General features: G+C 46.4%; 6 protein-coding genes across 8 annotated transcripts; 1 reads left to right on the plus strand and 5 right to left on the minus strand.

Annotated features, from left to right (window-relative positions):
- The first annotated feature begins 8,384 nt into the window (after positions 1-8,384).
- LOC135521881 (microfibrillar-associated protein 5-like) lies at positions 8,385-16,973 on the plus strand. 2 transcript variants are annotated; one of them, XM_064947662.1, is made up of 8 exons: positions 8,397-8,492; positions 9,224-9,283; positions 10,838-10,906; positions 11,020-11,052; positions 13,127-13,195; positions 15,527-15,614; positions 15,794-15,867; positions 16,015-16,973. In XM_064947662.1, exons 2-8 carry the CDS (start codon positions 9,253-9,255, stop codon positions 16,128-16,130), a joined length of 480 nt encoding a protein of 159 aa, XP_064803734.1. In that variant the 5' UTR covers positions 8,397-8,492; positions 9,224-9,252; the 3' UTR covers positions 16,131-16,973. The 2 variants fall into 2 exon arrangements, with proteins under 2 accessions (XP_064803733.1, XP_064803734.1); XM_064947661.1 differs by lacking the exon at positions 9,224-9,283 and having other exon boundaries at positions 8,385-8,492.
- Positions 16,974-17,667: 694 nt separating this feature from the next.
- LOC135521882 (adaptin ear-binding coat-associated protein 1-like) lies at positions 17,668-31,478 on the minus strand. The gene is made up of 8 exons (XM_064947663.1): positions 31,376-31,478; positions 30,290-30,390; positions 29,629-29,733; positions 28,368-28,449; positions 27,670-27,778; positions 27,203-27,461; positions 19,310-19,415; positions 17,668-19,190 (listed from the first exon to the last, which is right to left on the minus strand). Exons 1-8 carry the CDS (start codon positions 31,468-31,470, stop codon positions 19,136-19,138), a joined length of 912 nt encoding a protein of 303 aa, XP_064803735.1. The 5' UTR covers positions 31,471-31,478; the 3' UTR covers positions 17,668-19,135.
- A 333-nt stretch (positions 31,479-31,811) lies between these two features.
- Positions 31,812-33,781, minus strand: LOC135523055 (single-stranded DNA cytosine deaminase-like). Its single transcript, XM_064949778.1, has 5 exons — positions 33,762-33,781; positions 33,015-33,180; positions 32,348-32,636; positions 32,160-32,275; positions 31,812-32,051 (listed from the first exon to the last, which is right to left on the minus strand). Exons 1-5 carry the CDS (start codon positions 33,779-33,781, stop codon positions 32,001-32,003), a joined length of 642 nt encoding a protein of 213 aa, XP_064805850.1. The 3' UTR covers positions 31,812-32,000.
- A 5,591-nt stretch (positions 33,782-39,372) lies between these two features.
- On the minus strand, positions 39,373-43,563 carry LOC135521883 (probable N-acetyltransferase 14). Of its 2 annotated transcripts, none has more exons than XM_064947666.1 (4): positions 43,248-43,563; positions 42,118-42,274; positions 41,424-41,726; positions 39,373-41,272 (listed from the first exon to the last, which is right to left on the minus strand). In XM_064947666.1, exons 2-4 carry the CDS (start codon positions 42,196-42,198, stop codon positions 40,814-40,816), a joined length of 843 nt encoding a protein of 280 aa, XP_064803738.1. In that variant the 5' UTR covers positions 42,199-42,274; positions 43,248-43,563; the 3' UTR covers positions 39,373-40,813. The 2 variants fall into 2 exon arrangements, with proteins under 2 accessions (XP_064803738.1, XP_064803737.1); XM_064947665.1 differs by having other exon boundaries at positions 43,239-43,563.
- A 97-nt stretch (positions 43,564-43,660) lies between these two features.
- LOC135521884 (zinc finger protein 729-like) lies at positions 43,661-52,596 on the minus strand. The gene is made up of 9 exons (XM_064947667.1): positions 52,461-52,596; positions 51,382-51,994; positions 50,987-51,059; positions 49,952-50,830; positions 49,577-49,756; positions 48,800-49,154; positions 48,477-48,631; positions 47,868-48,110; positions 43,661-46,137 (listed from the first exon to the last, which is right to left on the minus strand). The coding sequence occupies exons 2-9, from the start codon at positions 51,780-51,782 to the stop codon at positions 44,074-44,076; spliced, it is 4,350 nt and encodes a 1,449-aa protein (XP_064803739.1). The 5' UTR covers positions 51,783-51,994; positions 52,461-52,596; the 3' UTR covers positions 43,661-44,073.
- Positions 52,597-53,003: 407 nt separating this feature from the next.
- On the minus strand, positions 53,004-60,331 carry LOC135521885 (interleukin-11-like). The gene is made up of 5 exons (XM_064947668.1): positions 59,928-60,331; positions 58,771-58,937; positions 55,967-56,059; positions 55,668-55,829; positions 53,004-55,383 (listed from the first exon to the last, which is right to left on the minus strand). The coding sequence occupies exons 1-5, from the start codon at positions 59,932-59,934 to the stop codon at positions 55,198-55,200; spliced, it is 615 nt and encodes a 204-aa protein (XP_064803740.1). The 5' UTR covers positions 59,935-60,331; the 3' UTR covers positions 53,004-55,197.
- Between the last annotated feature and the right edge of the window lie 9,820 nt (positions 60,332-70,151).

A 70,151-nucleotide genomic window follows, 5' to 3' on the forward strand; every position in this document is an offset into this window, starting at 1 on the left:
CTGTATGGGGGACATCGAAAGCAGAGCACAACACAAGACTGAAAAAAGTGCTAGAAGCAATAAGGAAAGCAAACTTAAAACTGAACAACGAGAAATGCCAGCTTGGTGTAACGGAGTTGACTTTCGTTGGAGACATCATCAGCTGTGAAGCGAAAAGGACGTCCAGAGTTCAATGGGATGGTCAAGTACTTGGGAAAATTCATACCCAACCTCTCAGAGAAGATTGCTCCGCTGAGAAGACTGTCAGAAAAGAAAATGGAAGTTGCATTGAACAACTCGAAGAAACAGCTGACACAGGAACCAATCTTGAGATTTTACGACCCAGCGAGACCCATCAAGACATCATCAGATGCATCACAGAGTGGACTGTTCTGTTGCAGAAGTACGACAACAACTGGCAACCAGTGGCATATGCATCTTGTTCAATGACTGACCCTGAGACCCACTTCAATTGAAAAGGAGCTGCTCAGCATAACGTATGCTTGTGAGAGATCCCATCAGTTTGTGTCAGGACAAGTGATCACCATTGAAACGGATCACAAACCACTGATTCTGCTGTTTCAAAAATCATTGAATGAATGTCCGCTGAGTAAATGTCCACTGAAGGTCCAAAGAATGATGATCAAACTACAACGCTATGCTCTGAATGTAGCATACACTCCAGGAAAGATGATGCACACAGCAGACACTATTTCTAGAGCTGTGGACCCGACGGCGCCAGCGAGTACCAAAGCAGATGAAGAAGTGGGAGCAGAAGTGGACATGATCACAACAGCATTGCTAGTCGCAGATGGAAGACAGAAACATACGGACTGAGACAGAAAAAGACACTACACTGACAAACATGAAGAAAATAATAATCAATGGCTGGTCTAACATGAACCAAGACTTAACCGATTACTGAAACTGCTGAGTTGAGCTGACAGTAGTTGAAAATATTGTCTATAATGGAAGCAAAATAGTAATTCTGAAAAGTCTGAGGAAGGAAATGTTAATTCTCTAGGATAGGGTGCAGCATTCGGAATTTTGGATGAAAGCATGCCCAAATTCAACTGCCTGCTACTCATCCCCAGAAGATAAGATATGCATATTATTAGTAGATGTGGATAGAAAACACTCTGAAGTTTCTAAAACTGTTTGAATCATGTCTGTAAGTATAACAGAACTTATTTAGCAGGTGAAACCCAGAGGACAAACCATTCAGATTTTTTCCCCACTAACTTTTCAATGGGGTTTCATTGGGAATCCAGATTTCTAAGGGACCTTCTTGCAGTTCCTACCGCTTCCACTGGATGTCAACAGTCTTTAGACATTGGTTGTGGTTTTTCCTTTGTGTAATGAAGAAGACTGGCCATCCAGAATGAGGGTAACTTGAAGTGTACTGTTAGATAGAGGCGCGTGACCAGAAAGCTAGCTACAGTTTGTTTTCCTCCTGTATTGAACACAGATCATCCCGTCTTCAATTTGATAGATTATTTACGTAAGAAAAATACCTAAAGTAGTATTACAAAAGTAGTTTGAAATGTTTTGGCAAAGTTTACAGGTCATTTTGGAGATATTTTGTAGTCACGTTGAGCAAGTTGGAATCTGTGTTTTTCTGGATCAAATAAATTGACATTTTGGATATATATCGACGGAATTAATTTTTTTTTAAAGGACCATTTGTGATGTTTATGGGACATATTGGAGTGCCAACAAAAGAAGGTAAGGCATGAATTATATTTTTATTTCTGAGTTTTGTGTCACGCCTGCAGGGTTGAAATATGCTTTTCTCTCTTTGTTTACTGGGGTGCTATCCTCAGATAATAGCATCGTTTGCTTTCGCCGAAAAGCCTTTTTGAAATCTGATATGTTGGCTGGATTCACAACAAGTGTAGCTTTAATTTGTTATCTTGCATGTGTGATTTCATGAAACTTTGATTTTAATAGTAATTTATTTGAATTTGGCGCTCTGCACTTTCACTGGCTTTTGGCCAGGTGGGATGCAAGCGTTAAACCATTAAAGCCCCACCCTGCACCTGAGAGACCAGACCAAAAGGTAGGAGCTGACCTTTTCACTTGTAAAACCATCAAACAGGCAAAGCATCAATACAGGACAAAGATTGAATCAAACTACACCGGTTCTAACGCTTGTCGGATGTGGCAGGGCTTGCAAACTATTACGGACTACAAAGGGAAACCCAGACGCGAGCTGCCCAGTGACGTGAGCCTACCAGATGAGCTAAATGCCTTTTATACTGACTTCGAGGCAAGCAACACTGAAGCATGCATGAGAGCACCAGCTGTTCCGGACGACTGTGTGACCATGCTCTCTGTAGTCAATGTGAGCAAGACCTTTAAACAGGTCAACATTCACAAAGCCGTGGGACCAAATGGATTACCAGGACATGTACACAAAGTATGCACGGACCAACTGGAACGTGTCTTCACTGTCTGTAAAACTTACATGTTTTAAGCAGACCACCATAGTCCCTGTGTCCAATAAAGTGAAGGTAACCTATGTGAGAATACTGTTCATTGACTACATCTCAGCGTTCAACACCATAGTGCCCACAAATCTCAACACTAAGCTAAGAACCCTGGGATCCTGTACTTCCTGATGGGCTGCCCCCAGGTGGTAATGGTAGGCAACAACACATCTGCCCCGTTGATCCTCATCACTGGGGCCCATCAGGTGTGCATGCTTAGTCCCCTCCTGTACTCCCTGGTCACCCATGACTGCGTGGCCAAGCATGACTTCAACGACATCATTAAGTTTGCTGACGACCCAACAGTGGTAGGCTTGATCACCGACAACTATGAGACAGCCTATAGGAAGGATGTCAGAGACCTGGCAGTGTGTTGCCAGGACAACAACATCTCCCCCAATGTGAGCAAGACAAAGGATCTGATCGTGGACTATAGGAAAAGGAGGGCCGTACAGGCCCCTATTAACATCGACGGGGCTGTAGTGGAGCGTGTCGAGAGTTTCAAGTTGCTTGGTGTCCACATCACTAACGAACTATCATGAACCAAACACACCAAGACAGTCGTGAAGAGGGACAGTTGTGAAGAGGCACGACAACACCTTTTCCCCCTCAGGAGACTGAAAAGATTTGGCATTGGTCCTCAGATCCTCAAAAAGTTAAAAAAAGAATAATAATCAAATGGCCACTCAGACAATTTACTGTACCCCTGCACATTGACTAGGTTCCGGTACCCCTGTATATAGCCTCATTATTGTTATTTTATTGTGTTACTTTTAATTAAATGTTTTACTTTAGTTTATTTAGTAAATATTTTCTTAACTCTATTTCTTGAACTGTATTGTTGGTTAAGGGCTTGGAAGTAAGCATTTCACGGTGAGGTCTACACCTGTTGTATTCGGCGCATGTGACAAATAAAATTAGATTTGATTTAATGGAATGGATGACCTTGTTCTTAGACTACTACTCCCTGTATCCAGAGGTTTGTCGGCTGAACACCACCACCTCAGACACTGAGGTAATGTGTATGAAATCCATATTATCCAGCGACAAGAGTGGCAAGTGAAGTCTCCAGCGATACTAGACCGTAATTCTCTAATGCAAAAGTTCAAACAATTCAGCAGGGCCTTGGACTTCGTCCACACTTACACGTACAAGTCCACACTTCCCACAATCGAACGAACTAGTGGAGAAATCTGTTCAGACAGTGGAGAGACTGATGTACAACGCAAAAGACGGTGGAACTGAATGGGGGTTTTCCACAACACACCTCCTCATGGGATGCAGACTGAGGACCAATTGACCCATTACTGAGAACCTCCTAAAAACGAGAGACAGAGAGAAAGTGAGGAAGTTCAAAAAACAACCAAAAACAAATCAAAAGTTCTACTATGACAGAGGGACAAGAAACCTATCTGAACTCCAACCTGGTGACAACATGAGGTACAAAGACGAAACAAAGGCATGGAACAAAAAGGAACAGGTACTGAAGCACAGCTAAGGTCATACAACATACGAACAGAAGATGGCGCTGTTCTATGGAGAAATCGCTGTGGTCTTCTAATCTAAGGGGTCCAGCAATAGACAGTCGTGACACTGTTGAAGAGGCTGAAAGCACAGTTCTGGCAGGAGCGCAGCGTGATGAACAAATGATCAGAAGATCGACACGGCAAGTGTGTGTCCTCATGTAGTTAAGGCCATGTTTGTGTTGTTGCAAATAGATACGGAACACTTGTGTGGACCTGTGGGGCTAAGAACAACTAAAGGAGAATAAAAAGAGAGAGGGAGAGAAAGGTGCTGCAGGGTTAAAGATGCACTCTCAAACTTTTGTATCATTTCAGCCACTAGTTTTGAAAGTGGTGTACTTTGTCATTCAATTGTGTACTATGTCATCCAGTTCGTGTAATATGTTACACATTTTTCCATTTGCGTGATATCATCCTATTTTTTTGCAATTCATGTGATATGTTATAAATCCATTTTTTTGCAATATGATACAAATTTGTTGTGCTTAAGATCCCAGAGTGCATCTTTAACAGGGGGTTGTGTGGAGGAATCATGCACCAGACACCGGTAGATTTTTTTTGCCAATTTGGCCTGGCAGGACCGGCCTTGATTTGGCCCCAAAATAGTTTTTTTTCAACATCCATAAAAGAGGTTGTTTCAACTTTCACGCTGTACCAAATCCGAACATCCTTTGGTCATCAGGCAGAGTCATATTTTCTATGTCTTGCTTACTGGGTCTTGCTCACTATGCCCTCCCTCCCTATTTCTCAGGGTGAAAGCAGAGTGTTCAGAATGGCGGGTCGGTGTGTTCCCTGGCCTGATCTCTCCATCACTCAACCTGTCATCAGCCATGCCTGCCTGACCTTGTTAGGCCAGCGCTTCTCTCCCGCTCACCCCCCCCCTAGCCTCATCCCCATTGACTATGTAGCCCTGATATGTCAGGGGGATGATGAGTGTGTGTCCCTCTTAAAGTGACTTTGGGAGAGAGGGAGAGAGCGGGAGAGAGAGAGAGAGAGAGGGAGAGAGAGAGGGAGAGAGAGAGGGAGAGAGAGAGAGGGAGAGAGAGAGGGAGAGAGAGGGAGAGAGAGAGGGAGAGAGAGGGAGAGAGAGGGAGAGAGAGGGAGAGAGAGAGGGAGAGAGAGGGAGAGAGAGAGGGAGAGAGAGGGAGAGAGGGGGAGAGAGGAAGAGAGCGCGCCAGCGGAGTTTTGTTGTCTGTGACTCTGGTAGTATGTGTGACAATATTTATATTGGTCAAGTTCATGGAAGCCTGCTGTGATCAGGTTTCCCCCATACAAGCTATTAATGGTCCCCATGGAAACCCTCTTTTCAACACAAGCAGGGGATCAAACAAAGGGTCAAGTGTTTCGGTCGTGATATTTACTCATCTTTGTTGCAATGCCTTTTGATGTAGCAATATAATTGTCTACTCGAGTTTCTTAATCCTGCACGGTCCTTCGGGTCCCACAGCACATTTCTGCTTCAGCCCATCACCTAATTCAACTACCCAACCTAACGTAAGCCCTTGATTAGCATGATAAGGTGTGTGTTAGTGCTGGGCACCATCAAAATATGCACCCCTGTGGGTTCCCAGGACCAGGATTAAGAACCCCATGAATATAGAAATACAGTGGGGGGGGGAAAGTATTTAGTCAGCCACCAATTGTGCAAGTTCTCCCACTTAAAAAGATGAGAGAGGCCTGTAATTTTCATCATAGGTACACTTCAACTATGACAGACAAAATGAGAGAAAAAAAATCCAGAAAATCATATTGTAGGATTTTTAATGAATTTATTTGCAAATTATGGTGGAAAATAATTATTTGGGCAATAACAAAAGTTTATCTCAATACTTTGTTATATACCCTTTGTTGGCAATGACAGAGGTCAAACGTTTTCTGTAAGTCTTCACAAGGTTTTCACACACTGTTGCTGGTATTTTGGCCCATTCATCCACGAACTATCATGAACCAAACACACCAAGACAGTCGTGAAGAGGGCACGACAACACCTTTTCCCCCTCAGGAGACTGAAAAGATTTGGCATTGGTCCTATTGGTCTAGAGCAGCGATGTTTTGGGGCTGTTGCTGGGCAACACAGACTTTCAACTCCCTCCAAAGATTTTCTATGGGGTTGAGATCTGGAGACTGGCTAGGCCACTCCAGGACCTTGCAATGCTTCTTACGAAGCCACTCCTTCGTTGCCTGGGTGGTGTGTTTGGGATCATTGTCATGCTGAAAGACCCAGCCATGTTTCATCTTCAAAAAAATCCCATTCATTCTTTCCTTTACACGGATCAGTCGTCCTGGTCCCTTTGCAGAAAAACAACCCCAAAACATGATGATTCCACCCCCATGCTTCACAGTAGGTATGGTGTTCTTTGGATGCAACTCAGCATTCTTTGTCCTCCAAACACAACGAGTTGAGTTTTTTCCAAAAGGTTCTATTTTGGTTTCATCTGACCATATGACATTCTCCCAATCTTCTTCTGGATCATCCAAATGCTCTCTAGCAAACTTCAGATGGGACTGGACATGTACTGGCTTAAGCAGGGACACACATCTGGCACTGCAGGATTTGAGTCCATGGCGGCGTAGTGTGTTACTGATGGTAGGCTTTGTTACTTTGGTCCCAGCTCTCTGCAGGTCATTCACTAGGTCCCCCCGTGTGGTTCTGGTATTTTTGCTCACCGTTCATGTGATCATTTTGACCCCACGGGGTGAGATCTTGCGTGGAGCCCCAGATCGAGGGAGATTATCAGTGGTCTTGTATGTCTTCCATTTCCTAATCATTGCTCCCACAGTTGATTTCTTCAAACCAAGCTGCTTACCTATTGCAGATTCAGTCTTCCCAGCCTGGTGCAGGTCTACAATTTTTATTCGGGTGTCCTTTGACAGCTCTTTGGTCTTGGCCATAGTGGAGTTTGGAGTGTGACTGTTTGAGGTTGTGGACAGGTGTCTTTTATACTGATAACAAGTTCAAACAGGTGTCATTAATACAGGTAACGAGTGGAGGACAGAGGAGCCTCTTAAAGAAGAAGTTACAGGTCTGTGAGAGACAGAAATCTTGCTTGTTTGTAGGTGACCAAATACTTATTTTCCACCATAATTTGCAAATAAATTCATAAAAAATCCTACAATGTGATTTTCAGGATTTTTTTTCTCTCACCTTTTTAAGTGGGAGAACTTGCACAATTGGTGGCTGACTAAATACTTTTTTGCCCCACTGTATGTGTGACCTTTAGCTACAAGCAACTCTGGACAGTGATACAGGCCGTGCAAGCTTTTACTCCAGCCTAGCATGCCTCATTCAATCTACACCATGATAAATTGGTGTAGTTAGATCTGGGCTGAAACAAAAGCCTGCACACACTGCTGCTCTTCCGAAAGCCAAAATTGGCCACTTCTGAGCTGAGACCACACTCACCAACTACACTGTTGTTTTCTGGTGAATATAGCATATCTAATAAGGTGAAGTATCATACAAACTCATTCATAGAATCTACCCTGTAAAGACCTTTATTTAAAATAGCTATTGATAACAAATGTGTACTTTGTGGTTGTGACCCAGAAACTCTTGACCATTTATTTTAAGACGGCTTTTATGTCAGAAGTTTTTGTAGTGAGTTAATAGTTGTTTATTTTCAAATAAAATCTTCTAATGTTAATCTGAGAGACTCTGGTGTTATGTTTTATTTTGATCCAAATGATATGGACCCTGATTTAACTTTCATTGTTCATGTGTTTATTTTTCATGGAAGATTCTTTATCCATAAGATAAAGTGTGCAGAGACCAAACCCCTCTTAACATTATTTAAGATAATTTCAAAATAATATTTCAATTCTATCAGTAAATGTAAAAACAAAAATGCAAAACACACCATAAAACTTTTAGACAAATTAAAAATGCATTTGATATGTAATACCCCTGTCTGTTAGTTTTATGTACTCTTGTTTGTATATTTCTGTTTTTGTATTTGTTGTGTTCATAATAAAAATGAAAAATACTCACCAAGTTTACTGCCCCGCCTAGTGGAGAAAGGGGATCACTGCAAATACAAGGACTGCCAGACCTGTACCAGTCATTCCAACATATTCCTTCAGCTGCTCTAAAGCATACTGGGCTAATTGTTAATGTTCATATTTATTACACAATATTCTACCTATCATCTTGTGTTGATCATTATTCTTTCAGTTGTTTGTATTTGTAAAGTGTAAGTTCCTAGTTCAATGCGCTGATAGATGTGTTTACTATTAGTGCTGATTAGTGTGAAATCAACAGATATATATTTTTGATAATGAGTTTGTGTTGTTTGGGTGTATACGAAACCAGCTCTGGACTAGAAGAATTCTCCCTAAATCTCAGATTAGAGGAGAGGAAAGATTGAGAGCAAGAGAATTCTAATGAGAGGGGAGGACAAGGGGTGGAGGAGAAGAAGGAGGAGGGGATGGAGAGAGAAGGAGGGGAAAGGAGAGAGGACAAAATATTCAAAACAAAGGACGCTTTTGGACGACAGGAAAAGTTGTGAGTATGAAAACATTGTGTTCTTTTCTTAATTTTGAAGACTATAAAGACATTAGTAGCACTGCACTACTGTATATAGAATGTTTACAATAAATAACATGAAGTACATATACAAAAGATGTATAGAGAAACTAAACTACATTTTACTGCAAAAAAACTAACTTTTCATGAAGTCATCCTAATAGAATACTGTTTGTAAACTTCGGTCATGGATGACAATATGTCATTCAGACCTAATGTATTTTAGAAAGCTATGTGCCCTGGCATACAAGAGTGTATAAATGAGTCAAAGCAAGTTCAATCAATTTAACGTATTCAGGGTAAGATGCTGGTAAAGGACGAACGGGGTGTTAAACATAGAGTGACAAAACTGTTCGGACGCTTTAGAACATTCTTAATAAGGTTTAAGAAAAGAGACGTGTATGAAAAGAGTGTGTATGAGAAAGGAGGAGTAGAGGGGTGCTCAGATAGGGCACAAAAACACATTCCTTTGTGAGAACTCATGTCTTGGACTCCAAACTCACACTGACACATCACAAGAGGAATGATGCAGGGAGAAAGCTGAGGTAGTGTGTGTGTGAGAAAGAGAGTTAGAGAGAGAGGATTAAAACAGCACCCTGATTCCAACTGCTTGATTAATACTGATACTACCAACAGCACATATACTGATACTATCAACAGCAAATTAATTACTTAAAAATCATACAATGTGATTTTCTGGATTTTTTTAGATTCCGTCTCTCACAGTTGAAGTGTACCTATGATAACAATTACAGACCTCTACATGCTTTGTAAGTAGGAAAATCGGCAAAATCGGCAGTGTATCAAATACTTGTTCTCCCCACTGTATACTGATACCACCAGCAGCACATATACTGATACTATCAACAGCACATACACTGATAATATCAACCCCACATATACTGATAATATCAACAGCACATACACTGATAATATCAACCCCACATACACTGATACTATCAACAGCACATATACTGATACTATTAACAGCACATATACTGATACTATCAATAGCACATATACTGATACTATCAACAGCACATATACTGATACTATCAACAGCACATATACTGATACTATCAACAGCACATACACTGATACTATCAACAGCACATACACTGATACTATTAACAGCACATATACTGATACTATTAACAGCACATATACTGATAATATCAACAGCACATATACTGATACTATTAACAGCACATATACTGATAATATCAACAGCACATACACTGATAATATCAACCCCACATATACTGATACTATTAACAGCACATATACTGATACTATTAACAGCACATATACTGATACTATCAACAGCACATATACTGATAATATCAACAGCACATATACTGATACTATTAACAGCACATATACTGATAATATCAACAGCACATATACTGATAATATCAATAGCACATATACTGATACTATCAATAGCACATATACTGATACTATCAACAGCACATACACTGATACTATTAACAGCACATATACTGATACTATTAACAGCACATATACTGATAATATCAACAGCACATATACTGATACTATTAACAGCACATATACTGATAATATCAACAGCACATACACTGATAATATCAACCCCACATATACTGATACTATTAACAGCACATATACTGATACTATTAACAGCACATATACTGATACTATCAACAGCACATATACTGATAATATCAACAGCACATATACTGATACTATTAACAGCACATATACTGATAATATCAACAGCACATACACTGATAATATCAACCCCACATATACTGATACTATTAACAGCACATATACTGATACTATTAACAGCACATATACTGATAATATCAACCCCACATATACTGATACTATTAACAGCACATATACTGATACTATTAACAGCACATATACTGATACTATTAACAGCACATATACTGATAATATCAACAGCACATATACTGATACTATTAACAGCACATATACTGATAATATCAACAGCACATACACTGATAATATCAACCCCACATATACTGATACTATTAACAGCACATATACTGATACTATTAACAGCACATATACTGATACTATCAATAGCACATATACTGATAATATCAACAGCACATATACTGTATCAAGCTCATTTACCTGGATTTCATGAGGTGCATATTTCCTACAACTGCCTTAGAGAAGAGTATACATTGCATTAGAAACAGCAGAGGTAGGGCCAGGGGCAGAGCAGAAGGAAGACGGAGGAAATCTAAAGTGTGAATTGAAACATTAAACTATTTTCCTTTTTGGGCTTTTGTGGGTCCTGTTTCCTTCAGCTCGTAAACATCCAGCTCTTACAAGGATGGGCACTCTTCCAATCACCCTGCTCCTCTGTGGTTTCCACGGTAACCCCTGACAAACACAACACACAAATCATCACCTTCAATTAGGTTTGAGTCCATCTCTGTTTGTTTTAACTCCATAAAAGACTCCCCTCATATGGTTTTCTGTTCCACAGCCCTCACAGCTGTAGCCCAAGCCCCGCAGGCTGGTAATAATGCCCTCTATTCAATGGTCACACATTATTTCAACAGACATTAAGTTGCATGATACGGTTGAAGTCGGAAGTTTACATATATCTTAGCCAAATACATTTAAATTCAGTTTTTCACAATTTCTGACAATTAATCCAAGTAAAGATTCCCTGTCTTAGGTCAGTTAGGATCACCACTTTATTTTAAGAATGTGAAATGTCAGAATAATAGTTATTATTTCAGCTTTTATTTATTTCATCACATTCCCAGTGGGTCAGAAGTTTACATACTCAATTAGTATTTGGTAGCATTGCCTTTAAATAGTTGAACTTGGGTCAAACGTTTCGGTAGCCTTCCACAAGCTTCCCATAATAAGTTGGGTGAATTTTGGCCCATTCCTCCTGACAGTCAGGTTTGTTGGCCTCCTTGCTCGCACATGCTTTTTCAGTTCTGCCCATTGATTTTCTATAGGATTGAGGTCAGGGCTTTGTGATGGCCACTCCAATACCTTGACTTTGCTGTCCTTAAGCCATTTTGACACGACTTTGGAAGTTTTCTTGGGGTCATTGTGTCACACCCAGACCATAGAGAGCCTGTTTTATTCACTATTTTGGTTAGGTCGGGGTGTGACTGGGGGGGGGTGTTCCTATCTAGGTTGTTTAGTTCTATGTGGCCTGGTATGGTTCCCAATCAGAGGCAGCTGTTTATTGTTGTCTCTGATTGGGGATCATATTTAGGCAGCCATTTCCCCACAATGTTTTGTGGGATCTTGTTTTTGTGTTGTTGCCTTTGAGCACTTCATTTACATCACGTTCGGTGTTTCTTTATTTTGTATTGTTCTAAGTTCCACTTCAATAAATGTGTGGAACCCAAATCACGCAGCGCTTTGGTCCGAGTATGCTTCCAACGACGATCATGACACATTGTCCATTTGGAAGACCCATTTGCAACCAAGCTTTAACTTCCTTACTGATGTCTTGAGATGTTGCTTCAATATATCAACAATTTTCCTTCCTCCTGATGCCATCTATTTTGTGAAGTGCATCAGTCCCTCCTGCAGCAAAGCACCCCCACAACATGACGCTGCCACCCCCGTGCTTCACGGTTGGGATGGTGTTCTTCGGCTTGCAAGCCTCCCCCTTTTTCCTCCAAACATAACAATGGTCATTATGGCCAAACAATCCTATTTTTGTTTCATCAGACCAGAGGAAATTTCTCCAAAAAGTACGATCTTTGTCCCCATGTGCAATTGCAAACTGTAGTCTGGCTTTTTTATGGCGGTTTTGGAGCAGTGGCTTCTTCCTTGCTGAGCGGCCTTTCAGGTTATGTCGATATAGGACTCGTTTTACTGTGGATATAGATACTTTTGTACCTGTTTCCTCCAGCATCTTCACAAGGTCCTTTGCTGATGTTCTGGGATTGATGCGCACTTTTCGCACCCAAGTACGTTCATCTCAAGGAGACAGAACGCATCTCCTTCCTGAGCGGTATGAAGGCTGCGTGGTCCCATGGTGTTTATACTTGCGTACTATTGATTGTACTGATGAACGTGGTACCTTCAGGCGTTTGGAAATTGCTCCCAAGGATAAACCAGACTTGTGGAGGTCTACAATATTTTTTCTGAAGTCTTGGCTGATTTCTTTTGATTTTCCCATGAGTTTGAAGTTTGAAGGTAGGCCTTGAAATACATCTACAGGTACACCTCCAATAGATTCAAATGATGTCAATTAGCCTATCAGAAGCTTCTAAAGCCATGACATCCTTTCTGGAATTTTCCAAGCTGTTTAAAGGCACAGTCAATTTATTGTATGTAAACTTCTGACCCACTGGAATTGTGAAACAGTGAAATAATCTGTCTGTAAACAATTGTTGGAAAAATGACTTGTATCATGCACAAAGTAGATGTCCTAACCGACTTTCCAGAACTATAGTTTGTTAACAAGAAATTTGTGGAGTGGTTGAAAAACAAGTTTTAATGACTCGAACCTAAGTGTATGTAAACTTCCGACTTCAACAACATGTCTCTGTCTGTGAGTCATGCCGTGGGTAGAGGTCGTTCCCATGCTGGTTGTGTTGTTTCCCTGCTGGTAGTGGTGGAACTCCACAGAGGTGACTGGAATGAAGAGGAGGCTTTGGTGTCTGTCTCTACCCTACCGCCTGGTGAGTGAGGTGTCTGTCTCTACCCTACCGCCTGGTGAGTGAGGTGTCTGTCTCTACCCTACCGCCTGGTGAGTGAGGTGTCTGTCTCTACCCTACCACCTGGTGAGTGAGGTGTCTGTCGCTACCCTACCGCCTGGTGAGTGAGGTGTCTGTCTCTACCCTACCACCTGGTGAGTGAGGTGTCTGTCGCTACCCTACCGCCTGGTGAGTGAGGTGTCTGTCGCTACCCTACCACCTGGTGAGTGAGGTGTCTGTCGCTACCCTACCGCCTGGTGAGTGAGGTGTCTGTCTCTACACTACCGCCTGGTGAGTGAGGTGTCTGTCTCTACCCTACCGCCTGGTGAGTGAGGTGTCTGTCTCTACACTACCGCCTGGTGAGTGAGGTGTCTGTCTATACCCTACCGCCTGGTGAGTGAGGTGTCTGTCTCTACCCTAACCGCCTGGTGAGTGAGGTGTCTGTCTCTACCCTACCGCCTGGTGAGTGAGGTGTCTGTCTCTACCCTACCGCCTGGGGAGTGAGGTGTCTGTCTCTACCCTACCGCCTGGTGAGTGAGGTGTCTGTCTCTACCCTACCGCCTGGTGAGTGAGGTGTCTGTCTCTACCCTACCGCCTGGTGAGTGAGGTGTCTGTCTCTACCCTACCGCCTGGTGAGTGAGGTGTCTGTCTCTACCCTACCGCCTGGTGAGTGAGGTGTCTGTCTCTACACTACCGCCTGGGGAGTGAGGTGTCTGTCTCTACCCTACCGCCTGGTGAGTGAGGTGTCTGTCTCTACCCTACCGCCTGGTGAGTGAGGTGTCTGTCTCTACCCTACCGCCTGGTGAGTGAGGTGTCTGTCTCTATCCTACCGCCTGGTGAGTGAGGTGTCTGTCTCTATCCTACCGCCTGGTGAGTGAGGTGTCTGTCTCTATCCTACCGCCTGGTGAGTGAGGTGTCTGTCTCTACCCTACCGCCTGGGGAGTGAGGTGTCTGTCTCTACCCTACCGCCTGGGGAGTGAGGTGTCTGTCTCTACCCTACCGCCTGGTGAGTGAAGTGCATGTCTCTACCCTACCGCCTGGTGAGTGAGGTGTCTGTCTCTACCCTACCGCCTGGTGAGTGAGGTGTCTGTCTCTACCCTACCGCCTGGTGAGTGAGGTGTCTGTCTCTACCCTACCACCTGGTGAGTGAGGTGTCTGTCTCTACCCTATCACCTGGTGAGTGAGGTGTCTGTCTCTATCCTATCACCTGGTGAGTGAGGTGTATGTCTCTACCCTACCGCCTGGTGAGTGAGGTGTCTGTCTCTACCCTACCGCCTGGTGAGTGAGGTGTCTGTCTCTACCCTACCGCCTGGGGAGTGAGGTGTCTGTCTCTACCCTACCGCCTGGGGAGTGAGGTGTCTGTCTCTACCCTACCGCCTGGTGAGTGAGGTGTCTGTCTCTACCCTACCGCCTGGTGAGTGAAGTGCATGTCTCTACCCTACCGCCTGGTGAGTGAGGTGTCTGTCTCTACCCTACCGCCTGGTGAGTGAAGTGCATGTCTCTACCCTACCGCCTGGTGAGTGAGGTGTCTGTCTCTACCCTACCGCCTGGTGAGTGAGGTGTCTGTCTCTATCCTACCGCCTGGTGAGTGAGGTGTCTGTCTCTATCCTACCGCCTGGTGAGTGAGGTGTCTGTCTCTACCCTACCGCCTGGGGAGTGAGGTGTCTGTCTCTACCCTACCGCCTGGGGAGTGAGGTGTCTGTCTCTACCCTACCGCCTGGTGAGTGAAGTGCATGTCTCTACCCTACCGCCTGGTGAGTGAGGTGTCTGTCTCTACCCTACCGCCTGGTGAGTGAGGTGTCTGTCTCTATCCTACCACCTGGTGAGTGAGGTGTCTGTCTCTACCCTATCACCTGGTGAGTGAGGTGTCTGTCTCTATCCTATCACCTGGTGAGTGAGGTGTATGTCTCTACCCTACCGCCTGGTGAGTGAGGTGTCTGTCTCTACCCTACCACCTGGGGAGTGAGGTGTCTGTCTCTATCCTACCACCTGGTGAGTAAGGTGTCTGTCTCTACCCTACCGCCTGGTGAGTGAGGTGTCTGTCTCTACCCTACCACCTGGGGAGTGAGGTGTCTGTCTCTATCCTACCACCTGGTGAGTGAGGTGTCTGTCTCTACCCTACCACCTGGGGAGTGAGGTGCATGTCTCTACCCTACCGCGTTGTGAGTGAGGTGTCTGTCTCTACCCTACCGCCTGGTTACTAAGGTCTTCAATGTGGAACAGAAACATCACTAAACAATGTTAGGCCAGGGATGACCAGGGGTGTCCAGTGTTATCTAAACAACATCTTTATGTTGTGTGTATCCTCTGTGCTAGACTGTCGGGAAGAGACGTACCCCTGTACCAGGATGTACTCTGTCCACCGGCCCATCAAGAGATGCATCCACTCCCTCTGCCTTTACAGGTAAACTGCAACTACAGGTTCTCTCTCACAGGAAAACATAGACACACTCAGTGCCTTCTGGTCATGCAGTCAAAGTTCATTGGTTTCAACCTGAGAGCCTGTACAGAGAGGCATGTTTTTGAGACAGCAGCTGGGCTCTGATTATAGTGTAATGATGTCTGTCTCCTGGTTTGTCTCAGCCTCCCTCGTGTCTATGTGATCAACAAGGAGATATGTGTTAGAACTGTCTGCCAACAGGATGAGTACCTGAAGGGTAAGACAGTCCACCTGATAGCACTTCATTAGACCCGTTGTTAGGATTACAACAACATAACAATCTGAGTGCATGGAACACTTACTGGCTTTAGGACAGCAAGTACATCTGAGCCCACACATCCTCTCTCTCTTCTCTCCATCCCAGCTGAGCTCTGTAGGGAGCGGTCCGGCTGGCCCAAACGCTTCCAGAGGTCAACCACCAATAAGAAACGCTGTCGCAATCGCCATGGCAACCCCAAAACCTGGGAAAACAAGGCCTGATGGGCCCAAAATGGAGGAGTTAGAAGGAGGGGTGGAGGAGGAAGGAGAGAAGGGGAGAAGGAGGGGTGGAGGAGGAAGGAGAGAAGGAGTAGGAGGGAGGACACCCTTGGAGACAGAACACTGGGTTGTCTCCATAAAAAGACCCCAAAACACCATAAATTCACCGCTCAACACCTGGTGCTAGCCTGTGACTTAATAAACAACCACAACCACGCACGCACACATACACACACAAACAACATTGTTTTATATATATATATATATATAAAACACAGTCCACGTGACTCCAGTTAAGAACAGTCCGAGTCATATTTCTCAGTTCTTCTATTAGCCCTGTGTTTTAATAGAACTGTATGTGAATATCAGGGGAGAAATCACTCCCCACAGATTGGACCTGTGTTTTAATAGAACTGTATGTGAATATCAGGGGAGAAATCACTCCCCACAGATTGGACCTGTGTTTTAATAGAACTGTATGTGAATATCAGGGGAGAAATCACTCCCCACAGATTGGACCTGTGTTTTAATAGAACTGTATGTGAATATCAGGGGAGAAAACACTCCCCACAGATTGGACCTGTGTTTTAATAGAACTGTATGTGAATATCAGGGGAGAAATCACTCCCCACAGATTGGACCTGTGTTTTATTTGACACAGATCATGTTCTGTGCCATTGTGGGCTGTATAATACTGTTCAGATGGAACGCTGTTGAGTTCCTGTAGTTGTGTACTGTAGAGACAGTCTATCCACTCTGTCATTGCTGACACCTTATTGTAAAGCACTCTATCACAATCCAATACTACAAAGCAGTGCAATACTACCCAATAAAATGTCATTCATTGGTTTGTGTGGATCACTTTATTGATGTAGTCCAGTTTTTTTCCTCACGTAGATAAAAAGAAAACAAGTCAACCTCGACTCAACATTAGTTGATATCTTTATGCTTTGATTTTCAATACATCAACATTTACATACAATATGTGTATTTGTAATGTCAAGAATAAACATGTAAACCAACATGAGTAGAGTCTACACAGACTCTCACCAGTTCATACCAGTTCTCCCACTAGCTGTGTTCTCACACAGGAAATCAATCAATTATCACCTCATTAATCAACATCATGTCATCAGTCAATGCAAATGTTTGAGTCCATGTGTGTCCATGAGAGAAAGACACACAATGATAAGTACAAAAGCCACATAACTGGCTTACTGTAATATGACGATGTCCTGTACAGCATTATCACCCTTCCCTCCCTCCATCCTTTATCCCTCCCTCCATCCTTTATCCCTCCCTCTATCCATTCATCTATCCCTCCCTCCATCCTTTATCCCTCCCTCTATCCTTTATCCCTCCCTCTATCCATTCATCTATCCCTCCCTCCATCCTTTATCCCTCCCTCCATCCTTTATCCCTCCCTCTATCCATTCATCTATCCCTCCCTCCATCCTTTATCCCTCCCTCTATCCATTCATCTGTCCCTCCCTCCATCCTTTATCCCTCCCTCCATCCTTTATCCCTCCCTCCATCCTTTATCCCTCCCTCTATCCATTCATCTGTCCCTCCCTCCATCCTTTATCCCTCCCTCCATCCTTTATCCCTCCCTCTATCCCTCCCTCCATCCTTTATCCCTCCCTCCATCCATCCCTCTATCCCTTTATCCCTCCTTTCTCTCACAATAACAACACAACAGTAAAGTAAAACACTGCATCTCACAAGGAATGGAATAGTCTGTCTGAATTGACAGAGTTACGTTAGTTCCAGGGTTCAACGTATAGAATACAGACAGACAGACAGACAGACAGACAGACAGACAGACAGACAGACAGACAGACAGTTGTATGTACACACACAGGGCTACTCATCCAGCAGGGCAAAAGCCGTGACCTAAATTAGTCATCATTACCCAGAAACCCCTAGGGACTGTTGATTACATCACTAGGCCTAAATCAGGCCTGTCTATCACCCTATGGGTTTAACCCCTTCCTCACCCTCCATCCCTCTTCAGACCTCACCCATCTTTCCCTTCCCTCAATCAGCACACTTTGTTTGCTCTCTTTCCCTCCATTTCTGTGTTAATTGACCAACTAACACTAGCCTCCTGTTAAAACAATGCAGTCAAGTGACCCAGACAAGTGCCCATCCCCAGCAGTGATCATGTCCACAGCAGCTGCTGCTGTGCATCTCACAACTCTCCCTGTCAAACTGTGGTTGTAGGATCGCAATAGTCCACTAAGGGGCGCCAAACAGCATGGCTGCTGTGTAAACTTACAGTAGATCAGTGTCCACTCAAAGCAGAAGCGGCTCCAAAGCGCAGCTCCAGACTCACCGTGGCCTAACCTTAGCAATTAAGAGGAAAAAGCTAAACTGACCTTGGATCAGATATAAGAAAACTTGGTCATATACTAATGCATCCTGTAAATCAGTTATTTCAGGTGATAGTTCCAGTTGTACTGGAGATTATAAAGGAAAATGAGCTACAACACTACCACAACAACAATGGGAATGACAAACTACTGACACTATATGCATTTACAATAATATATTATGTACATACATTAATTAATTAATTTATTTATCAAGACTATATTAGTGTGAGTCACCATCATTCCTTTCTGTACCATCTTCCATTTAGAGAGATTTGCCCTCAGTCTTTTCCCTCAGTAATAAATAAATACTCTGTTGCAATAGATAGACAGAGGGAGAGGGCAAGAAAAGGGGGACAGAGGGGGACGGAGTGTAGAGTTGGGGCTGAGAGGGAAAGATGTAGAGGGAGAGGATGGTAAGGAGAGGAAGCCAGGAGAGGGGTGAAGAGAGTAGGGGAGGGGTGAGAGAGAGAAAAATAAAGAGAGGGGGAAGAGAGAGAGAGAAAAAGAGAGAGAGAGAGAGAGAGAGAGTACACTGAGGTTGAGGTGGTAATAAACAGTGTTCTGCTGGAATCCTCCTCTAGTCAGGGGTTAAAGGTCAGGTGAAGGTCAAGTGAAAGGGATTGTGGGACGACCTCAGAACTGCTGCCAGTTGGTGGAACCATCATCGTTGGAGAGAGGAGACATTGACCTGCATTATGGGGGAAAAGAGGAGAGCATTAATGTGGAAAAAGAGGAGAGCATTAATGGAGGGAACAGATTAATGAAAGAAGAGAGAAAAGGATGAAAGAGAGAGGATTTTCCCCTTACTTTTCTGGGGCAGAGAAGTCTCCCCACATGTCCGAGCCACCTGCAGGGTTGGGGTTCGGCTGCACCACAGAGTTGGAGTTACTGCTGTCCAGGTCTAACAAACAGCCTGTGAACAGAGAAACAACGATAGAATTAGGAATTAGAAAAATAATGTAATAGGATCTCTATGGAGACAACACACATCAAACCCTTCAATACACACCCTCTACTGCTTTCTCGACATTCATACTCTAACGACAATAGCCTTTTTTCTTGGTTAGCTCATAAAACTAAAAGAAAAAACACGCAGGGCCCCATTCAATCCTTAACCTAATTACACAGTGGCATATAAAACATACACTTTTTCCCTTCAGTCAAATGAATTCACAGCATGGTTTGGAGAACTGTAAAAATAGTCTTCAACAATGGTAGCAAAATGCGCTATACAGAAAAAGCAGTTACTAGGGTAACCGAACAAGATAAACAAACAGATGAATCAGAAGCAGCAATATAAAAACAGGGTTGCATTCAGGAGAACACAACGCTCTGAACGTTGCACATAGAATTGTCTTGTATGGAGCTGACATCTTCCCTAATCTACATGCCAGAGCAGATCTATACTGAACAATAATATAAACGCAACATGCAGCAATTCCAATGATTTTAATGAGTTATAGATCATATATGGAAATCAGTCAATTGAAATAAATTAATTAGGCCCTAATCTATGGATTTCACATGAGAGGCCAGGGACACAGCCATAGGTGGGCCTGTGAGGACATAGGCCCACCCACTTGGGAGCCAGGCCCAGTCAATCAGAGTTTTCCCCACAAAAGGGCTTAATTACAGACAGAAATACTGCTCAATATCATCAGCTGTCCAGGTGGCTGGTCTAAGATGACCCAGCAGGTCGGTTATACGTACTGCCAAATTCTCTAAAACAATGGGGGACGGCTTATAGTAGAAAAATTAACATTCAATTCTCTGGCAACAGCTCTGGTGGACATTCCTGCAGTCAGCATGCCAATTCCACACTCCCTCAAAACTTAAAACATCTGTGGCATTTTGTGTGACAGAACTGCACATTTTAGAGTGGCCTTTTATTGTCGCCAGCACAAGGTGCAGCTGTGTAATGATCATGCTTATTAATCAGCTTCTTGATATGCCACACCTGTCAGGTGGTACAATTGCTGTCACGTTTTTTCAAAATCGAACCCAGAAGCAGACCAGGACAAGGAGAGTAGGAAGAAGGTGAGTATTTATTTACAAGTGAATATGAATGGGTAGATATATCCAGGTGGCGTAGCGGGCAGCGGTGGTGAGTTGATGGTAGTAAATAGGTGGATCCAATGTGGTAGCGGAATTCTCCGACGACCAGGCGGAATGGGGTAAATGATCCAGGTGAGTAATGTTCATGGCTAACGATCCGGCAGGGAATGGATGTCAGGTCCGGGCTTATGAAGAGGAGGGATGATGATCAGGACCAGGTGTGCAGGCAGATAGCTGATGGGATACAGGTGCGGGTAATCAGAACTCCCAACTGGCTACATTGCCCGGCACCCAGACAGGGTGCGTTCCAGGACGCCGGAAAAAACACTCCAGGACAGAACACAGGCAAAAAACAGACTCAGGAAACGGGATTCGTGACAGTACCCCCCCTCCGACGAACGCCACCGGGCGGACTACCTGGAGCACCAGGGTGGAGGCGGTAAAAGTCACGAAGCAGGTCATCGTCAAGGATCTGACGCCGAGGAATCCATCTCCTCTCCTCAGGACCATATCCTTCCCAATCCACTAAATACTGGAACCCTCGACCCCGCCGTCTGGAGTCCATGATGCGGCGCACCGTGTAGACAGGACCACCTCCGATCATCCGAGGAGGAGGAGGACGAGGAGGAGGGGGCAACAGAGGACTGAGGAGAACCGGCTTGAGGCAGGAGAAATGAAAGGTGGGATGTACTCTTAGTGTAGCAGGCAACTTGAGTCGGACCACAACAGGATTAATGATCTTCTCCACTACAAACGGACCAATGAACTTCGGTGACAGTTTCCTCGACTCAGTCCGTAGAGGAAGATCCCGTGTAGCCAACCAAACCCTATCTCCGATGGTATAAGCGGGGGCAGGAATACGGCGACGATTCGCCTGGATCTGATACCAGTCAGAAACCTTAAGGAGGGCCTTCCTGGCCCGATGCCAGGTGCGGTGGCAACGACGAATGTGGGTCTGGACAGAAGGAACCGAGAGATCCCGCTCCTGAGAAGGAAACAAGGGAGGTTGGTAACCGTACAGGCACTGGAAGGGAGACATCCCAGTGGCAGATGAAGGGAGAGTATTATGAGCATACTCGACCCAGGGTAATTGAGAGGACCAAGAGGTGGGATCAGAGGAAACAAGACAGCGCAGCGTGGACTCCATCTTCTGATTGGCTCTCCATTAGATTGGGGGTGAAATCCAGATGTGAGACTGACTGTCGCTCCAATGGCCAAACAGAAGGATTTCCAGACAGCAGAGGTAAACTGAGGACCACGGTCAGAAACAATGTCACAGGGCACCCCGTGGACCCTGAACACCTCCCTAACCAGGATCTCGGACATCTCAGTGGCAGAAGGCAGCTTGGAGAGGGGAACAAAGTGGGCAAACTTGCTGAATCTATCCACAATGGTCAGAATAACCGTGTTACCAACAGAAGAGGGCAACCCCGTGACAAAATCCAGGGCCAGATGCGACCAAGGTCGCCGGGGAATAGGTAGGGGCTGAAGAAGCCCAGAGCTGGCCCGATAGGTACTCTTATTCTGCGCACAAGCAGGACAAGCGGCAACAAACCTCCGGGTATCTTCTCCCATGGCAGGCCACCAAAATCGTCTGCGCAGTAGCACCATAGTCCGAGCAACACCAGGGTGACAAGCTATCTTGCTGGCGTGGGACCACTGAAGGACAGCAGAACGAACCGACTCAGGCACGAACAACCGACCGGGTGGACCGTTACCGGGCCCGGGCAGTGTCCGAAGAGCCGCCATCACCTCCTCCTCAATCCTCCATGTAACGGCTCCCACGACAACGTTCTGGGGAAGAATCGTCTCAGTCTTGGCCCCACTCTCCTCCGTCTTGGAGAACATCCGGGACAGGGCGTCCGCCTTCCAATTCTTCGACCCAGGTCGGAACGTCAGGGAAAAATTGAAGCGTCCAAAAAACAAAGCCCACCGGGCCTGACGGGAGTTGAGACGTTTAGCCGATTGCACGTAAGCCAGATTCTTGTGGTCAGTCCAGACCACAAACGGTTGCTCCGCTCCCTCCAACCAGTGACGCCACTCCTCCAAGGCAAGCTTCACAGCGAGAAGCTCCCGGTTACCCACATCGTAGTTTCTTTCAGCTGGAGAAAGACGACAAGAGTAGAAGGCGCAGGGATGGAGTTTACCGTCAGTGGAGCTACGCTGGGACAGGATGGCGCCCACCCCCACATCAGACGCATCCACCTCCACAACGAACTGACGGGAAGTGTCAGGTTGAGAGAGAATCGGGGCGTTGGTGAATCGGCTCTTCAAATCTAGAAATGCTCGGTCTGCCTCAGGAGACCAACAGAACTTTCTGGTGCAAGACATCAGTACAGTTAAAGGGGCGGCCACCCGGCTGTAATCACGGATAAACCTACGATAAAAATTCGCAAACCCCAGGAATCTCTGGAGCTGCAATCTCGTACCGGGCTGGACCCAATCCCGAACCGCCCGAACCTTCTCTTGGTCCATCTTGATCTCTCCCCTGGAGATGATGTACCCGAGGAAGGACGTCGTGTGGGCGTGAAAATCACACTTCTCAGCCTTCACGAACAGACGGTTCTCCAACAACCGCTGCAGGACCTGCTTGACATGCTGAACGTGTCTAGAAAGCTCCTTCGAGAAGATGAGGATATCATCCAGGTAAACGAACACAAAAATACCAATCATATCTCTCAGAACGTCATTCACCATACTTTGGAACACAGCAGGAGCGTTGGTCAGTCCAAACGGCATCACCTGGTACTCGAAATGTCACATAGGAGTATTGAACCCAGTCAACCACTCGTCCCCCTCTTTGATCCGAACCAAATGATAAGCATTACGTAAATCAAGCTTTGTAAAAACCGTAGCACCCTGTAAAGAATCGAAAGCCGAGCTCATCAAGGGCAGGGGATACTTGTTCTTGACCGTAATATCATTCAAACCCCGATAATCAATACACGGTCGAAGAGAGCCATCCTTCTTGCTCACAAAAAAAATCCTGCTCCCAGAGGGGATGATGAGGGCCGAATGAGACCTGCAGCTAGAGACTCCTTGATGTAGGTCTCCAAGGCCTCACGTTCAGGTCGAGAGATACTGTATAACCGTCCCTTGGGAAAGGCAGCTCCAGGAAACAGATTAATCGCACAGTCATAAGGTCGGTGGGGAAGAAGGGACAGAGCCTTCTGTTTACTGAATACTTCACCCAACTCGTGATATGTTTCTGGAACCAGGGACAAATCAGGAGGAGCAGAGTCACTGACCTGACTGGAAACGGCAGGAGAACAGGCAGTCCTAAGGCAGTTAGCATGACAATCAATGCTCCAACTAGTTACCTTACCCTTCACCCAATCAAACGAGGGATTGTGTTCCTTCAGCCAGGGGTAACCAAGAACCAGAGGAACATGGGGCGAGGACAGAATGAAGAAGGAGATAAACTCTGAATGATTCCCCGACAACAACATCTTAACCGGTTCAGTCCTCATAGTGATCCGTGCCAGACTACTGCCGTTCAGAGTGGTTGCTTCAATGGCTTCCGGCAATTGCTCCTTGGAAAGCCCCAGCTGTTCCACCAAGTCGGCATCAATAAAGCTGCCATCGGCACCTGAATCGATAAAAGCGTTCATCTCTAAGCTCTGATCCTTATTCATAAGGGTCGCAGGAAAACGGGGTCTGACAGGATCCTTGAGAGGTTGAAACTGGCTCGCTAAAATTCCTCCCAAAACTAGCGAGCCGGGCAGTTTAACGGGCGCTGTAGACAAGCAGAGATGTAATGTCCCGAGCTACCACAGTAGAGACAGCTGTTGGTCTCACGTCTACGTTGGCGCTCCTCCTTAGTTAGCCCGTGTCGCCCCACTTGCATTGGTTCAGGATCTGGTGGCAAGACCCCTCCACTAATCCCATGTGGGGAATAACGATCATTACGTTCTGGTTCACTTCCTGAACCGAATGGTAAGCGAGTTGCTGATTGATTGGATGGGCCCCACTGCTTCTCCATCCTTCTCTCTCGGACTCTATTATCTACCCAAATAGATAAAGTGACCAAGCTGTCTAGGTCACTAGGCTCTGGATAGGATATCAGCTCGTCCTTGAGTTGCTCCGACAACCCCTGGTAAAAAGCCGCTTGTAGTGACTCCTCATTCCAACCACTCTCCACAGACAATGTCCTGAACTCGATCATAAAGTCTGCCACACTGCGAGCTCCTTGGCGAAGAGTGAACAAACGTTTAGCTGCGTCCTTACCTCGGACTGGATGGTCAAAAAGCTTTCTCATCTCTCCAGTGAACTCCTGGTATGAAGCCATGCAGGTCTCCTGTCGTTCCCAAACGGCTGAAGCCCATTCCAGAGCTCTTCCACGCAGCAGTTCAATAAGAAAGGCTATCCTAGCCTTGTCAGTAGCGTAAGAATGGGGCTGCTGTTCAAACACTAACCCACACTGCATAAGAAACGAACGGCATCTTCCCAAAGCCCCTTCATATTTATCAGGCGTCGGTACCTTGGGTTCACGGAAGGAAACCGCACCAGACACGGCAGGTGAGATGGGTGAAACAGGTGGTGAATGAATCGCCGGCAAACTGAGCTGATCCTGGATTTGTGTCAAGCTAGCAGATAAGTTCTGGATTGAACCCGCTATCTCCTGTAGCGCCGTCTTGTGTTGCCCCATATATCCTCCCCTGCTGGGTAATGGCATGGCAAACGGAGTCCAGGTCCGCTGGGTTCATCCTTGGCCGGATCGTTCTGTCACGTTTTTTCAAAATCGAACCCAGAAGCAGACCAGGACAAGGAGAGTAGGAAGAAGGTGAGTATTTATTTACAAGTGAATATGAATGGGTAGATATATCCAGGTGGCGTAGCGGGCAGCGGTGGTGAGTTGATGGGAGTAAATAGGTGGATCCAATGTGGTAGCGGAATTCTCCGACAACCAGGCGGAATGGGGTAAATGATCCAGGTGAGTAATGTTCATGGCTAACGATCCGGCAGGGAATGGATGTCAGGTCCGGGCTTATGAAGAGGAGATGATGATCAGGACCAGGTGTGCAGGCAGATAGCTGATGGGATACAGGTGCGGGTAATCAGAACTCCCAACTGGCTACATTGCCCGGCAACCAGACAGGGTGCGTTCCAGGACGCCGGAAAAAACACTCCAGGACAGAACACAGGCAAAAAACAGACTCAGGAAACGGGATTCGTGACAATTGCAGTATCTTGGCAAAAGAGAAATGCTCACTAACAGGGATTTAAACAAATTTGTGAACAAAATTTGAGAAAACTAAGCTTTATGTGCATATGGAACATTTCTGAGATATTTTATTTCAGCTTATGAAACATGGGACCAACACTTTACATGTTGTGTTTATTTTTTTGTTTATTATATACACTATATATACACAATATGTGAATATCCCTTCAAATTAGTGGATTCGGCTACTTCAGCCACACCCGTTGCTGACAGGTGTATACAATTACAGGTGTATAAAAGCACACAGCCATGCAATATCCATAGATAAACATTGACAGTAGAATAGCCTTACTGAAGAGCTCAGTGACTTTCAACGCGACACTGTCATAAGATGACACCTTTCCAAAAAGGCAGTTCATCCCTGCTAGAGCTGCCACAGTCAACAGTAAGTGCTGTTATTGTGAAGTTGAAACGTCTAGGAGGAACAACGGCTCAGACGCGAAGTGGTAGGCCACACAAGCTCACAGAATGTGATCGGCGAGTGCTGAAGAGCGTAGAGCGTAAAAATCATCTGTCTTCTGTTGCAACACTCACTAACGAGTTCCAAACTGCCTCTGGAAGCAACGTCAGCATAGGAAGTGTTCGTCGGGAGCTTAATGAAATAGATTTCCATGGCCAAGCAGCTGCACACAAGACCAAGATCACCATGCAAAATGCCAAGCGTTGGCTGGAGTGGTGTAAAGCTAGATGCCATTGGACTCCCGAGCAGTGGAAACGCGTTCTCTAGAGTGACAAATACACTTCACAATCTGGCAGTCCGACGGACAAATGATGCCAGGAGAACGCTACCTGCTCCAATGCATAGTGCCAACTGTCAAGTTTGGTGGAGGAGGAATAAAGGTCTGGGGCTGTTTTTCATGGCTCATGCTAGGCCCCTTTGTTCCAGTGAAGGGAAATCCTAACACTACAGCATACAATGACATTCTATACAATCCTGTGCTTCCAACTTTGTGGCAACAGTTTGCGGAAAGCCATTTCCTGTTTCAGCATGACAATGCCCCAGTGCACAAAGAGAGGTCCATACAGAAATGGTTTGTTGAAGTCGGTGTGGAAGAACTTGACTGGCCTGCACAGAGCCCTGACCTCAACCCCATCGAACACCTTTTGGATGAATAGGAACGCCGACCACGAGCCAGGCCTAATCGCCCAACATCAGTGCCTGACCTCACTAATGCTCTTGTGGCTGAATGGAAGTAAGTCCCTGCAGCAATGTTCCAACATCTAGTGGAAAGCCTTCCCAGAAAAGTGGAGGCTGTTATATCAGCAAAGGGGGGACCAACTCCATATTAATGACCATGATTTTGGAATGATGTGTACGACGAGCAGGTGTCCACATACTTTTGGTCATGTAGTGTATATCTGTCTGAACAACCAGTAGCATTACACCTCGCTGAACGTGGCCCAAAATGCTGTTCACCTACCTGTGTTACTTCCCCCTGAGAACATGTCACTTCCTGCTGAGAATGTGTTGTTTCCTCCTGAAAATGTGTCACTACCCCCTGAAAACGAGTCACTTCCCGCAGAGAATAAGTCTCCCCCTGAGAATAAACCTTCGTTGTCATTGGAGGAGCTTGACATGGGGGGAGGGGCTATCTTGGCACCACCACCGCCAGGGGGAGGAGGGAGGAGCCCAAAGCCACCAGCGCTCTGGGGGCGGGACTTGTCTCTCTTTCTGCCTTGCTGAGAGAGGAACAGAAAGAGAGAGGGGTGACGGGTGAGAAGGAAGGAGAGAGGAATAGGTGTTTGAGTGATAGCTTGACAAAGCTTATAAACAGAGCATGGTTTTGCAACATGTGCGTGCAAGCGCGCATGTTCGCTTTTTAGTTGTTAAGCGCTAACCAGATGGTACCATGGTAGGAGTATTATGGGTATGAGTTGAGGAAGTTACCCCGATATTGAGAGTGATGGTCTGTCCTTCTTTGAAACCCAGGTCCAGTTTAGGAGTGTTGTCTGGAGTCTGAGACTGCTTACTGATCTCAAGCTCCTGTTTCACCCACCTGAGAGAGAGACAGAGAGACAGAGGTAGGTAGAGAGAGAGAGAGAGAAGTAGGTAGAGAGAGAGAGAGAGGTAGGTAGAGAGAGAGAGGTAGAGAGAGAGAGAGAGAGAGAGAGGTAGGTGGAGAGAGAGAGAGAGGTAGAGAGAGATGTAGGTAGAGAGAGAGAGAGAGAGAGAGAGAGAGGTAGAGAGAGAGAGAGAGAGAGAGAGAGAGAGAGAGAGAGAGAGAGAGAGAGAGAAAGAGATATATACAGTAAACAGATAGAGAGAAATAATGAGTGTGCAGAAGGGGCAGAGAGATATAACTAGATATAACATTTCAAGCGTCTTTATTATTTTGAAAAATGTTATGTGCATAATGTTTGCTGTTAATTTGTGATTGTTTATTTCACTTGCTTTGGTAATATAAACATATGTTTTCCATGGTTTCCAGCCCCTTTGAATTGAATTGAGAGTTATATAGTGAAACAGATGACAGGCTATTACTAATTCATGTCAGTTAGAAGTCAACATTCTAGCTCTGAGCTGCACTTGTTCTGCAAATGTTATGAGTTTTTATCTCTGTTGTGACAGCTGTAAGAGCAACACACTTGAAGTGGTCCTGCAGTGCCACGTTGAAGTCAAACGAGTCTCCTCTGTCCCCGAACCCGATGCCTATGAACGCACTGCGACCTGAGAGACAGGGGCCAAAGAAGAACAACAGACCAATGTAAATTACAAATCAAATCACTTGGTACACACACTGATCCTAAAACAGAGACATAGCACAGTGAGAAACAACTGATTGTGTACTCCAAATGCTGTAGTAGAATACTGTTTCATACTACACACTCAAATGATCCAAAACAAACCTGTGGTATACAACAACTACTACTACTACTACTATACTACTACTACTACTACTACTTCTACTTTTACTATTATACTGAACAAAAATATTCACGCAACATGCAACAATTTCAAGAATTTTACTGAGTTACAGTTCATGTAAGGAAATCAGTCAATTGAAATAAACTAATTGTCCCCTGATCTATGGATTTCACATGATTGTCCAGGGGTCCAGCCATGGATGGGCCTGGGAGGGCATAGGCTCACCCACTTGGGAGCCAAGCCCGCCCACTGTGGTGCCAGGTCCAGCCAATCAGAATAAGTTTTTCCCCACAAAAGGGCTTTAGTACAGATAGAAATACTCCTCATTTTCATCAGCTGTCCGGGTGGCTGGTCTCAGACGATCCCGCAGGTGAAGGAGCCAGATGTGTCCTGGGCTGGACTGGTTAAACATGGACTGAGGTTGTGAGGGGGGATGGACGTACTGCCAAATTCTCAAAAAAAAAAGTTGGAGACGGCTTATGGTAGAGAAATAAACATTACATTCTGGCAACAGCTCTGATGGACATTCCCGCAGTCAGCATGCCAATTGCACACTCCCTCAAAACTTGAGACATCTGTGGCATTGTGTTGTGTGACAAAACTGACAATTTTAGAGTGCCATTTTATTGTCACCAGCACAAGGTGCACATGTGTAATGCCGATTCTGTTTAATCAGCTTCTTGATATGCTGCACCTGTCAGGTGGATGGATCATCTTGGCAAAGGAGATATGCTCACTAAAAGAGATGTCTACAAATTTGGACCATTTTTCTTTTGATAAATAAGCTTTTTGGGCGTATGGAACATTTCTGGGGTCTTTTATTTCAGCTCATGAAACATCGGAACAAAACTGTACATGTTGCGTTTATATTTTTGTTTAGTATAATAAATACAAATAGAAAATGTGAGAAAGTAGTGTGCGATACTTCTGTCCTTTCTAATTTGGCCAGATGGTGACTAGTGATGACAACAAACAACCCACCACTCTCATCCTGGATCCGAAGCACAAAGTAACGACTGGAGTCACTGACGGTTTCTATGGCGATGCCAGGGTACTCGTCCACTGGTGCCTGTGCAAACAGCTCCCCTGCAGAGACGGAGGGAAATTAGAACTCAGGCCTCAAATCAAGAGTCAGAGAGCAAGGTGGAGAAGTTAACAGTCTTTTCAGATCAGCAAGAAGTGCCCAGGGGACGATTTGGAATTGGGCACGATGATCTTCTGACTAGAAGTGCCTTGAGGTAGGCTAGGGGCTAGGGTAGGAGTTTCCAATTACATTCAGCAGTGGGCCAATTTTTCCTTGAGCGGATGCTCTGGAACATAGTTATAAATAATTTGTACACTGGAAATTGACTGCAAGAAACAGATATAGTATTTGACAAAAACAGAATAATTTCAAAACTTGATTACATTGGGATACGATCACATATGCCTCTCTATTTATGCGTGAGAATACTTGGGAACAGATTTCCTACATTAAAATGACTTTGCGCATTTCCTGGTGATTTTACAGTCTTTTGTGTCCAAGAACAAAAATAATTATTTGTAAAAATGTAAAACTTGTGCGGCCAAATAAATTTTAGCCTGGGGGCCACCTAATTGGGTAACCCTGGGCAAGGGGCTAGGGGACGATTTGGCCTCTCACCAGAGATCTTGTCCTCAAGTTTGATGAAAGCCACTTTTCCCCGAGCCGTCACTCTCATGCGGCCTGTCCAATCAGGGGCGTCCAGCTTCCAATCCGCAGCCCTGAGGGAGACACAGACTGCCAATCAGAGATGAGACTGACTGTATAGGTGTGTGTGTGTGTGTGTGTGAGAAAGAGGGAGACCATGTTGATAGCCAGCCACCACACTTTGCTACTGAAATGAGAGTGACTGGGCTGGTAACTGGGCTGGCAGTTCACCAGACATGGGGTGGAATACCCCCTCGTTATTATTACTCACTACATCACACAACAGACTCAGCTTTGTGGTGGTCATGGCACATTACTGGTGGTCAGCCAATCAGCTCCCAGGAGACAGATACAGTATGGAGCGCTGTCCAGTCAGCATGGAGACTGGATCACGTTAAAACACCAGCCAATGAACAAATGGGTAAATGCAATATAGTCACATACACTGCCAAACGTAGACTGTACCCTAACAGGACAGAAGTCACTGTCAACAAGAAATCGTTTAACGAACCCTGTTCAGAAAGTAACAGGATAGGCTACAACAGAGAAAATGCCCAGATAATCCTCAGAGGGAGTAAAAATCTCACCTAATCCTCTAGACCTTTAAAAACCGTAGTACCCGCAAAAGCCCTTCACTAAACATTCGCCCCAAAGCAGAGTGCAGTCAAAGCGCATTCTGTAAAAAGGGCACACGACACCGTCACGTTTTCGCACTGAAAACAGGATTCAGTGTCATTGTCTGATACCGACAGGTGGACTACAATAATGACAGGTGTATTCTCCTTATCCATCCCACTACGCACAACCTTGACATCTGGTGGTAGATTATTCCTCCCCAATAGAAGTCAATCAGTTTGCCCAGTAAACCACCTTAGAAAAAGCTATTGCGCACTGCAAAGGCGACCCAATTTAGCCTTTATATGGGCTATGCATTGCCTTGATGTGGGGACAAGAGCTTTGCCTATGGGAACGTTTATATATCGCCGCATCAAACAATGGATGCTGGAGTCAGACCAGGGCAAGGTCACCGGTTGATGGTGACGGAACCGGGTCTCTTACCTGACTCCCCGGTTCGATGCCCGCGGCGGGATTCGGTAAACGTTGACGTCAGGTTTTACACACAGGATCGACTCGTATTCGCCCTCGGTCGCCATCTTGACTTTAATTCAATCGGTGTGTGGTGATCGTGCACGTTAACGGCTGCGAGAGCGTAATACACTGTGTATTTGCGCACATGAAGCGTTCACATCCATTTCTAATGTCATTTATCCAGATGAATCAACCATTGTCAGAGATAGATTAGAGATCATTGTAATCAATTAGCCTAAACTTTATTTGGTTGTTTATTGTTGGCTATGTGAGAGATAAAGAGCTGGTCAAATGTAAATAGAGGATAGGATCATGTCAACACAAAACGACTCAATCACAGTTGGAGGGAATGATTTAATGGATGTGTTACAAGACAGTAATAATGCTACAAAGGGTAAAAATGTAAATCCCATGGATTAAATAACAGTATATAAACACATTATTGAGTTGTACAGTTGACCTATTTCAGTTATTATTTACTTTACAATGATAGATTAAAGTGATCTTTACAGTATAACACTGACAGGTAGCACCAGTGGGAGGAGCAGAAATAATATAGCTCCATATCAGCGAATATGACAGAGATAGAGGTGAATCACAGTCCAAGTAGCTCGAAAGCATCTCCCCAATCTTCTGCCTCACCAGGCTGAAATAAAAATCAGTAAATAATATTAGCCTACTAACTCAAGGGTACAGTGTGTGTGTGTGCGTGTGTGTGTATGTGTGTGTGTGTGTGTGTGTGTGTGTGTCCTACCTGGAGGATGTCGTTAAGTTTCCTGGCCAGTTGAACAGAGTTCTGATGCAGTCCGTCCCAGGCCTTAAACACACGCTGTCTGCAAGCCACAAAGGTCTGCCAACAGTAGAAATAGTCTACAGGGAAGAGACAGATTTATAATGAGAGACGTACTCACACACCCACACACTCACACACACTCTCTCTACCTTCATAGTTCATGACAGTGATCTGCACCCCGGCTCTCTGCAGCATTCGGAGGCCCTCTCTCGCACTGCTGTCCTCCGGGTCACAGAAGTAGAGCCTGGAGACGTAGATCCTGAGGCGGAGGTTGGGGGTCTGGCTGAGGAACTGGGCCAGCCTGTAGGAGCAGTCTGAGCAGGGGGACCAGGAACAGAACCAGGTGACTGAGTAACACAGTCCCACACTGTCTGGAGCTCCATAACCCCACAGGCCTGGACACAGGGCGCCTGCTTCCAGGAGGCGCAGGAACAGCAGCTGGGGGGGGGGGGGGCGGATAGACGGGTAAGGAATGAGGGAGAGAGTGATGGATGTAGTTGAGGAGGAGAGAGAGAGAGAGATGGGAATGTTTGAGGAAGGAATATGTAGATAGAGAGAAATGAGAGGTTATGCATGGACAGAGAGAGTGTAGAGTAGAATGACGGGAAAGAGAGTGATGAAGACAGGGGAAGGAAAGAAAGAAGATGGAAGAGATAGGAAAATATATGAAGACGGAAAGAAGGAGAGAAACTGGAGCAAATGACAGATGATGAGATTTGCTGCATGTATTTTACCCCGTTCCTCTGTTTCCTCCTCTCCCTCTCTCTCCTCTCTCTCCTCTCATCTCCTCTCTTCTACCCTCCCTCCCTCCCTCACCTCAACATGACAGCCGGACCGGTTGCGCAGGTGTCCAAAGTCGAAGGAGAGTGAGTTTGGTCCCACCCGCCTCTTGACCACGAAGCACAGGTAGGTTTCGTGTCGGCCCTTGGCCCAGCGCATATTCTTATAGTGGTAGATAAACTTCTTCTGGGCCAACAGAACACTGAGACACAGAAAGTAGGTTTTCATTCAAATACATATTAGAGATGCTGGCAAATAAAAATTCATAAGCACACTGAGGCAGGCTTAAGGTGAATGGTTATAGCCACTACTATTGCTTTTCCCTCCTCTGCCCCTGCAGTGTCTTCTCTGGTGTGGAAAAGCCATATATTCTGGTTATGAGGACTGCACTAACTACTCAACACTTTCCTCTTCTTCTTTCACAAAACCACAGGTTTGGTTAACCATCTGTCAATGAACTGGTGTTTAACAAACTGGCCCTGGTTCTCTCGGTCTCAGTTTCAATCAGACAGCTTTCAGTGAAACTAGCGAAAGCTATTCAATACATTGTTGTCATCATCACCGAAACTTCTGATTGTGCTGCATAAGATAAAGATGACAGGAGTGGTTTCATAAAGCATCATCAAAAATAAATAGGACAGCAATCACCAATTGGCAGGGATTAGTTTAAAAAATGTACTACACCATTAGTTGATCCCGTCATATGATATTATATCATATAAATACATTTGCTCAACTCATTAAACAATTAATACAAAAAAAACAGATGTTCATTTTACTCACCTGTCAAATTTGTTGATCATTTCAGAAGCCTAATTTGTCTCACAGTCAATCAGGCGAGAGCGAGTGGTGTGATGAGTGTGGGGGGAGGAGGGAAGGGAAGGAGGGGACAGGGTAGATATATATATATATATATATATATATATATACCTATACGCTCAGTCAAACAGCTTGTGTAGAGAGGTGGCTCTGGTTGGATGGAGAGGTTTTTCAAAACAAGAATAGGGGAGGGGTGACAGCAGTACCAAAGCTAGAACAGGGTCGTATAGATACAGTATACTATAGGACATTGTTATTCAGCAAACAACGATGTAGGCCCACAAACTGTCAAACTAGATAAGAAATACTAGTTATACTAGATAGATGCAGTCCGTGTGTTGATTATGACTAATACTAAACTGAACAAAAATATAAACGCAGCATGCAACTACTTCAAAGACTTTACTGAGTTACAGTTCATATAAGGATATCAGTCAATTTAAATAAATTCATTAGGCCCTAATCTATGGATTTCACATGACTGGGAATACAGATATGCATCTGTTGGTCACAGAAACCTTAAAATAAAGGTAGGGGTGTGGATCAGAAAACCAGTCAGTATCTGGTGTGACCACCATTTACCTCATGCAGCGCGACACATCTCCTTCACATTGAGTTGATCAGGCTGTTGATTCTAGCCTGTGGAATGTTGTCCCACTCCTCTTCAATGGCTGTGCAAAGTTGCTGGATATTGGCGGGAACTGGAGCACGCTGTCGTACACGTCGATCCAGAGCATCCCAAACATGCTCAATGGGTGACATGTCTAGTGAGAATGCAGGCCGTGGAAGAACTGGGACATTTTCTGCTTCCAGGAATTGTGTACAGATCCTTGCAACATGGGGCCATGCATTATCATGCTGAAACATGAGGTGATGGCAGCAGATGAATGGCAGGACAATGGGCCTCAGGATCTCGTCACGGTATCTTTGTGCATTCAAATTACCATAGATAAAATACAATTGTTTTTGTTGTCTGTAACTTATGCCTGCCTATACCATAACCCCACTGCCACCATGGGGCACTCTGTTCACAACGTTTACATCAGCAAACAGCTCAAACACACAACGACACACTATCTGCCATCTGCCCGGTACAGGTGAAACCGGCATTCCTCCGTGAAGAGCACACTTCTCCAGCGTACCAGTGGCCATCGAAGGTGAGCATTTGCCCACTGAAGGCAGTTACGATCCCGAACTGCAGTCAGGTCAAGACCTTGGTGAGGACAACAAGCACGCAGATGAGCTTCCCTGAGATGGTTTCTGACAATTCTTTGTTTTGCAAACCCACAGTTTCATCAGCTGTCCGGGTGGCTGGTCTCAGATGATCCCACAGATGAGGGTGCCAGATGTGGAGGTCCTGGGCTGGCGTGGGTACATGTGGTCTGCGGTTGTGAGGCTGGTTGGATGTACTGCCAAATTCTCTAAAACAACGTTGGAGGCAGCTTATGACAGATAAATGAACATTTAATTCTCTGGCAACAGCTTTGATGGACATTCCTGCAGTCAACATGCCATTTGCACACTCCCTCAAAACATGAGACATCTGTGGCATTATGTTGTGTGACAAAACTGAGCATTTTAGAGTGGCCTTTTATTGTCACCAGCACAAGGTGCACCTGTGTAATGATCATGTTGTTTAATCAGCTTCTTGATATGCCACACAAATGAAATGAAATTTTATTTGTCACATACACATGGTTAGCAGATGTTAATGCGAGTGTAGCAAAATGCTTGTGCTTCTAGTTCCGACAATGCAGTAACAACCAACGAGTAATCTAACCTAACAATTCCACAAATAATACCTTATACACACAAGTGTAAAGGGATAAATAATATGTACATAAAGATATATGAATGAGTGATGGTACAGAACGGCATAGGCAAGATGCAGTAGATGGTATCGAATACAGTATATACATATGAGATTAGTAATGTAGGGTATGTAAACATTATATTAAGTGGCATTGTTTAAAGTGGTTAGTGCTACATTTTTTACATCAATTTCCATCAATTTCCATTATTAAAGTGACTGGAGTTGAGTCAGTATGTTGGCAGCAGCCACTCAATGTTAGTGATGGCTGTTTAACAGTCTGATGGCCTTGAGATAGAAGCTGTTTTTCAGTCTCTCGGTCCCAGCTTTGATGCACCTGTACTGACCTCTCCTTCTGGATGATAGCGGGGTGAACAGGCAGTGGCTCGGGTGGTTGTTGTCCTTGATGATCTTTATGGCCTTCCTGTGACATCAGGTGGTGTAGGTGTCCTGGAGGGCAGGTAGTTTTCCCTCGGTGATGCGTTGTGCAGACCTCACTACCCTCTGGGGAGCCTTATGGTTGTGGGCGGAGCAGTTGCCGTACCAGGCGGTGATACAGCCCGCCAGGATGCTCTCGATTGTGCATCTGTAGAAGTTTGTGAGTGCTTTTGGTGACAAGCAGAATTTCTTCCGCCTCCTTCACAACGCTGCGCCTTCTTCACAACGCTGTCTGTGTGGGTGGACCAATCGAGTTCGTCCGTGATGTGTACGCCATCTCTACCATCTCTACCATCTCTACCAACTACCATCTCCACATGTCAAGTGGATGGATTATCTTGGCAAATGAGAAATGCTCACTAACAGGCATGTAAACAAATTTGTGAACAAAATTTGAGGGAAATAAGCTTTTTGTGCAAGATTTCTGGGATCTTTTATTTCAGCCCATGAAACATGGGACCAACACTTTACATGTTGCATTTATGTTTGTTCAGTATAGTTATATGAATCCATGAGTTGATTATGACTAATTAGAGAACCTCAGGAACAAATCCATTTCACAATGCAGGAAACACAAAGTAATTATAGTGACCACACATGAGTCCAGGAGTGTTTGACGTGATTTGTAACCTTTTGATTTTCTCACATACGTCAGTAAACTCAGCCAAATGGGTGGAAATTTCCAAAGGCGCTTTGCTCGCTCCCCCAGCCAGTCACCCAACCCTCAAGCCAGTCCCCCAGCCAGTCACCCAGCCAGTCACCCAACCAGTCACCCAACCCTCCACTCTGGTTTTCCCAGATCATAAAAAATGAAAACTTCCAGATACCTTCTCGCCTTGATGCAGACTGGGTTACCAACCTTCCTCGTTCCACTCCACTCCTCCCTCCTTTCCTTCCCTCCTCCCCCTCCTCACCGTTTCCAGGCCCCAGAGTTGGGGTAGACATGGGCATCCCCCATAACCCAGAGGCCCTGACACCTATACCTCTGATTTGGGTTTTGTGAGTGCATGTGCTTGCACGTGTCATATTTGTGTTTTCCCAAAGTGTGTCAATCATAAAACACAGAGGAGCTGTGAGTGACCTCTCACCCCAGGCTTCCCTCTCTGCTCCACCACCGCAGTGTGTGGCTCTCTCCCCTTACCCACAGTGTGTATAACTCAGACCAACCAGCCTTTGAACCATGAGATGTTGTCATCCATCCTCCTCCATAGACGAGGGTGTGTTCACTCTCTCCGGCTTTGTTCTGTGCAGTCGTTCTGTCTGTTTTTGCTCCGGCCTGGTCCCATTCACTGCAGCTGCACGCATCCTGTGCCTCTGTTTCCCATGACTCCCCACTCCCCTCTCCCTCTCATGCACTCTGTGGTTTGGGGAATTCACCGTTTCCCAGGGTGGGTGTATTTGGAGCTCATCTGTACTGTGTGTGTGTGAGTGTGAGTGTGTGTTTGGTTGGCTTGTGGAGCCCATCTGTGTGAGTGTGTCATAATTATGATCTTTACACATCATCTGGAACGGATTTATCCACTGACATTTACGTACCAACCGCCGGTGGTGCGGTGCCCCAACATCAAGATTTACACTCCTCTGCAATGTTTGTCTGTGTATGTGTCTGTGTGTGAATGTGTGCTGTATGTGTGTGAGAGTGACTCTATGTGTTGACAGCAACTAAGTAACCTTGTTGCACTATGTTTATTAAAGCACCTAAAACTCACTGTGCAAGTGAATGTGTCTATGGAATGTTACCATTCATAACCTCCAGTCTGTTTTAAATATGATCCTGAAAACGTGTGTGTGTGTGTGTGTGTGTGTGTGTGTGTGTGTGTGTGTGTGTGTGTGTGTGTGTGTGTGTGGTTTTAAGTAAGACATATGGATTATACATCACCATCTTCCATGGTTTGACCAGTTTACCGAGGTCGCCTTTCGGTCACATATCAACTCACATGCACTGGCCCTACTCACATGCACAGCCCTACTGTAACAGACAGCGTGTGTGTCAGAGTACAGTAGGTTATGGTAGACATGGCTGTGCATTTAACCCATAGTCAGGGGGGAACCAACCGGCAGCAGGATGTGCAAAGTCATACTTTCCGAAACCCTTCCACCCAAACCCACCCACACACACACACACACACACACACACACACACACACACACACACACACACACACACACACACACACACACACACACACACACACACACACACACACACACACACACACACACACACACACACACACACACTGTGCAGAACCATATGACCACAGTCACAAACAGGCTTACTTTCCAGTAGCGTGAACTCACATCTGTTTCCTGACAACAATAATGGTTTCAGATGTGTTAGACTATATAAGGCCAGCTAACAGGTGTCTGCAGCAGGGCAGGGCAGCCATGGAGAGAGAGAACCATGAATCTCAATAATAAAATGACCTCATACTCAACGGGAAGAATGAGGAAGACTGTTTCAAGGATAACAATTACTCCCACACTCACCATTACATCTGTTTGCACATTTCCTTCACTAATGTGCATGGCCACTGGTAGTGCTAAATGTGTGAGTGGGACGGATATTTAATGGGATTTACTGTAATCCCAGCACTACAAAGAGTTGTGGCATTGTAATGTATTTATTCTGAAGACTGTCTTTTGCACTGCAGAGAAATCACTTTATGTTACACAGAATACTAGAGGCTTAGAGCTAAGGTTTTGTTCTGGTTAAACAGTTGATGCAATCTTTGGTGGTTCTGTTTTCTTAAACTTTGTATTAGGGGAGATACTCCTCCCCCAAGACCACACACACACCTCTAGTTGTTTAATTTACAACACTCCAACACTGTATGTCTGTAAGAAACAGGTTGATGTAGTTATGATATGGTCTGAGGTTAGCACGGTGAGCGCACGTTTAGCTAACCACGCTCTAATTCTGGTTAGGCCGAGACAGGGCTGAAGAGCAGTGTCACTCATACCCTTCCGCCCACACACAAACTGACATTCACCTGCTAACAGCACACTTCACTACTGCTATAATTTACTATGAATGCCATGGTGTGTAAGCTGTACCAGGGATAATATAGCTGACACTTGTGTCCTGCCATGTGACAGGTGTGCAGTGTGAGGAAGGATATTAAGTGTCATTAAAGGGGGGGATGAGGATAGAGAGAGAGATGAACGAAGGAGAGCATGTGTTTTGCAGACTCATACAAAGCCACACACAGGTGCAGGTGAGGAGTGAGAGAGAAGAGGGGGGAGAAATAGAGAAAGGCAAACAGAGAAGTTCTGCAGACTCACATAAACCACATACTTCCTCACACACAGTAAATGTATACTCACTGACACAAGTGTGCACAAAGCCCCGCGTACGCACACATTTATTTGCAAAATCACTTATTAATAAAAACAAGTTTTTACAAACAAAGAGCCAGCCAGACATATAAACAGATATATTTTTTACATTGAATAAGAACTCAATGACAATTGTAAAAGCATTACATAAATAAATACATACTACAAATCAGGAGGAAAAAACATCATTTAAATGAGGTTCTGTTCACTAAATTGTCCATTGTCTTCCAACATTTTAGTTAGACTCTACCCTCATTATTGCCTTGATAAGAGAGGTAGTCCCGCTCTTTTCACTGTATCTCTCCTCCTCCTCTCTCTACTTCCCTATAGTATCTCTCCTCCTCCTCTCTCTACTTCCCTATAGTATATCTCCTCCTCCTCTCTCTATTTCCCTATAGTATCTCTCCTCCTCCTCTCTCTCTATTTCCCTATAGTATCTCTCCTCCTCCTCTCTCTATTTCCCTATAGTATCTTTCCTCCTCCTCTCTCTCTATTTCCCTATAGTATCTCTCCTCCTCTCTCTATTTCCCTATAGTATCTCTCCTCCCCCTCTCTCTCTATTTCCCTATAGTATCTCTCCTCCTCCTCTCTCTATTTCCCTATAGTATCTTTCCTCCTCCTCTCTCTCTATTTCCCTATAGTATCTCTCCTCCTCCTCTCTCTATTTCCCTATAGTATCTCTCCTCCTCTCTCTATTTCCCTTTAATATCTCTCCTCCTCTTCTCTCTATTTCCCTATAGTATCTCTCCTCCTCCTCTCTCTATTTCCCTATAGTATCTCTCCTCCTCCTCTCTCTATTTCCCTATAGTATCTCTCCTCCTCCTCTCTCTATTTCCCTATAGTATCTCTCCTCCTCTCTCTATTTCCCTTTAATATCTCTCCTCCTCCTCTCTCTATTTCCCTATAGTATCTCTCCTCCTCCTCTCTCTATTTCCCTATAGTATCTCTCCTCCTCCTCTCTCTATTTCCCTATAGTATCTCTCCTCCTCCTCTCTCTATTTCCCTATAGTATCTCTCCTCCTCCTCTCTCTATTTCCCTATAGTATCTCTCCTCCTCCTCTCTCTATTTCCCTATAGTATCTCTCCTCCTCCCTCTCTATTTCCCTATAGTATCTCTCCTCCTCCTCTCTCTATTTCCCTATAGTATCTCTCCTCCTCCTCTCTCTATTTCCCTATAGTATCTCTCCTCCTCCCTCTCTATTTCCCTATAGTATCTCTCCTCCTCCTCTCTCTATTTCCCTATAGTATCTCTCCTCCTCCTCTCTCTATTTCCCTATAGTATCTCTCCTCCTCCTCTCTCTATTTCCCTATAGTATCTCTCCTCCTCCTCTCTCTATTTCCCTATAGTATCACTCCTCCTCCTCTCTCTATTTCCCTTTAGTATATCATCTTTGTCTTATTTTCCACATTCCCTTCGTTGTCTCCTACATCACTTAAGGTCTTTGACAAACACCTTGGTGACATGGAAGCCCAGAAATGTCCTCTCCGGCTGCTCTTCATCCTCCTCTTCTTCCTCCCCATCGTAGCCCACCTCCCCCTGCAGCCTGTAGCCCAGCTTCCTGAAGAAGGCCTCTCCTACTGCAGAGGGGTAGGGGACGTGGGCGTAGATCCTCCTGGCCCCTGTCTGCCTCTCCCTCTGCTCCAGACTCTGGACCAGCAGTCTGCCGAGGCCCTCCCGGCGGTACCAGCAGCCCACCACCACCCTGCAGAACCTCCTCATCCCCAGACGACAGTCACCCTCCCTGGACACACAGCCCACGATCTCCCCCTCACAGTCCGCCACCCACACCTGCCCTGCTGCCTTCTCCCTCTCCACGTCTACGATCTCAGGAGACGAGTCTTTGTCCTTGTCCTCTGCCTTGGGTTTGGTCCTCCGTCTGGCCTTGCCCTTTAATGACAGATAATAATCAACTCTATTTGTGCACCAACTCAGCAAAAAGCACGAAAAGTCCAAATCTCCAAAACACCGTAGTAAAACTGAGCAATGCTTGTAACATCCACAACATACAGCACCTAAAGTCAAAGAAAAGGAAACCTACTTTAGCCGGTGGGGGTTTCCCACTGATCCTGCTATAGGGGTTGGGAAGGGTCTCATCCTGCGCCCCTCGGTAACTGCTCCCCACATAGTCCCAGTAGGGCCGGCTGGTGCCCAGCACTCCGGTGGAGCGTGGCATGGTGAACTTGAGGTAGACGATGAGCAGGAAGACAGGGATGATGAGGGCCAGGATGAAGGAGTGAAGGAAGCAGCGGAGGACAGAGGAGACGGTGGCCAGGAGTAGGAGGCAGACAGGACGAGTCAGGATGTGGAGGATCAGACGGTTTTCTGTTCCCTGACAACCCTCCTACAGAGAGAAAGAGAGGGAGGGAGGGACAAAGAGAGGGAGAGATAGGGGGGACGGAAGGGATGGGGACAGAGAGAGGGAGAGATAGGGGGGACGGAAGGGATGGGGACAGAGAGAGGGAGAGATAGGGGGGACGGAAGGGATGGGGACAAAGAGAGGGAGAGAGAGGGGGGACGGAAGGGATGGGGACAGAGAGAGAAAGTGAGTGAGTGATAACCTGAAAAAGTACTCTTACAAAATAAATGGTTCTTCAAAACGGTTCTCCTATGGAGACAGCCGAAGAACCCTATTAGGTTCCAGAGAGCACCTTTAATTCTAAGAGTGTAGAGACAGAGCATAACTCAGGCTTGAAGTGTGTGTGTGTGCATAACTTTAAGGATAAAACACACACCTTGATGATAGCTTTGACAGTCTCGATGTCATCTTCCCTCATTCTCCTCATTACCACCTGATCTAGCTCCAGCTTTACCATGTCTGGACTTCACACACACAGCAACACACACACACACCCTCACTCACGCACACCTCATACAGCAACACACACCGGTCTGCAAATATAGAAAATCTCATGGTCACATAATACATTGCTTTGTACAGATACACCATTTGGTTGAATTTTGCATATTTGATTACATGCAACACTACAATGACAATATACAGCGGAGTATTTACATTCTGGTTACCATAGTAGCTAAATGGTATAAAATCCTATTCAAGATGATGGGAATGTGGTGGGTTATATTTGATCCAGGGTATTTGGGGTTTGAGGCCATGACTCAGAAGGAAAAGAATCCATCCCTGTAACACTGTATAAGCAGCCTACATAGATACCTGGGCTGGTCTCAATTTGAATTGAACTCAGCCAATTCAGGAAGTTTTAAAACTTTTGAAATAAATTGCTTCTACTTTTCAGTTTATTGAGAAGTCATTGAAAATAAATGCCCTTTTTTCCATTATTGGATTGTAATTTTTTGTTAAGTTCCTGAATTGACAGATACACATTGAAAACACATGACATATAGTAAGGGGCAGACCCCTATGATATCCCTCTATAGGTGGCTGCTCTGTGCGACAAAGTAACAGCACGTTTGTTACTACAATGTAACAACCGATGCATCACACTGGCACAGGTTGATACAACGTGTCAGTTGTGACTGCAGTGGCGTTTCCTCCCAAAATCAAGCTAAAGAACGGGCGATTATTTGAGGGGGTCGGGAAAGGATTTGTCTATTGCATGGTCGCACTGCTTCTACAAGGCGTATCAACAACAAACAACGGGCCAAGAGGCTCCTTTAGGACAATGTCGGTCTTCTATGTACAATAAAATGTAGTTCGCAAATCAGTAATATGACAATTAAAAAGCAAACCAAAACACACGGTTTTCATATATTTTGAGCCTGTTGTAAACCCGTTGACATGTTTTAAATCCTTATATGGTATGTGGAGAAGGGTTATTCATGCGCAATGTCTATATAAACGTCGAATATTTTCGTTCAACCCGGTCGAACCTACCTCGCCTACCTTGCAAACGTGCAGCGTTGGACCAGCGCCAAATGCAGGGAAACGGATTTATATATTCGCTGTGTATTTATTCCTCAAAACGATTTTTCTTATGTTTGATTGAATGACTCGCAATACTTGCGTGGCCACCATGGCCACCTATTGCAAATGTTGTGTTACGTAGTTTTACGTTAACATTTACTGTCATGAATGCGGTCTCTACGCCATTTGCATAGCGAGTACCGGCGCTGCAGAAAATTGACTAACCTGCTACGTGAATGTGGTCAATCGCACTTTACGCAGTGCAGAACCCATTTCCCCTAATAAACTGGGATTGTCCGTTATTCTGAACTGATCCTCTTCATCTTTAGATAAAGGGACATATTTATATTTCCGAAATAAGAAAGGTGAATTAATCAACATTCATAAAAAAATATTATTAACAAATTTATTAATAATGACTATTTCCTAGTATGAATATTTATAGTGAAACCGAGCCAACATAGCCATCTATTCATCCACAAAAAAAACTCTTAGGTGTTTTATATCAACACTGTCAACATGACAGTTTAATTGAAACTCATAAGTCATTTGTTGAGGTCCCTCTTCATTAACAGTCAGTGAATGTAACTCTTCATGTTTCTGGCACCTTGGCATTGTTTCCTACAGTACTTTCTATAGTCTCTTTCTGAACCACCATACTCTCCTTTAGTTCAGTAGCTGGAAAAGGCCTCCACATCAAAAACACACTCACACACATTGCGCACACGCATATGTACATTCATGTGTGCACACACATGCACACGCCTTCACACACATTTCCTGACAGTGGTTGTTTGGTTTAGGTTTAAGAGAACTGAGAGTTAGGTGTAGGGCCATTCGTAGCTGTGTTTTCTCTTTCATTCGCTCCAGTCACTATTTCAATGCATTCCGCTGAGTTCCTGTCTTTTTCAGGCCTCTCAGTTATTCCACACCCTCTCTTTGCTTCACTCCTGTCTACAGTTACTCCTCCTTCCCCTCTGTCCATCCCTTCTCTTAGACTGCTGGTGCTAACCTCAATTATGACGATCCCCTCTCCTCCCTCCAGTTGAAAGATGCCCTCCATTGGCACCCTTCCCTCCCCTACTGCCCCACTGTAACTGTCCCCTTCTCCCTCCCCACCCCCTTCGCCTTGGATCAGGGCTATCATCTGCACACTCTCTCCAGACCCCTGACCCACCATCTTGTTCTCATCCCCCAGCTCAAACACCACCTCCTGCCCATTCAGAGGCATTAAGGCCTGGGGAGGCGAGCAGGAAAGTTCCAGGCTGTTGCTGGGGCCTTCTGGATAGCCACGGTCAGAAGTGGTCCGTTCTTCGCTCTGCGGCTCTGTTTGGAAGTGAAGCACAAACGACTCTCCCTCGCCACCATCCTCCCCTACTCGCCTTTCTCCTTCCCTCACTCCTCCCCATTCCTGTAGCAGGTTCAGTGACACCAGGCCTCCTTTCTCCTTCCCTCCCTCTCTCTGTCCTTCTCTCTCTCCCTCAGTCTGAAAGCGCAGCACGTATGACTCCCCATCCCCCTCTTTGCCCATTCCTCCTTGCTCCCCCTCCCCAGACCCCTCCCCTTCAAACTGCAACACGTAGGACCCTCCTCCCTCTCCTCCTATCTTTACCTCTTCCTTCTTCCTCCCTTCTTTCTGGAAGCAGAGGACATACTGTTCCCCTCTCATGTCCTGCTCAGTGGACTTGCCCAACTCTGGGGCGGTTTGGCGTTCCCCAACCCAGGCCACAGGGTCAGACGGCAGGGAGGACGGGGTAACCGTGGTAACTGAGTTAACTGTGGCAACCTTTAGGGGTCCTGAGGTAACAGTGACAGAGGTAGAGGAGGAGGGGGTAGAAACAGAGACAGAGGCTGTTGGTGGTGAGAAAGGACTTTGTGACTTGGCGGGTAAAGACGATGGCAATGATGATGTCATAGTGTTGGCAGCAGTTGCAGTAGCTGGAGTGACACTAGTTACATTACAGCTAGACACAGCTATTACATCCCCCGACTGACTGATGGGGGCTGTTGTCATGGTGACAGAGGTGGTTGTCGTAGAAACTGAGGTGGCAGTATTCCGACCTACAGCGGCTTTGGGTTTCCGTCCTCTCCTGGACCTGGCTGTCCGGGTACTTTTCCCTAAAATGGGCTTGTTCAGCATAGAGTTCTGGGAGGGAGTTGTTGTCTTAGCAACAGGGGGGTTGTTTACATTGTTGTTGGTGGTGGTGATGATAAACCTGGGCTGCTGTTGTTGCTGGGATATTGTCTGGAAATGTTGCATCTGGGTTTGGGCAGGGTTTAGAACTGTCTGGACCAATGGGAGGCCCTGTGGCTCCAGGGTGGGCTGGGGATTGGTCACTGTGGTGGGGACAAGAATCAGGCTGGGCTGGGTCCCATTGGTGGAGGGGCACTGTAGGAGGATGTACTGTGTCTGGGGGGGAGGCGGAGGGGGAGGAGGGGGGGCGGGGGCAGACAGGGGGATGAGCTGAAGCCCATTTGCTGTCTGGATCATGAAGTAGTTCTGGGAGGTGTTGGGGGGAATGTCCAGCGCAGGCTGAGACACGATCAGAGACCCAGAGTTCCCTGTGGTCTCTAGGGTGATGGGGTTTAGTAAGGTGGTGGTGGTTGTCACCCCTCCACCCCCTTTACCTGCCCCGCCCCCCTCCTTCCCCCCCACCCCAGCGTCCCTGGCCTCGGCCCCGTTCCCATGGGTCCTCATGTGCCTCTGCAAGTAGGACTGCATGACAAACTCCTTCCCACAGAAGGGACACTTGTAGTCCTTCCTGGAGGAGTGGGTTCTCAGGTGGAGCTGGAGATTGGAGGAGTGGGTGAAGCTCTTGTGACACTGGGCACACTGGAAGGGCCGCTCGCCTGAGTGGGTGCGTTCGTGCTGATGGAGAGAGGAAGGTAGGGAGGATGAGAGAAAGACAAAAGGGAGAGGAGAAAGTGTTTGTGACAGAGCGATACAGTACATTCGGAAGGTATTCAGATCCCTTGACTTTTTCCATATTTTGTTCTAAAATGGATTCAATTGTTTTTCCCCCTTATCAATCTCCACACAATACCCCACAATGACAAAGCAAAAACAGGTTTTTAGAAATGTGTGCAAATTTATAATTGAAATATCACCTTCACATAAGTATTCAGACCTTTACTCAGTACTTTGTAGATGCACCTTTGGCAGCGAGTCTTCTTGGATAGAACGCTACAAGCTTGACACACCTGTATTTGGGGAGTTTCTCCCATTCTTCTCTGCAGATCCTCTCAAGCTCTGTCAGGTTGGATGGGGAGTGTTGCTGCACAGCTATTTTCAGGTCTCTCCATAGATGTTAGATCGGGTTCAAGTCCGGGCTCCTGCTGGGCCACTCAAGGACATTCAGAGACTTGTCCCAAAGCCAGTCCTGCCTTGCCTTGGCTGTGTGCTTAGGGTCATTGTCCTGTTGGAAGGTGAACCAGCACCCCAGTCTGAGGTCCTGAGCACTTTGGAGCAGGTTTTCATCAAGGATCTCTCTGTACTTTGCTCCGTTCATCTTTCCCTCAAGCCTTAATAGTCTCCCAGTACCTGCTGTTGAAAAACATCCCCACAGCATGATGCTGCCACCACCATGCTTCATCATAGGGGCGGTGCCAGGTTTCCTCCAGATGTGACGCTTGGCATCCAATCTTGGTTTTATCAGACCAGAGAATCTTGTTTCTCATGGTCTGAGAGTATGAGAGTATTAGGTGCCTTTTGGCAAACTCAAAGCGGTCTGTCATGTGCCTTTTACTGAGGAGTGGCTTCCGTCTGACCACTCTACCATAAAGGCCTGACTGGTGGAGTGCTGAATAGATGGTTGTCCTTCTGGAAGGTTCTCCCATCTCCACAGAGGAACTCTGGACCTCTGTCAGAGTGACCATCAGGTTCCTGGTCACCTCCCTGACCAAGGCCCTTCTCCCCCGATTGCTCAGTTTGGCCGGGCGGCCAGCTCTAGGAAGAGTCTTGTTGGTTCCAAACTTCTTCCATTTAAGAATGATGGATGCCACTGTGTTCTTGAGGACCTTCAATGCGGCAGACATTTTTTGGTACCTTTCCCCGGATCTATGCCTCGACGCGATCCTGTCTCAGACCTCTACGGGCAATTCTTTCGACCTCATGGCTTGGTTTATGCTCTGACATGCACTGTCAACTGTGGGACCTTATATAAACAGGTGTGTGCCTTTCCATATCATGTCCAATCAATTGAATTTACCACAGGTGGACTCCAATCACGTTGTTGAAACATCTCAAGGATGATCAATGGAAACAGGATGTACCTGAGCTCAATTTCAAGTCTCAAAGCAAAGGGTCTGAATGTAAATGTCATATTTCATAAATATATTTTTAAAATAAATGAGCAAAAATGTCTAAAAACCTGTTTTTGCTTTGTCATTATAGGGTATTGTGTGTAGATTGATGAGGGAAAAATGTAATTTAATGCATTTTAGAATAAGCATGTAACGTAACAAAATGTGGAAAAAGTCAAGAGGTCTGAATACTTTCTGAATGCATTGTGTATATATAGAGAGATGGAGCGAAGGAGCAACTGTACACAATATCATGAGAATCGTAGCATCGGCCATAGCAGAGCATTCTGTGCTGACCTGTTTGAGGTTGGAGGTCTGTGAGAAGGACTTGGAGCAGATGGGACAGATGTGAGGGCGCAGGCCAGAGTGGAGCTGACTGTGTCTCCTCAGACAGCTGCTGTTTTTGAAGGACTTGCCACACTCCTGACACACGTAGGGTCGCTCGCCCGTGTGCTGGCGCAGGTGGTACTGGTAGTGGGAGCTCCACTTGAAGGTGAGCTGGCAGTAGGGGCACTGGAACGCTCGCACACCTGTATGCACCTGGAGAGGAGGGGGGGGGGGGGATCAGTCAGAAAATAACTGAATACGGCCTGGATTCTTCTGAAAGTACAGGTACATTCAAAAGGTTGAACAAGAAAAGCAGGTCATAAAGTGCTATAATGCAGCAGTGCCACTGTTCTGCACATTGTGACAAATGCCATAAGCTGCGTTCAGACAGGCTCCCAATTCTGATCTTTTTTTCTCACTAATTGGTCTTTTGACCAATCACATCAGATCTTTTCACATCACATATTTTTCAAGGCTGATCTGATTGATCAGAGGACCAATTAGTGAAAAAAAGATCAGAATTTGGCTGCCTGTCTAAACGCAACCTTCGTGAGATAGAAATGGACGGATGCGTCTTACCCTCTGGTGTATGGAGAGCAGTGAGGACCTCTTGAAGCTCTTGCCACACTCTGTGCAGCGGTAGGGTCTCTCTCCTGTGTGGTCCCTCATGTGGTACCTCAGACCTGACGAGCCCTTGAAGGTCTTCCCACACTCAGAGCAACGGTACGGCCTCTCTGTACCGTACCCACAGGGACGAGGAGAGGGAGAATGTTACATAGACTTCTTTTCTTTTCTTCCAGGTCATTTCATGAGCAGCAGTAAGTTAGGCTCTGTTACTGTCAAGGTATCTCACGTTTAAAGGTATTTTCTATCAAAATGCCAAAAGAAAAAGACTAACTCACCATTGTTCCCCCCAGCAGTCCTACTAGCTGCTCCTCTCCTCTGGCCCTTGACCACTGCTCTGCTGGATGCCTTCACCACCTCCCTGTCCCCCTCCTCGGTCACAGCCATCAGGCGGACGTGGATGTCCCCCTGGGTGTCCTGGTGCTGGTCCCCCTGGCTGGGGGAGGAGGGCAGGGGCAGGGAAAGGGACAGGGACGCGGGGCAGACGATCTCCGCCTCAGCCTCGGCCAGGAGGCGCTGCTCAGGGGTGTGGGAGTGCTGGTGGGTGAGCAGGGAAGAGAGGAGAGTGAAGGAGCGGTCGCATGCAGAGCAGCTGAACTGGGAGCGAGACTGGGAGGGAGAGAGGGAGTGGACCTGGAAAGGGAGCAGAGGGAGAGAAAAAGATTTGGGAAGAGAGAGGGTCATCAAAACAGACTATTTATAGATCAGAAAACGTCAGCTTTACAGACACCAAGGAGTAGATCAGTTCACACTAATCAAAGTGTAGATTACATCACACATTCCAGAGTTCCAACTTGTAATACAGCTGGAGGGGCTTTCTACTAATGCATCCAATGGAACTGTCTGCGAGAGGCATACCGCCCGGGAGCTGCATGTGGATATGACAGCTCTCAAACAAAAGCAATGATATGCTATGCTATTGTCGGTTATCGCAGGTTAATGCTTAACTGATTGAATCTAGGCCCAAGTTAGACGAAGTAGAAACAGACTGGCATCCAGGAAAGAGACCTAATGTCATAGTAGTGAGGATGTGCAGCCCACCAGCTGATTGGTACCTGTGCCAGGTGTCTGTTGAGCCCTCCGCTGGTCTTGAAGCTCTTCCCGCAGTAGGCACACTCTGTGCCCATTCCTGGACCTGTTGTGTTACCCCCTGTCTCCACGCTGTCTGTGGGGATCTGAGCCCCCACTGTGAAGCTCTGCAGCAGGTCAAACTGGGCCTGGGTAGTCCCCATATTCTGACATGGGACACAACACTATTAGGCCAGAGTCATTGCACTACAACATCACAGCAGTCATATTAGCTGATATATTGACCTAGGGGGTAGAGTAAGAAACCAAATATTGATCATGAATGGATGAATCTGGAGTGACCCTAAAACAGAGCCTTAGGGGTAACCTCCCCAGGCTGAGACAAGAGTCCTACTACTTACCCCTCCGTCCACTCCCTCAGTCAGTCCCAGTAGTTCAGCAGTAGTGTGTCCGTTCTCTGCTGCTGCCGTTGTCTCCACCACCTCCTCAAAGTCAGCCAGCAGATGCCCCACCCCTCCCTCTCCCCCCTCCCCCACCCCGCTGCCCCCCTCCTCCCCGGGGCCCAGGTGCATGTCCTGGTGGTCCTCTAGCTCTGTCCGTGTGCTGAATGTCTGACTACAGCTGCCACAGCTGTACAGCAGCACACTGGCGCCCGACTCCGTGCTCATGTGCACTTCTGTCCCGATGGCCCTGGATGTGCACACGCCCCCCTGGGTGGGGGTGAGGGTGAGATGGGGCAGGAGATTCTGGTGACCTGACGATAGGAACACCTCCCCGACCCCCACCCCCACCGTGGCCTCCTGGCTCAACAAGCCCATGTCCGTCAACATTTGTGATGTCATGTCCTCCCCCACTATCACTTCCTGTATCTCATCCCCCATGTTGTCTCCCCCTGTCCCCCCCCCCTTTCCTTCACCAGTGTGACTTTGAGAATTCCGGTGCAGGGCCAGATTGGACGAGTGTGTGAAACTGCGTCCACACTCTCCACAGATGTAGGGCCTCTCTCCTGTGTGGATTCTCATGTGTTGTCTGAGGTTGGTGGACTGGGTGAAGGCCTTGGTACACACGGTGCACACGTAGGGTTTCAGACCCAGGTGAACGTTCTTGTGTCGGCGCAGGCTGCTGGAGTTCTTGAAGGCCTTGGGGCAGCTGTCGCAGGGGTAGGGGCACTCGCCCGTGTGCTGGCGCAGGTGGTACTGGTAGTGGGAGCTCCACTTGAAGGTGAGCGGGCAGTAGGGGCACTGAAAGGTCCGCAGGCCTGTGTGGACGCTACGATGGACCTGGAGACATGCACAAGAGAGAGGAGTACGTCCGTGACTGGTCCCTTAACCCAAAAAAGAGCCTTTTAATACTGTAACATTCAACTTTTTAAAGTTAAAAAGTTAACACATTTTTACCACAAAATGGGGGAACCACTACTGCCCATTGTTTCTCACCTGGAGCAGAGAGGAGCGTTTGAAGGCTTTGTCACAGTCGTCACACTTATAGGGCTTCTCCCCTGAATGAGACCTGCACAGAAAAAACAAACAAGAAAACAGACAATCTACTGACCCTTCAATGGATCTACAGGGACATCATACCAGCTACAGAAAGAATTCCTGCTTGTATTGATTATTCCACTAGTTTCCACAGCCCTAAATAGACTCACATTATATTGTTCACGTCACCTTTCCCTCATTTGGTTTATTGTGACAGAACTAAACAGATGAAAACAGATGGACACAAGGAGAAGAATACTCTTCATAAAGTGAGACGTGTGTTATAAGCTGCAAGCATTTCTATAGCTAACTTTCACTGTGCCAGTCCCCCTCTATCTCCCTCCCGGCAGTACCTCTGGTGGTACAGGAGGGCGGAGGAGCCCTTGAAGGCCTTGGGGCAGAGGTTACAGCGGTAGGGTCTCTCGTTGTTGTGGCTGCGCTGGTGGTGGGCCAGCCTTGAAGACCACTTGAAGCTCTTGCCACAGTCCAGGCACTGGAACGGGTGCTCAGGGTGCTCCTGGAGATGGGGCGCAGCCAGGACCGATGACGTCACCATCTGCACCCCTACCCTGGTTAGCACTATATCCTCATTCCCCTCCACCATCCCTTTCTCCCCATCCACTTCTTCCCTCCTTTCCCTGTCCTCCTCCCCTTCTCCTGATCCCTGCAGCGATGGGAAGGGAGAGAGGGAGGAGGACGATTGAGGGGGTAATAGTTCCGCTTGGACCACTTGAGTGGCCACTGAGTTTGCCATCTTGAGGCAAAACACGATTAAGGAATAAAAGGTTGTATGTTTGGTATTAATGTAAGTGTGTGTATTAGTGTTGGTGGAGCTGTGTCTCTTCTTTCCCGGTTTAATTCATTGCTGGTGGAAAGGTTCCTTCAGCTGATGTGACTTTGTTCCTCAGTGTGTGGAAACAACAGCTGAGCTGATGTAGTGTGTGGTCTCCTTTCTTAAGAGTAGGACTGTAAAATAAAACACAACGTATTTATTAATGACACAAGGTCCAGGAACTTACACCAAAGCAACATTAACTATTGATCTCCATCTACAATTATTCAAAAATCTACAAATAATAAAGTCGGCCAAAAGGCTGACCCGTCTATCCCTTTAAATCCCGCCTCCTCCCGACCCCTCCCTCCTTCTTCTTCTTATTTCTCCCCTCCCTCCTCCCTGGCCGTCTTTCTGTTTATACGCGTCTATCCCTGATGAGCGTGTGCGAAAAAGATCGGTTTCTCCAAGCTAAAAGGCAGAAAACAAATGCTACCTACCCTATGATGTTAACTATAAGCAGAAAATGTTACAGATGCCGCCTTCAATGCCTCCTCTGCTACTGGCCTGCGAATCTATAAGCCTTCGTCCGTGCGTCATTCTTCGCTATATAATGTTTGATAGGAATGGTGCGTTAGTAATATTGCAACAACTACTCACCTAGTATCATTAACTCATGGCTAATGCTTTTGTTGATATTGTCAAAAGGGATTGAGACTCGCAGTGCTACTCCATACAACCTTAACAATAAACCTGAGCACAAACTAACTAGCTAGCTAGTAGTCACCCACCCGCTGCCGCCTCCCAACAACGACGATCGCTATAGGCTGGGTCTAGCCCCGAATGCACCACTGCCATTGGGTAAGAGCTTCAACAGTCAAGTCTTATCTGTAGATCTGTTAAAAAATATAAATATAATACTGTACTAACTTGTGATTTAGTACTTGAATTCACATATTGTTTGAATGTTAACCCCAAATATAAAAAGGCTTTTTATAGGTTAATTGGAAACGGGTTTATGAACTCTGTGCTTGTTGCAATGCCTGATGGTTAATGTAGGAAAGGACCCTTAGTGTGTGGTGATGGAGGAGACACAGGAGGATGGTGAATGATGGAGGGAAATAAAAAAAGAGAGCATGATGTGTAGGCCTACCTAAAGATGACAAAGTAACATGAAAAGCCCATCTCATTGTGCATGTTCTTTATTAACTTTTTTATTTTCAAGGCACACATTTCACATTTAGGCCAATCAGTCAGTCTGTGTGCTGGAGACCCCAAGCACAAGGTTTTACACAGCGTTCAGGCATGGTACTACAATGATTTCAACATCGATGATAGCAATGATAATGGTAATTATGAATAAAAACAGTATAAAAGTACAAAAACAACAGGAGACTTGCTCCTCTGCAGCACAAATAAATAGTTCCACCAAAGTAACTTAAATAAATAGTAAATACTGTCACAAAATACTAGAATAGAATAATATTGATATTGCGACAAAATGATAGGGATAGCATTGACAGAGTATTTTACATTTATATCATAGAAAACTATACTACACAATTGTATACAACAATTTACATTATTGTACAAGTATGTACAACTGTGCAGAACCGTAGTATCACAATACATAGTATTTTAAGGCATGGGGTGTTTTTTTCATTTCTTATTTATGTCACTAAAACGCTCAAACATTATGTGTACCAAGGCACAGATTCAGGATCAGCTGACTCAAAAGGCTAATCCTAACAAATTTGTGCAAAGAGATTAGATCAGGTCCTAGATCAGTGCTTAGCAACAGGGCATATTCATAAACCTTTAGATATACCACCTGTTATTTATCCATGTGGGACACAGCCACTTATAGCAACTAAACCCATGGAAAAACGATCTACCCTCCTATGTTGTGTTGACATCCTGATTGAGGCATGGTTCATAATTCTCTTTCTTAACAGTTTACAAAACCAAACAGGTGGCACATTTAACATGTTCAGAAGATTCTATGAGTAACCCTAAATCTACAAGGTAAAGAACAGCACTGTAAGAAAGATACATGTAGGCTCTCCCAAGATATGCTTGCTACAAGCCAAGTATGTTTGCTACATCTACTGGCGGAAATAGGCTACTCTGTGTAAAGAGAGACAGGTTAAATAGTTGAAAATACAATCCATATCATTAGAGACTGCAAGAAGTCAGGAAGTGCTACGGTGTGGTCTCCTTGTTTAGTTTGGGAGGAAGGGTAGAGCGAGAACAAAATAGGAGTATTGACAAGGTACAAGGAATTAAATTCACAACAATAAAGTAAAATGATATGTGACACGTTACAAAATCAAATAAATAATGACATCAAATAAATAAGTAAATAAATAAATAAATACATAAATAACACAGTCAGGAACAAGGTATTTAAGAGAGAGGATGGGGTGGCAGTGACGTGTTTGTGAATATTGGAGACCATTACTGGTTGTGATAGTGTGAATATGGTGGATCCTCATAGGCTGTAGTTTGAATATGGAGGTCTCTCATTGGCTACAATGAGGATGGAGGGTCAGTGACAACAGTGCAAGGTTGTAGTGTGGTTATCTTGAATCCTCATTGGCTGTAGTGTGGATTTCTCAGATCGTCATTGGTGGTAGTGTGGATTTCTTGGATAGTCATTGGCTGTAGTGTGGATTTCTTGGATCGTCATTGGCGGTAGTGTGGATTTCTTGGATAGTCATTGGCGGTAGTGTCGATTTCTTGGATCGTCATTGGCGGTAGTGTCGATTTCTTGGATCGTCATTGGCGGTAGTGTCGATTTCTTGGATCGTCATTGGCGGTAGTGTCGATTTCTTGGATCGTCATTGGCGGTAGTGTCGATTTCTTGGATCGTCATTGGCGGTAGTGTCGATTTCTTGGATCGTCATTGGCGGTAGTGTCGATTTCTTGGATCGTCATTGGCGGTAGTGTCGATTTCTTGGATCGTCATTGGCGGTAGTGTCGATTTCTTGGATCGTCATTGGCGGTAGTGTCGATTTCTTGGATCGTCATTGGCGGTAGTGTCGATTTCTTGGATCGTCATTGGCGGTAGTGTCGATTTCTTGGATCGTCATTGGCGGTAGTGTCGATTTCTTGGATCGTCATTGGCGGTAGTGTCGATTTCTTGGATCGTCATTGGCGGTAGTGTCGATTTCTTGGATCGTCATTGGCGGTAGTGTCGATTTCTTGGATCGTCATTGGCGGTAGTGTCGATTTCTTGTATCGTCATTGGCTGTAGTGTCTTTCTTGGGTCGTCATTGGCTGTAGTGTGGATTTCTTGGATCATCATTGGTTGTAGTGCCGGTTGAAGCTAGTAGATCCCCATTGGTTGTAGTGGGGATTCTGTGTATCCCTATAGACTATAGCACTTCAGGAATCATCATTGTACTGCAGACATTTTGGACTTTGTACTGAGCACTGAGAACACTCGTTGGGCCCAATCACAGAAGAGTCTGAACTGTAGTAGCAGCTCCTGGGAAGACTGTAACACATCAAACTGGGAGGGGGGAGGAGGCGGCATCGAGGGAGAGGGAGGAGAGAGACGCTGAGCATCAACTCTCATCATCTGAGGAGAACGGTGAGAGAGGGAGGGATGGTTTATATTTCCTGTCTGAAGTGCTAGGCTAGACTAATGTTCCTCCCATCCAAGGAATGTGATGCAACAGGCCTTAATGTAATGATTGAAACTGAGTGCAAGAACTGCAGAGTTATACCATTATTAGATCATCACACAGTGTAAGAACAGTAGAATGATCTGATAAAATCTCATATGTATAATATATCCAAATGATATAAATGTACTAAGCTGCATACTGTATCAGCCATATTAGTGTTGAACAGAGCAGTTACCTGATGCTCTAGCATGCTGGTGAGAGACTTGATGAGTGACATCATCTGTCCCAGTTTAGGGAGAGCAGGGTGGTGGTGTTTCCTTGACGCTCTGCTCAACCAGGCAAAATGGTGCTCAAACGACTTCAGGTCCGCGTGGAGCTGAGAGAGAGTGGGTCTCATCTGGAGGAGAGAAGAAGAGGGAGGGGGGCAGGGTGGTGAAGAAAGAGCGATTTAGTATCAATGTCTGGGACATGAAATGTCTGGGCCTTCATCTGGAAGGCAGAAGGACAGACACACACAACGTAAAAGACATTTACCTCAAGGGAGTTGATGTCACTGGCCCTGTTGTTCATTAGTGGCAGGGACTTAAATCTATGCTGTTCTGGGTCTGTCTCGAACGCATGTTCCTTCTGCAAGAAAAACGGACAAAACAACATGCTACGTCAGTCAACTATATCCTCACAAATTTGCACATCCTCACAAGCGTCACGTAAGTATAAGGAAAGTATTGCTCCAGCAGCACCGAGATCAGATGACTGTCTGGTCTGGCCAGGACTAGAGACCCTAGCTTTCCCTGAGAAAAGTCGGGTCAGGGAGAGTTCACCCACATCGTAACCCCGAAAACGTCAACAATAAGAGCAAGTGGCCTGAAACCACAGGATGTTTTCTACTGGGAGAGGAGGAGAACAACATATGATGTGACTTAGAGAGCTCCGAGCGGGATAGACAACAGAGCTGCAGGGAAACTCCAGGATCGCAGCTATTAAAAAGTCTGAGATGACGTATTGCTGTGTAGTAATGTGTGTACAATCCCCAGAGTCTGTTTTCACTCCTCACAGCCACCACTAGGGGGAGACAGACCACATCACAGCAGACTCGGGGTGGGGGGGCGGCACTGCTACTGGCTACTATATCTCTGTGGGTCCTTAACAGGTGAAGAAGTGATTTATGAGTAGAAAGTAAATGACTGAGAATGACGTGAAGCAGGACAGTGACTGATGCCATGTGCATCAGAGCACCAATCAGTGGAGAAACATAACAGCATTAGGAAAACATGATGGATGGTGGTACACAATGGGTTGTGTACACTTAATGCTTCCTCATGCTATTGTGGTGTTCTGTCCTCATTGTGCTTTTACCATCGTGTTTTGCTATTATTGTTGTTGCTATTGTTGATTTCCCATCGCTCTCTCATCCCCCCTCACTCACTTGCTTGCTTCTATCTTTTACAAAAGACCACTAATGTTTGGCTTAAAGTTTTGTCTTTCATAATTAATCCAATCCCACCCCTCTTATCCCTTTCACCCCTCTTTGGGTTATTTCTCCTGCTTTCCTCTCTACCTTCTCTCTTACACCCTGTTACACACACACACACACACACACACACACACACACACACACACACTGGTGACCACTTCTCATGCACCTCTCTCTGATCTCTTTATCTGCTCAGTCTCAGCATGTAATTCTCTTATCCTCCCTTTCTCGTTCTCTCCATCATGACCTCACTCAACTGAACCTTGCCCCCCCCAACAATCTTCCTGAATGCAAATACTGGAATGTGATAAATCTCTGTGATTTTTATCAGGTCACTTTGCTGTGGCGACCAAAAACCAAACACTAAACACCACACCTACACAACTATTTACAGCACCCTCAATGCACACACACACACTTGAAAACGCACAACAGACATGTAGAAACATTACACAGACACACACACAGTTGTATTGCTTTTTTGCAGGGACTTTCCATTGTCTCCAATTCTATTTTTCTTTCCTAGCCTTGACCCCTGTTTAGTGGAACTCCGCACAAGAAGAAAAGAAACCAAAAGAAATGCTTCATGTCAGTGAAAAACAAACACAACATTTTGTCAAAGCAGCATATTGCCATTGCTGTGCAGAGTTCTCTTCTTTGATAGCTACTTCCTCATCTAGCCCCCATACTACACTATTGCTATAGCACTGTGTCCTCATACAGAGATACTACACACACACACACACACACACACACACACACACACACACACACACACACACACACACACACACACACACACACACACACACACACACACACACACACACTGAACAATCCTCCTGCCAGAGACTAGAGAGTGTAACTATTTTCAGTTTTGTTTCTTAAACAAATGTGGTTTCTGATTTACATCATATAAAAATAGAATGAATAACCAAAGATAAGGATATGTTCTGGTTCACCTGTTCAAACACATTGCTTACAGGACACTTCCAGCACATCTGTAGGCCAAACGTACACAGCAATCATTTCCATTTCAATACAAACTCCCCAGCCGCTTTTACTTGGGCATCGAGATTAGAACAACTTCAGGAAACAGCACCAGATAAGCAACAGGTGCCAATCCACATTCCATTTCCTCACAGCTAATAAACAGAGTTAATCAGTTCCAGAAATAACTATTACCGGTAGTTACTTTCTATTCTCTTTGAGTGTGTTTCTACTCCAGGTATAAGATGTCCATAGGCACAGATCTAGGACCAGCGTACCTACCCCCAATCATAACCCTTAGCATTAACACTAAACTGACCTGAAATCAGTGTCTAGAGGCAACTTTCTCCTACTATGAGCGCTCCATCAGGCCCTGTGGTATCAGGTGACCATTCAGACCAGGACGTTGAGTCAGATCTCCCCACGGTCAGTCGGCCCTCCAGTTGGTTTTGTCTGGATTAAGGCTGACCTCACATAGTGACATATCTACTGACACTTGCCCTGACTGTCCTTCTCACACAGCTAAGGGACTCTTAATACACTGGCTGACACAACACAAGCAGGTTAACGTAGCCAGGAGAATAAGACGTCTAAGTCAACTGTCCAGAGTTGTATTGCGTCACGGTCTGGGAGAGTGAGGCAGAAGGAGCAGGGCTTCTTATGACTGTTCTATGCAATCACTATGGCACTATAGTAGTCATTAAGGGGTCATAAAGGTGAGCTATTGGACAAAAACTTCAGCCAGTCTCTTTTCATGTGCCTCAGGTAACTGGTCATGGCATGATCACCACCACACAATCAATACAGTACCCACATCAGTATAGCAATCTCCCCATCATGACATCAGAAGTGAGTACAGTACCATTCCACTCACCAATAGATCTGCTGTGATCTGCCTCAGATTCTTCGTCTGATTGGCCAATCTATCCAGTTCGTGCACGACGTTCAGCCGCCGGTAGGGGGCGGGGACGGCAGACGTAAATAAAGGAAGCTGGGCCAATAGCAGCGAGAGCAGCAGAGAGGAGGAGGAGTCGACAAGCACTGCAGGGTGGGAGGAAACGGAAGCAATTATTAGGTTTATATGACCGCAGAGAAGCGCTGTCATGTCGATATAATGATAATGACCTCGGGGTACGGCTGTCAACTCTCCAGAGATATTGCACCATAATGTAAACATAAACCCAGACTTGGCAGTGGAATCCTTCAGAGTTGCACAAAGCCAGCAGAGTCATGTTTTCACAGGTTGAATCAAAATCTATCCAAATCATTCAATCCCATGACTCATAATATCATTAACAATAACAACACCTTCACAGTTATCGACTTTCCTGAATGCCTCTAATTGTCACACCTGCAATATCACACATCAGTTGTTGGATGTGACCAGAGTCCTAAATGCAAATCACTTGCCCTAAATCATTACATGCTATGACACACTATAATATTATGTTGATCTCCTTCACAATTATCGACTTTCATGAACGCCTCCAAATGTCACACCTCCAATAGTATACATCAGTTGTTGGATGACATGCATTACACAGCCTAACCCAAGACAGTTCTGTAACAGTAAGCTCATTCATTCCTTCTCTTTCAAGTTCAAATACAAGGTAAAGAATGTCCCAATTGCTGCTGAAATGATAAATGCCTGTGTAATTACAGGAGAACCACAAGAAGCACAAGCCAGGACTCAGGAGCGCATCACTCCTTGTTCAAACTTTAACCACCTGCTGGTATAAGACGTCAGTGTCTAGGCTTCTTGAAACAAATGGATCACTCAGTGGTCACTGAACATGGCAATGCTTAGCTGCAATTAAGTAACATTTGCATGCTCAGAAATTGCATTTGAATATGGAATAGCCCAATCAATGATCATACCCTCAGAATCTTGTCAGCATATTATTATGCCAACATATTGGACATAGACTTAACTACACAAGACACGTCAGAGAGAAAGGATGATAAGAAGAAAATTAAGAAAACATTGAAAGAATAATGGCTTTGGGAAAAAAACAAATCAAAGGCACTTACATTTCATATTTGTTCGTGTCCAAGAAATAAATGCACGACTTGCAGTAAATAAATAGTTAAAATAATGTAAGAAAATTAATAAATAAATCGAACTCCGGAAATTGTCACGTGCTCCAGTTTCTTCTGCCTTTCACACTCCGCGAAAAGAGTGGAGGCAAGAGATTGCAGAAGAGGAAAAGAACGAGAGAATGAATGAATGAAAAAGTAGAGGAATGAGGGCGAACAATCCAATAAAGAAATAAAATACAATGCCTCCAAACTTTTTGTTCCGTAAAGTTTGAGTTTAGTTCTAGTAACGAACTGATAGTGACGATAGACAGACACGCAGACAAATGGTTAGGGAGGGATAGACGGATGAGTACAGAGAGAGGGACGCGAGCGAGCGTGTGTAAGTCAAATTTTCGCGCAGTGAAATGTTTAGGCTTGTTTTAAACGTCCTTTTATAAAGACTGGGCTGTATGACACATCGACTGAGTCACCGACATTCATTCATAAAAACACACGTGCTCCCTCTTTCCTCCTCCCCTCCCTCCCAGCGCTGTCTCTCCCTTAGCAAATTTTTCAAAATGTTCCGTTGTTTTTTCATTTTTTTCGGTCTGTATCACTTTCTCTCGTCCATCCTGTCCCTATCTCCAGTAGTCTACACTTCCTCCGTCGCATCCCGCTACCAATTTATCAGTCCATCTACCTCTATCTTTCCATCTCCAAATCTCTTCCCCCCTCTCTCTATCACTGCAGAAGTTTAAAAAGGCCATTGTTTAATTTTATATCAGTCTATCTCCAGTCCTGTATCCTTTATACAGTGGATCTACCTTGTTTTCTCTCTCTCCCTCTCATTGTTTATTGTGTTTCTCTGAGTGTTAAAAATGCTTTTTGACTGTGGCTTTACAGTAGGACTCTGCTCCATATGGCACGTTCCCCACTTCATAGTTAATACACAGAGAAAACACCTCTCCCCCCACTCTCCCTTTTTACAGACAGCCACTCCTGAGACATCATCCTGTTATTTCCACTTTCCCCCCTTCTTTTTTCTCTCCCTCTCTCCCTCTCCAGAGTGAAGGAAAGAGTGAGAGACAGAGCGGGACGGGAGAGAGGTGTTGTCAAGAAGGGGCCTAGTGTTGCATAGAAACAGTGACTGGACTCCAGTCCAGTAGTACAGTGTCAGGGAGGGGGAATAAGATGGGGTTAAAACAGTGCACACACACACACACACACACACACACACACACACAGCATAATGCACACACACACAGCATAATGCACACACACACACAGCATAATGCACACACACACACACACTTTCTCAGTCACTGACTGAGCGGCCCTGGAAACGCCCCGTCAGGTGAAGTAAAGCGTAGCACAGTGTTGCAAAAAGGCAGAAATGAGTTTCCAGTCATCAAGGCAGAGACAGAGGATTATTGCAGCATAGACATAAACCCCAGGGGAGTGGGTCTGTGGACACACACACACACACACACACACACAGTCACATTTACTGTATAAATGAGCACATGTGCACTCACACTCACTCACGCCCACACACACAAACACACATGCACGTACACACACACTGCATACATGTGCACTTCCTCTCACTCACTCACTCACTCACTCACTCACTCACTCACTCACTCACTCACTCACTCGCTCACTCGCTCGCTCGCTCACTCACTCGCTCGCTCACTCGCTCACTCACTCGCTCGCTCACTCGCTCACTCACACACACACTCATAAACCAACAAAAGGATAAAATGCTTAGAGGGTGGGTCTTCAAGGGAGAACATCAGACACACTAATAATGATGTGGGTAGTGGGTACAAGTGTTAAGTGATGGGCCTACACACACACACACACACACACAGATACACTAATAAACACACTGACACTTATGAGGGCATAGTGGCGAGGAGGCTGGGTGGTAGAGGTGTTGTGGGAAACAAGTAGTACTCTCTTTTCCTGGGTCAACAGCAGACAAGAAAAGAGAGGAGAGGAGGAGAAGGGGAGAGGAGGAGAGGAAATGGATGAATGTGGTGGACCGAGGGAGATATTGACACACTCACTCTTTTTAATTTCCCACATCAAAGGGCTGTTTGAAGACACAGCTGGGGCAAGAAGAAAAGAAAGAGTGAAGTTAGTCACTCTCCCTCCCTCGTCCCCTCTCTCTCCTTCTCTCCGTCTGCCTACCATGATGGGGGTCTCCTGGGTGGTTCTGAGGCACTGAGAGTCTGTTAGACAATCTGCCAGTGGTGATCACTCATACACATTGTCACTCTATGTGTGTGAGTGAGAGGGAGGGGACGCACATGTATGCAGTGTGTGTTTGTGTGCTCACGGGGGGCTATTTGTTGGGAAAGAAGACCTATGTGCCATGGTGTGTGTATGTGTGTTAGGAGAAGGGGTAGTGGGAGTGTGTGTGTGCGAATGTGAGTGTGTGTGCATGTGTGTGGGTAATTAGTAGGCTGGTGGTGTGAGTGTGGTGTATATATGTGTACAAGAACATTACGTTTGTGTGTGTGTGGCCTCAAAGTGCTACCCATTACATCACCAATGTGTATAAACCACCGGAGGAGGAGTAGCAGAGTGAGACACTGAATTAAACCTGCAACACATCAGAGAGAACGGAACCTGTGACATGGTCTATACCCGCCGTGTGTGTTTGTGTTAAAATGTCCGATGTCAGAGGAACCTGTATCACGGCGTACTACAGCCCTCCACTTGTCTGTGACTGTGTCACGGCGTACTACAGCCCTCCACATGTTTGTGACTGTGTCACGGCTTATGGCAGCCCTCCATTTGTCTGTGACTGTGTCACGGCTTACTACAGCCCTCCATATGTCTGTGACTGTGTCACGGCTTACTACATTCCTCCATATGTCTGTGACAGTGTCACGCCGTACTACAGCCCTCCCTATGTCTGTGACTGTGTCATGGCTTACTACAGCCCTCCACATGTCTGTGACTGTGTCATGGCTTACTACAGCCCTCCATATGTCTGTGACTGTGTCACGGCGTACTACAGCCCTCCCTATATCTGTGACTGTGTCACCACAAACTACAGCCCCCCATATGTCTTTGACTGTGTCACTGCGTACGACAGCCCTCCATATGTCTGTGACTGTGTCACGGCGTACTACAGCCCTATCTATGTCTGTGACTGTGTCACCACGTACATACCGCCCTATCTATGTCTGTGACTGTGTCACGGCGTACTACAGCCCTCCCTATGTCTGTGACTGTGTCACCACACACTGCAGCCCTCCCTATGTCAGTGACTGTGTCACGGCGTACTACAGCCCTCCCTATGTCTGTGACTGTGTCACGGCTTACTGCAGCCCTCCATATGTCTGTGACTGTGTTGCAGCTTACTACAGCCCTCCACATGTCTGTGACTGTGTCGCGGCTTACTACAGCCCTCCCAATGTCTGTGACTGTGTCACCACGTACTACAGCCCTCCCTATGTCTATGACTGTGTCACGGCGTACTACAGCCCTCCCTATGTCTGTGACTGTGTCACCACATACCACAGCCCTCCCTTTCTCTGTGACTGTGTCACGGCTTACTACAGCCCTCCACATGTTTGTGACTGTGTCACGGCTTACGGCAGCCCTCCATTTGTCTGTGACTGTGTCACGGCTTACTAAAGGCCTCCATATGTCTGTGACTGTGTCACGGCTTACTACATCCCTCCATATGTCTGTGACAGTGTCACGCCGTACTACAGCCCTCCCTATGTCTGTGACTGTGTCACGGCTTACTACAGCCCTCCATATGTCTGTGACTGTGTCACGGCGTACTACAGTCCTCCCTATGTCTGTGACTGTGTCACGACATACTACAGCCCCCATATGTCTGTGACTGTGTCACGGCGGACTACAGCCCACCATATGTCTGTGACTGTGTCACGTCATACTACAGCCCTTCATATGTCTGTGACTGTGTCACGGCATACTACAGCCCTCCCTATGTCTGTGACTGTGTCACCATGTACTACAGCCCTCCCTATGTCTGTGACTGTGTCACGGCGTACTATACAGACCTCCCTATGTCTGTGACTGTGTCACGGCGTACTACAGCCCTCCTTTTGTCTGTGACTGTGTCACCACGTACTGCATTCCTCCATATGTCTGTGAATGTGTCACGCCGTACTACAGCCCTCCCTATGTCTGTGACTGTGTCACGGCTTACTACAGCCCTCCATATGTCTGTGACTGTGTCACGGCGTACTACAGTCCTCCCTATGTCTGTGACTGTGTCACGACATACTACAGCCCCCATATGTCTGTGACTGTGTCACGGCGGACTACAGCCCACCATATGTCTGTGACTGTGTCACCACGAACTACAGCCCCCCATATGTCTTTGACTGTGTCACGGCGTACTACAGCCCTCCACATGTCTGTGACTGTGTCACGGCGTACTACAGCCCTCCATATGTCTGTGACAGTGTCACGCCGTACTACAGCCCTCCCTATGTCTGTGACTGTGTCACGGCTTACTACAGCCCTCCATATGTCTGTGACTGTGTCACGGCGTACTACAGTCCTCCCTATGTCTGTGACTGTGTCACGACATACTACAGCCCCCATATGTCTGTGACTGTGTCACGGCGGACTACAGCCCACCATATGTCTGTGACTGTGTCACCACGAACTACAGCCCCCCATATGTCTTTGACTGTGTCACGGCGTACTACAGCCCTCCACATGTCTGTGACTGTGTCACGGCGTACTACAGCCCTCCATATGTCTGTGACTGTGTCACAACGTACTACAGCCCCAATATGTCTGTGACTGTGTCACGGCGGACTACAGCCCTTCATATGTCTGTGACTGTGTCACGTCATACTACAGCCCTTCATATGTCTGTGACTGTGTCACCACATACTACAGCCCTCCATATGTCCGTGACTGTGTCACGGCATACTACAGCCCTCCCTATGTCTGTGACTGTGTCACGTCATACTACAGCCCTTCATATGTCTGTGACTGTGTCACGGCATACTACAGCCCTCCCTATGTCTGTGACTGTGTCACCATGTACTACAGCCCTCCCTATGTCTGTGACTGTGTCACGGCGTACTATACAGACCTCCCTATGTCTGTGACTGTGTCACGGCGTACTACAGCCCTCCTTTTGTCTGTGACTGTGTCACCACGTACTACATTCCTCCATATGTCTGTGAATGTGTCACGCCGTACTACAGCCCTCCCTATGTCTGTGACTGTGTCACGGCTTACTACAGCCCTCCATATGTCTGTGACTGTGTCACGGCGTACTACAGTCCTCCCTATGTCTGTGACTGTGTCACGACATACTACAGCCCCCATATGTCTGTGACTGTGTCACAGGGGACTACAGCCCACCATATGTCTGTGACTGTGTCACCACGAACTACAGCCCCCCATATGTCTTTGACTGTGTCACGGCGTACTACAGCCCTCCACATGTCTGTGACTGTGTCACGGCGTACTACAGCCCTCCATATGTCTGTGACAGTGTCACGCCGTACTACAGCCCTCCCTATGTCTGTGACTGTGTCACGGCTTACTACAGCCCTCCATATGTCTGTGACTGTGTCACGGCGTACTACAGTCCTCCCTATGTCTGTGACTGTGTCACGACATACTACAGCCCCCATATGTCTGTGACTGTGTCACGGCGGACTACAGCCCACCATATGTCTTTGACTGTGTCACGGAGTACTACAGCCCTCCACATGTCTGTGACTGTGTCACGGCGTACTACAGCCCTCCATATGTCTGTGACTGTGTCACAACGTACTACAGCCCCAATATGTCTGTGACTGTGTCACGGCGGACTACAGCCCTTCATATGTCTGTGACTGTGTCACGTCATACTACAGCCCTTCATATGTCTGTGACTGTGTCACCACATACTACAGCCCTCCATATGTCTGTGACTGTGTCACGGCATACTACAGCCCTCCCTATGTCTGTGACTGTGTCACCATGTACTACAGCCCTCCCTATGTCTGTGACTGTGTCACGGCGTACTATACAGACCTCCCTATGTCTGTGACTGTGTCACGGCGTACTACAGCCCTCCTTTTGTCTGTGACTGTGTCACCACGTACTACATTCCTCCATATGTCTGTGAATGTGTCACGCCGTACTACAGCCCTCCCTATGTCTGTGACTGTGTCACGGCTTACTACAGCCCTCCATATGTCTGTGACTGTGTCACGGCGTACTACAGTCCTCCCTATGTCTGTGACTGTGTCACGACATACTACAGCCCCCATATGTCTGTGACTGTGTCACGGCGGACTACAGCCCACCATATGTCTGTGACTGTGTCACCACGAACTACAGCCCCCCATATGTCTTTGACTGTGTCACGGCGTACTACAGCCCTCCACATGTCTGTGACTGTGTCACGGCGTACTACAGCCCTCCATATGTCTGTGACTGTGTCACGTCATACTACAGCCCTCCCTATGTCTGTGACTGTGTCACCATGTACTACAGCCCTCCCTACGTCTGTGACTGTGTCACGGCGTACTATACAGACCTCCCTATGTCTGTGACTGTGTCACGGCGTACTACAGCCCTCCTTTTGTCTGTGACTGTGTCACCACGTACTACATTCCTCCATATGTCTGTGAATGTGTCACGGCTTACTACAGCCCTCATTATGTCTGTGACTGTGTCACCACGTACATACCGCCCTCCGTATGTCTGTGACTGTGTCACCACGTACTACAGCCCTTCATATGTCTGTGACTGTGTCACGGCGTACTACAGCCCTCCATATGTCTGTGACTGTGTCGCAGCTTACTACAGCCCTCCATATATCTGTGACTGTGTCACGGCTTACTACAGCCCCCCCTATGTCTGTGACTGTGTCACGGCGTACTACAGCCCTCCCTATGTCTATGACTGTGTTACGGCGTACTACAGCCCTCCCTATGTCTGTGACTGTGTAACCACATACTACAGCCCTCCCTATGTCTGTGACTGTGTCACGGCGTACTACAGCCCTCCCTATGTCTATGACTGTGTCACGGCTTACTGCAGCCCTCCATATGTCTGTGACTGTGTCGCAGCTTACTACAGCCCTCCACATGTCTGTGACTGTGTCGCGGCTTACTCCAGCCCTCCCTATGTCTGTGACTGTGTCACCACGTACTGCAGCCCTCCCTATATCTGTGACTGTGTCACGGCGTACCACAGCCCTCCCTCTGTCTATGACTGTGTCACGGCGTACTACAGCCCTCCATATGTCTGTAACTGTGTCACGGTGTACTATAGCCCTCCATATGTCTATGACTGTGTCACGACGTACAACAGCCCTCCCTATGTCTGTGACTGTGTCACCACATACTACAGCCCTCCCTATGTCTGTGACTGTGTCACGGCGTACTACAGCCCTCCGTTTGTCTGTGACTGTGTCACGGTGTACTACAACCCTCCCTATGTCTATGACTGTGTCACGGCGTACTACAGCCCTCCCTATGTCTGTTACTGTGTCACCACACACTCAGGCCTCCCTATGTCTGTGACTGTGTCATGGCGGACTACAGCCCACCATATGTCTGTGACTGTGTCACGTCATACTACAGCCCTTCATATGTCTGTGACTGTGTCACCACATACTACAGCCCTTCATATGTCTGTGACTGTGTCACCACATACTACAGCCCTCCATATGTCTGTGACTGTGTCACGGCATACTACAGCCCTCCCTATGTCTGTGACTGTGTCAGCATGTACTACAGCCCTCCCTACGTCTGTGACTGTGTCACGGCGTACTATACAGACCTCCCTATGTCTGTGACTGTGTCACGGCGTACTACAGCCCTCCTTTTGTCTGTGACATTGTCACCACGTACTACATTCCTCCATATGTCTGTGAATGTGTCACGGCTTACTACAGCCCTCATTATATCTGTGACTGTGTCACCACGTACATACCGCCCTCCGTATGTCTGTGACTGTGTCACCACGTACTACAGCCCTTCATATGTCTGTGACTGTGTCACGGCGTACTACAGCCCTCCATATGTCTGTGACTGTGTCGCAGCTTACTACAGCCCTCCATATATCTGTGACTGTGTCACGGCTTACTACAGCCCCCCCTATGTCTGTGACTGTGTCACGGCGTACTACAGCCCTCCCTATGTCTATGACTGTGTTACGGCGTACTACAGCCCTCCCTATGTCTGTGACTGTGTAACCACATACTACAGCCCTCCCTATGTCTGTGACTGTGTCACGGCGTACTACAGCCCTCCCTATGTCTATGACTGTGTCACGGCTTACTGCAGCCCTCCATATGTCTGTGACTGTGTCGCAGCTTACTACAGCCCTCCACATGTCTGTGACTGTGTCGCGGCTTACTCCAGCCCTCCGTTTGTCTGTGACTGTGTCACCACGTACTGCAGCCCTCCCTATATCTGTGACTGTGTCACGGCGTACCACAGCCCTCCCTCTGTCTATGACTGTGTCACGGCGTACTACAGCCCTCCATATGTCTGTAACTGTGTCACGGTGTACTATAGCCCTCCCTATGTCTATGACTGTGTCACGACGTACAACAGCCCTCCCTATGTCTGTGACTGTGTCACCACATACTACAGCCCTCCCTATGTCTGTGACTGTGTCACGGCGTACTACAGCCCTCCGTTTGTCTGTGACTGTGTCACGGTGTACTACAGCCGTCCCTATGTCTATGACTGTGTCACGGCGTACTACAGCCCTCCCTATGTCTGTGACTGTGTCACCACACACTCAGCCCTCCCTATGTCTGTGACTGTGTCACGGCGGACTACAGCCCTCCATATGTCTGTGACAGTGTCACGCCGTACTACAGCCCTCCCTATGTCTGTGACTGTGTCATGGCTTACTACAGCCCTCCACATGTATGTGACTGTGTCACGGCTTACTACAGCCATCCATATGTCTGTGACTGTGTCACGGCGTACTACAGCCCTCCCTATGTCTGTGACTGTGTCACGGCGTACTACAGCCCTCCATATGTCTGTGACTGTGTCACCACGTACTACAGCCCTCAGTATGTCTGTGACTGTGTCACGGCGTACTACAACCCTCCATATGTCTGTGACTGTGTCACTACGTACTACAGCCCCCATTTGTCTGTGACTGTGTCACGGCGGACTACAGCCCACCATATGTCTGTGACTGTGTCACGGCATACTACAGCCCTCCATATGTCTGTGACTGTGTCACGGCGTACTACAGCCCTCCTTTTGTCTGTGACTGTGTCACGGTGTACTTCAGCCCTCCCTATGTCTATGACTGTGTCACGGCGTACTACAGCCCTCCCTATGTCTGTGACTGTGTCACCACATACTACAGCCCTCCCTATGTCTATGACACTGTCACGGTGTACTACAGCCCTCCCTATGTCTGTGACTGTGTCACGGCGGACTACAGCCCTCCCTTTGTCTGTGACTGTGTCACGGCTTACTACAGCCCTCCACATGTTTGTGACTGTGTCACGGCTTACGGCAGCACTCCATTTGTCTGTGACTGTGTCACGGCTTACTACAGCCCTCCATATGTCTGTGACTGTGTCACGGCTTACTACATCCCTCCATATGTCTGTGACAGTGTCACGCCGTACTACAGCCCTCCCTATGTCTGTGACTGTGTCATGGCTTACTACAGCCCTCCACATGTCTGTGACTGTGTCACGGCGTACTACAGCCCTCCCTATATCTGTGACTGTGTCACCACGAACTACAGCCCCCCATATGTCTTTGACTGTGTCACGGCGTACTACAGCCCTCCATATGTCTGTGACTGTGTCACGGCGTACTACAGCCCTTCATATGTCTGTGACTGTGTCACGGCGTACTATACAGCCCTCCCTATGTCTGTGACTGTGTAACGGCTTACTACAGCACTCCTTGTGTCTGTGACTGTGTCGCGGTCTTACTACAGCCCTCCCTATATCTGTGACTGTGTCACCATGTACTACAGCCCTCCATATGTCTGTGACTGTGTCACGGCGTACTACAGCCCTCCATATGTCTGTGACTGTGTAACGGCTTTCTACAGCACTCCTTGTGTCTGTGACTGTGTCGCGGTCTTACTACAGCCCTCCCTATATCTGTGACTGTGTCACCATGTACTACAGCTCTCCCTATGTCTGTGACTGTGTCACAGCGTACAATACAGCCCTCCCTATATCTGTGACTGTGTCACCACGAACTACAGCCCCCCATATGTCTTTGACTG

This window comes from Oncorhynchus masou, chromosome 30 (assembly GCF_036934945.1).
Source record: "Oncorhynchus masou masou isolate Uvic2021 chromosome 30, UVic_Omas_1.1, whole genome shotgun sequence".
NCBI classification, from domain to species: domain Eukaryota; kingdom Metazoa; phylum Chordata; class Actinopteri; order Salmoniformes; family Salmonidae; genus Oncorhynchus; species Oncorhynchus masou.

What these genes read in the sequence shown, in the direction of transcription:
- LOC135521885 (XM_064947668.1), bottom strand. An exon ending in AGATCACAGCAGATCTATTG is followed by an intron (nt 56,060 to 58,770) that starts GTGAGTGGAATG and finishes TTTTTCTTGCAG; the next exon opens with AAGGAACATGCGTTCGAGAC. An exon ending in GTGACATCAACTCCCTTGAG is followed by an intron (nt 55,830 to 55,966) that starts GTAAATGTCTTT and finishes TCTCTCCTCCAG; the next exon opens with ATGAGACCCACTCTCTCTCA.
- LOC135521883 (XM_064947666.1), bottom strand. Translation starts at nt 42,198, where the DNA reads ATGGTAAAGCTGGAGCTAGATCAGGTGGTAATGAGGAGAATGAGGGAA. An exon ending in CTGTCAAAGCTATCATCAAG is followed by an intron (nt 41,727 to 42,117) that starts GTGTGTGTTTTA and finishes TTCTCTCTGTAG; the next exon opens with GAGGGTTGTCAGGGAACAGA. An exon ending in GGAAACCCCCACCGGCTAAA is followed by an intron (nt 41,273 to 41,423) that starts GTAGGTTTCCTT and finishes CTGTCATTAAAG; the next exon opens with GGCAAGGCCAGACGGAGGAC.
- LOC135521882 (XM_064947663.1), bottom strand. Translation starts at nt 31,470, where the DNA reads ATGGCGACCGAGGGCGAATACGAGTCGATCCTGTGTGTAAAACCTGAC. An exon ending in CTCAGGGGGAAGTAACACAG is followed by an intron (nt 19,416 to 27,202) that starts GTAGGTGAACAG and finishes CTCTGTTCACAG; the next exon opens with GCTGTTTGTTAGACCTGGAC. An exon ending in GACTTCTCTGCCCCAGAAAA is followed by an intron (nt 19,191 to 19,309) that starts GTAAGGGGAAAA and finishes CCCATAATGCAG; the next exon opens with GTCAATGTCTCCTCTCTCCA.
- LOC135521881 (XM_064947662.1), top strand. Translation starts at nt 9,253, where the DNA reads ATGATAACAATTACAGACCTCTACATGCTTT. An exon ending in GCTCCTCTGTGGTTTCCACG is followed by an intron (nt 10,907 to 11,019) that starts GTAACCCCTGAC and finishes TCTGTTCCACAG; the next exon opens with CCCTCACAGCTGTAGCCCAA. An exon ending in TGTCTCTACCCTACCGCCTG is followed by an intron (nt 13,196 to 15,526) that starts GTGAGTGAGGTG and finishes CCTCTGTGCTAG; the next exon opens with ACTGTCGGGAAGAGACGTAC.
- LOC135521884 (XM_064947667.1), bottom strand. Translation starts at nt 51,782, where the DNA reads ATGGCAAACTCAGTGGCCACTCAAGTGGTCCAAGCGGAACTATTACCC. An exon ending in TGCTCTCCATACACCAGAGG is followed by an intron (nt 48,111 to 48,476) that starts GTAAGACGCATC and finishes CCTCCTCTCCAG; the next exon opens with GTGCATACAGGTGTGCGAGC. An exon ending in AGACCTCCAACCTCAAACAG is followed by an intron (nt 46,138 to 47,867) that starts GTCAGCACAGAA and finishes TCTCTCCATCAG; the next exon opens with CACGAACGCACCCACTCAGG.
- LOC135523055 (XM_064949778.1), bottom strand. Translation starts at nt 33,781, where the DNA reads ATGATCAACAAATTTGACAG. An exon ending in GGTCCGGCTGTCATGTTGAG is followed by an intron (nt 32,637 to 33,014) that starts GTGAGGGAGGGA and finishes CCCCCCCCCCAG; the next exon opens with CTGCTGTTCCTGCGCCTCCT. An exon ending in AACTTAACGACATCCTCCAG is followed by an intron (nt 32,052 to 32,159) that starts GTAGGACACACA and finishes TTTTTATTTCAG; the next exon opens with CCTGGTGAGGCAGAAGATTG.